General features: G+C 47.7%; 3 protein-coding genes across 4 annotated transcripts; 2 read left to right on the forward strand and 1 right to left on the reverse strand.

Moving 5' to 3' along the window:
* Positions 1–6,015: 6,015 nt before the first annotated feature.
* LOC100278113 (uncharacterized) lies at positions 6,016–9,208 on the forward strand. 2 transcript variants are annotated; one of them, XM_008653030.3, is made up of 2 exons: positions 6,016–6,118; positions 8,449–9,208. In XM_008653030.3, the coding sequence occupies exon 2, from the start codon at positions 8,452–8,454 to the stop codon at positions 8,950–8,952; it is 501 nt and encodes a 166-aa protein (XP_008651252.1). In that variant the 5' UTR covers positions 6,016–6,118; positions 8,449–8,451; the 3' UTR covers positions 8,953–9,208. The 2 variants fall into 2 exon arrangements, with proteins under 2 accessions (XP_008651252.1, NP_001168478.1); NM_001175007.2 differs by lacking the exon at positions 6,016–6,118 and adding an exon at positions 6,223–6,360 and having other exon boundaries at positions 8,449–9,175.
* Positions 9,209–22,599: 13,391 nt separating this feature from the next.
* On the forward strand, positions 22,600–23,924 carry LOC100277526 (Protein LHCP TRANSLOCATION DEFECT). The gene is made up of 2 exons (NM_001151059.2): positions 22,600–23,218; positions 23,341–23,924. The coding sequence occupies exons 1-2, from the start codon at positions 22,913–22,915 to the stop codon at positions 23,593–23,595; spliced, it is 561 nt and encodes a 186-aa protein (NP_001144531.1). The 5' UTR covers positions 22,600–22,912; the 3' UTR covers positions 23,596–23,924.
* Positions 23,925–24,135: 211 nt separating this feature from the next.
* Positions 24,136–33,550, reverse strand: LOC100272617 (uncharacterized). Its single transcript, NM_001359664.1, has 18 exons — positions 32,731–33,550; positions 30,461–30,608; positions 30,216–30,294; positions 29,971–30,124; positions 29,668–29,877; positions 29,326–29,571; positions 29,077–29,239; positions 28,718–28,978; positions 28,525–28,643; positions 28,275–28,436; positions 27,836–28,028; positions 27,574–27,710; positions 26,771–26,909; positions 26,399–26,605; positions 25,849–26,314; positions 25,554–25,770; positions 25,389–25,478; positions 24,136–24,855 (listed from the first exon to the last, which is right to left on the reverse strand). The coding sequence occupies exons 1-18, from the start codon at positions 33,310–33,312 to the stop codon at positions 24,421–24,423; spliced, it is 4,008 nt and encodes a 1,335-aa protein (NP_001346593.1). The 5' UTR covers positions 33,313–33,550; the 3' UTR covers positions 24,136–24,420.
* Between the last annotated feature and the right edge of the window lie 38,291 nt (positions 33,551–71,841).

Consider the following 71,841-nt stretch of genomic DNA (forward strand, 5'->3'; position numbering starts at 1 on the left):
ATCTTGATTTTACCTTCTTCCTTTTGCTATCCTTTGCCATGAGGCACTTGTGGCCGACGTTGGGGAAGAGAAGACCTTTGGTGACGACGACATTTGCGGCGTCCTCGTCGGAGGAGGAGTCGGTGGAGCTCTCGTCGGAGTCCCATTCCCGGCAAACATGGGCATCACCGCCCTTCTTCTTGTAGTACTTCTTCTTCTCCTTTCTTCTCCCCTTCTTGTCGTCGCTCCTGTCACTATCACTAGAAATAGGACATTTTGCTATAAAGTGACCGGGCTTACCACACTTGTAGCAAACTTTCTTGGAGCGGGGCTTGTAATCTTTCCCCCTCCTTTGCTTGAGGATTTGACGGAAGCTCTTGATGATGAGCGCCATCTCCTCGTTGTCAAGCTTGGAGGCGTCGATGGGTGTTTGACTTGGAGTAGATTCCTCCTTCTTTTCTTCCGTCGCTTTGAATGCGACCGGTTGTGCTTCGGACGTGGAGGGGCTGTCAAGCTCGTTGATCTTCTTTGAGCCTTTGATCATCAATTCAAAGCTCACAAAATTCCCGATTACTTCCTCGGGAGTCATTAGTGTATATCTAGGATTGCCACGAATTAATTGAACTTGAGTAGGGTTAAGGAAAACAAGTGATCTTAGAATAACCTTAACCATTTCATGGTCATCCCATTTTTTGCTCCCGAGGTTGCGCACTTGGTTCACCAAGGTCTTGAGCCGGTTGTACATGTCTTGTGGCTCCTCCCCTTGGCGAAGTCGGAAGCGGCCAAGCTCCCCCTCGATCGTTTCCCGCTTGGTGATTTTGGTCACCTCGTCTCCTTCGTGCGCGGTCTTTAGCGTGTCCCAAATTTCCTTGGCTCCTTTCAACCCTTGCACCTTGTTATACTCCTCTCGACTTTGAGAGGCGAGGAGTATAGTTGAGGCTTGGGAGTTGAAGTGTTGGATTTGGGCCACTTCATCCTCATCATAATCTTCATCCCCTAAGGATGGCACCTGTACACCAAACTCAACAACGTCCCATATACTTTTGTGGAGTGAGGTTAGGTGAAATCGCATTAAATCACTCCACCTAGCATAATCTTCACCATCAAACGTTGGTGGTTTGCCTAAAGGGACGGAAAGTAAAGGCGTATGTTTAGGAATGCGAGGATAGCGTAGAGGGATCTTACTAAACTTCTTGCGCTCATGGCGCTTAGAAGTAATGGATGGCGCGTCAGAGCCGGAGGTGGAAGGTGGTGAAGTATCGGTCTCGTAGTAGACCACCTTCCTCATCTTCTTTTTCTTGTCGCCACTCCGATGCGACTTGTGGGAAGAGGATTTCTTCTCCTTCCCCTTCCCCTTGTTGTGAGACTCTTCCGATGAAGCCTTCCCGTGGCTTGTAGTGGGCTTGTCGCTGGTCTCCATCTCCTTCTTGGCGTGATCTCTCGACATTACTTCGAGCGGTTAGGCTCTAATGAAGCACCGGGCTTTGATACCAATTGAAAGTCGCCTAGAGGGGGGGTGAATAGGGCGAATCTGAAATTTACAAACTTAATCACAACTACAAGTCGAGTTAGCGTTAGAAATATAATCGAGTCCGAGAGAGAGGGTGCAAAACAACTCGCAAGCGAATAAAGAGTGTGACACGCGGATTTGTTTTACCGAGGTTCGGTTCTTGCAAACCTACTCCCCATTGAGGTGGTCACAAAGATCGGGTCTCTTTCAACCCTTTCCCTCTCTCAAACGGTCCCTCGGACCTAGTGAGCTTCTTCTTCTCAAACAAATGGAACACAAAGTTCCCGCAAGGACCACCACACAATTGGTGTCTCTTGCCTCAATTACAAGTGAGTTTGATCTCAAGAAAGACTGAGAAAGAAAAGAAGCAATCCAAGCGCAAGAGCTCAAAAGAACACAACAAATCTCTCTCACTTATCACTAAAGCTTTGTGTGGAATTGGGAGATGACTTGATCACTTGGGTGTGTCTAGAATTGAATGCTAGAGCTCTTGTAAGTAGTTGGAAGGTGGAAAACTTGGATGACTTGAATGTGGGGGTGGTTGGGGTATTTATAGCCCCAACCACCAAACTAGCCGTTTGGTGGAGGCTGTTGTCGCATGGCGCATCGGACAGTCCGGTGCGCCACCGGACACTGTCCGGTGCACCAGCCACGTCACCAGGCCGTTGGGTTCCGACCGTTGGAGCTCTGTCTTGTGGGCCCGCCTGGCTGTCCGGTGGTGCACCGGACAAGTCCTGTAGACTGTCCGGTGTGCCACCTGCGCGTGCACTGCTCCTCTGCGCGCGCAGGCGCACATTTAATGCGTTGCAGTCGACCGTTAACGCGAAGTAGTCGTTGCTCCGCTGGCTCACCGGACAGTCCGGTGTGCACCGGACATGTCCGGTGAATTATAGCGGAGCGGATTCCCGAAGCTGGCGAGTTCAGAGCCGCTCTTTCTTGGGGCACCGGACACTGTCCGGTGGTGCACCGGACAGTCCGGTGAATTATAGCGAAGTGTCACTGAGAATTCCCAAAGGTGAAGAGTTTGGCTTGGAGTCCCCTGGTGCACCGGACATTGTCCGGTGGTGCATCGGACACTGTCCGGTGGCACACCGGACAGTCCGGTGCGCCAGACCAGGGCACACTTCGGTTATCCCTTGCTCTTTTTGTTGAACCCTTTTCTTGGTCTTTTTATTGGCCTTTTCTGAACCTTTGGCACCTGTGTAACTTATAGACTAGAGCAAACCAGTTAGTCCAATTATTTGTGTTGGGCAATTCAACCACCAAAATCAATTAGGAAATAGGTGTAAGCCTAATTCCCTTTCATAATTCATCATCAAATTTGTGAATGAATAAAGTAGAATCTGCCTTGCTTATTTCAAATCCATTTTAAGTAAAAAGTCCTTAAGGCATTCATACCATGCTCTAGGGGCTTGCTTGAGCCCATAAAGCGCCTTATGGAGGAGGAAAACATGGTTTGACTTCTTTGGATCTTCATAGTCCGACGGTTGCTCTACATAAACCAACTCTTGTAATGGGCCATTTAGAAATGCACTCTTGACGTCCATTTGATATAGCTTGAAATCATGGTTAGTGGCATAAGCAATCAAAATTCTATTTGACTCTAACCTTGACACTAGTGCATATGTCTCTCCAAAATCAAGTATTTCTACTTGAATGAATCCTTGAGCAACCAGTTGTGCCTTGTTTCTTGTCAGCACTCCATGTTCGTCTTGCTTGTTGCGAAAGACCCACTTGGTTCTAGTCACATTTTGCTTGGGTCTTTCCACTAAGGACTAGACTTCATTCTGGGTGAAGTTATCGAGTTCCTCTTGCATTGCAACTATCCAGTCCAGATCACCTAGTGCTTCTTCTACCTTAAGTGGCTCAGGAGAAGAAACAAACAGGTAAAATTCACAAAAAATGCTAAACGAGATTTAGTTGTTACCCCTCTTTTGATGCTACCAATAATGTTATCCACTGGATGGTCTCTTTGAATGCTTTGATGAACCCGAGGATGGAGAACTGAAGGTTGATGTTGAATTGGTCCTTCATCCTTTTGTTCATGTGGAACTCCACCACCCACCTTTTCTTCATTTTCCACCATACTTGGCATTTCTTATGGTTGGATGGTTTTCGCAGGAGTTGGATGACTTGAGGTTGATGGGTTTACATGGATGGAGGATTCATTGCCCACCTTCCTTGTACTCCCATCAATAATCTCATTGGTCATCCAAATCCTTCCTCATCATCGTCCTTCTCTTGTGGTTTAACTTCACCATTTGTGAGCTTCTTGATGGCCTTACAAGGTATCACCTCATTTCCTACAACATCACTAGAAGCATGCCCTTATGATCCATTATATTCATCAAATATCACATCTACCGCTATTTCAACAAGACCGATAGAGTTTTTTAAAAACACGGTATCTATGTGTATTTGATGCATAACCAAACAAGAAACCCTCATCCACTTTAGGAGCAAACTTTGAACTCTTGGCTTTCTTGTTTAGAATAAAACATCTACAACAAAAAACTCAAAATTAATCAACTTTGGATTTGTTACCGGTGAGAAGTTCATAAGGATTCTTCTTGTAGATCTTGTGAAGGTAGAGGCAGTTGATTGCATGACACGTGGCGTTGACTGCTTCGGTCCAACAGTTGTTCGATGTCTTGTATTCATCTAGCATAGTCCTTGCCACCTCAATAAGAGTTCAGTTCTTCCTCTCCACATCACCATTTTGTTGTAGAGTGTAAGGAACCGAAAACTCATGCTTGATCCCTTCTTCAGTCAAGAATTCTTCAACACAGGTGTTCGTGAACTCTGTCCCATTATCACTTCTCACCTTCTTGATCTTCAGCTCAAACTCATTATGTGCTCACCTCATGAATTTCTTTAGGATTTCTTGGGTTTCACTTTTATCACTCAAAAAGAAGACCCACGTGAAGCGACAAAAATCATCAACAATAGCTAATCCATATTTGTTACCACCAATGCTTATGTAAGCCACCGGTTCGAAGAGATCCATATGTAGTAGATCCAATGGCCTCTTGGTGGTGACCACATTCTTTGGTGATGTGGAACGACATGTTGTTTCCCTGTCTGACATACGCCACAAACCCTATCTTTCTCAAATACAACATTGGTTAGTCCAATAATGTGTCCATCCTTTTGAAGTTTGAACAAGTTCCTCATGCCAACATGGGCTAGTCAGCGATGCCAACGCCAACATGTTGGAGAGAAAATCCCACGGCCGGGTGGCGAAGTGCACCCGCCCTGATCCTAAGATGAGGAGGGGCCTAGGGATTGCCCGTTTGGCTGGAAGAACACGAGAACACAAGGATTAGAGTTGTTCGGGCCGCCGGAACATAATACCCTACATCCACTAGGAGTTGTATTGCTTGGGAGTCTTTGTGTGTTATCCCCAAACTCAGACTTCTTAAGTTCGTTGCCTGAGTTGGAACTAACTTCTACCGTGTGTGTGGCCTCCCTTTTATAGTCCAAGGGAGGCACGTGTATGGTAACCGAGCCCCGACAAGTGGGATCTCTAGAGCTACCATCTCCAGCAGGTTCTACTCCTACACCACTGCAGCTACTGCTACTATCTTGTCGAGCTGACATAGGACTGCTACATGAGTAGAGAGTACCTGAGGGGTGGCGTGGAGCTCGGTCGCGCCGCTGTCGGTGTCGTCGGAGGGCCCTATTGGGGGGCGAGGGCATGGGTCAACAAAGCTCGGGCGCGGAACTAGTGGGGCGGCACGACATGCGGCTCGAGCGAAGAGCGGGGAGGGGCGGCACATTATTGAGCTCTGGTGCAGATCCTCGACGAGGCCGAGGCGGGGCGACACACTGTGGACAGAGGATGCTAGGCGGACGGTGGTGGCACGACGTCGAGCTCCAGGCTCCGACGCGGATCCTGGGCGAGAGTGCAGGGCGGCGTACCGTGGGACATTGATCCGGCATGGACTTGGCGGGGCGGTACGACGTCGAGCACTGCTCCCGCGACCAGCACAAATTTGGGCGAGGCTAGGGCTTGGGGCGGTACATCACGGTGTGGGTATGGGAGACAAGGAGGATGACCGGGACAGAGTGGAGTCGTGGGGAACAGATATAGGGGATGGTCGATCTCCGATGTATGGGGTGTGGCTTAGCCGTTTAGGGTTTTTTGGGCTTCAATTTCATGGACCGCATTCTGAATATGCTCCATATAATTTGTGAATTTATATTTTGGGTATCTACTTAATACCTATGAGTAAAATATATTATTCGTATCCTACCCGATATATTTTGGATATCCGACTTGATAAGACCTACGAGTAATTTTTTTATCTGTATCCATGTTTATTACTCCCTCCGTCCCAGGATATAAGGCGTAACCACTTTTTATTCTTGTCCCACAATATAAGGCGTGCTCTCTCTATGCATACGTATATCGATGCAGTGGTATAGAGACAATTAAATGCATTTCTTGGTCTTTGAACCAGAGGTGGTTACGCCTTATATACTGGGACGGAGGGAGTAGATACAAAATGGATATCTATAGCCCACGGTCTAACTGCCATCCCAAATTTCCAACCCCGACGGAGACGAAGGTCAACAGTCATTTGCACTTCTCAAGGCACGAACATGTAGCAGGTCGGGCCATTCGAGGTATTGTTCGGTTATTTATATATCACATGAATTAAATATGAATGAAAAAGTTAGTAGAGATTTTGATTGCTATGGATCATGGATCGAACGCATCCAACCCCTCCGATCCTTCTATACGGGAGAGAACCAACGGGCCCTGAATGGGACAGGACTTCCCCTTCACTTCACCTCGCTCTTCATCTTCGTTTCTGCTCGCAACCTAGCTGCCCCTCCGGTCCTCCACCTCCCGTCCCCGTGCGCAGGTATGCCTCATGCTCCTCGTGTGCTCTGCTGCCAGTTCCTAGCTTCCTTGCGTGATCTGTTATTCTGTTCGAGCATTTGCTCTTGGCGAGTGAAGATTAGATTCCTCTGGGAATCACTATTGGAAGCTCCTCCAGCAGGGAAATGCCTCCCAAGAAAAACTTTGCTCCACGTTGTCTCTCTCTCTCTCTCTCTCTCTCTCTCTCTCTCTCTCTCTCTCTCTCTCTCTCTCTCTCTCTCTCTCTCGGTGTTGCCGATTGCTGAGTCTCCGTGCCTGAGGGACTGAACTAATGAAGTACTTGCAAGTGCATTCTCTTAGCAAACGGGCTAAGCAGGCCTTTGCATCTTAATCGCTGTGCCTGATGGAGGACCTGACCTCGAACTAATCTGCTTCAGAGTCCCCGGCCTTGGATTCTCTTCCAATCTGCCTTCTGACTTTTGACTTGCAAACTTTGGGGGTACCAAACACAACATCTAGCCCCAAAAGTCAAAACCTTGTCCTAATCCAGGAACGGAAGTACTGCAACTACTTCCACTTCTTCTCAAGGAAGCCTCTTCCAAATTCGTGTTTCAGCGGTTCTTTGTCCCATCCTAATCTACACATTTGTTTATAGGATGAGTTTTGGTGAACGACCTCACATGATTTGGTGCCGCATTTTTTATCTGCTCATTAAAGTAGTCCCCTAAGGAATCCAGTTAGGGCTTGTTCGGTTAGCTCTCAATCCATGTGGATTGAGTGGGATTGGATGGGTTTGAATCCCAAACAAGTCAAACTTCTTCTCAATTTTTTCCAATCCCATCCAATCCATGTGTATTGGGAATAACCGAATAAGCTCTTACTGAATTAAAAAAAAGGTAAGCAAGAATCCAGAGGCAGAAAGGGGGTCAGGGGATGGTAGGTTCTTTGCTTTGCCGTCTCGGCATCCCACGACCAAGAGAAGTGATTCTGGATGCTTGCCACCGGCTGTTTGCTTCCCTTGCTGCTCCTGGTGTTGAATCATTTTGATCAGCGCGGCCTTTTCTTTCCTAGGAGATGAAAAGAAAGGGGCAGGCCATCCTGAGTGGCCTACACAATACATGTATCATGCATGCCCTCAAAAGCTGGCAGCAATACGAGCGAGCAAATTGGGGCAGAAAGGAGGGGAGGAAAAGAAAGGGGGAGCCACCGAGCAGCGTTTGGCATGGTGGATATTTACACCTCAGTTTGTTGGTGGGATCCTCTACTGAATTCCTTTAGAGCCCGTTCGGTTCTTACGTAACCGTCGCCTGGAATGGTTCCTAGCTGAATTGTTTACCTAATTTATATAAGTTTTGTCAACTGGAATAGTTTGGATAAATCCGGGACAAACGAACTAGGCCTTAGAAACCACGCAGACGGCACATCGTTTTCCATGGCCGTCTCCTGCTGTTTCAGGGTCGCCACTCACCTACAGCTTCTGATATTGCTGAAGGATTTCCCAGTCTATGTGAAATACTCATCTGCGCTGCATTGGATTGTAGTGTTAAATTAACTGATCAACGATGCATTTCCAACAGTGCAGTATGTCTCTCACTGTGTAAACACTGAACATATCATGTAATTTCGACCTGACGCTCTTTTCTGCAAAAGGGAGGGGGGCATAAAAAAAAGTGAGGCGCAATGGCACTAATATTTACGGATAGATGTTGTTTGGGTATCATATAAAGATATGAAATATCTGCTACATTTGCTTGTGTGGACTTACAGTTGGGTTGACGCTGTGCTGTCATGGCAGTTGAATAACTGCAAACTTATCGCTTTCTTTCTTTGTTTTATATCAAACAGCAATCATGGCAGACAATTGCCTGCAATTTCACCCCTTCTCATCATCCTGCACACTACTTACAGAAAATTGCCATGATTTCATTCCCTCTTGTTACGCAACCTTTTTTCCCTTGCTTTTAACCACAGCAGCAGTACACTGCCAGCCTCTCACCACTCACCAGCTCTCGCATGCTCGATCCAAGTCCAGCTGTTGCTTCAAGCTTTGCTCAGCCGCTGCTTGTATTGTATGTATTGTATTGTACGAAAGCTAACCCGTCGCTGGTGGTCTCCTGCCTGGCTGAAACAGACCATGCCTCGCGCAGCCACCGAGGCCGTCGTCCACGGCGAGGGAGGCACGATCAAAGTAGGCACAACGGGCACCATCGGCTCCCTCATGACAAGAGAACTGGACGCCGTCAAGGTCGCGCCGCCGCCACCGGCAGCCGCGGGCAACCCGCGCCTGAGGCGCCACCAAGGCTGTCCTGTCTCGGTGCCGTGCGGAGCCGCTACTCCTCGGAAGACCGTGCTGAGGAAAAGCTCCTCGGACATCTCCGGCGGCAGCAGGGCCGACCGCGTGAGCGCCGAAGATGCCTGCTGCAAGCCCAGGAGGGTCTCCCGGAGGAACACGTTCGACTCGCCGATGCTGCGCTCGGACGGCGCGCTCGTGGACGTCCGGACCCCGAGTGGAGGCAGGGCGAAGAAGAAGGGGGGCGTGTACGGCGTCGAGTTGGTGGACGTCAAGTGCGGTAACCCCATGACCAGCAGGCTCAGGAAGCTCGGCTTCTGCAAGCTGTCGGAGACGTTTGCGTAGGTGGAGCCTGGCAAGGACCATGGCCAGCATCTGAATACCGTGTGCCTGATTTAGTGCAGCAATTATCTACGAGTTATTCCTATGTCTCATAGATTAGAAGGGATTAGAAAAAAATTATAAAATAATTTTAATTGCTATGGATTGAAACTCACTCAATCACCTTCAATTCATATGTATTTTGATGAAACAGGTCCTAACACTGTTCGGCCTTAGGCTGCGATCCAGTTTGCATATCTAGTTCTTGTCACTTTTTCTAGCTGGTCCTTTTTTTCTCCCTATGTCGAAATTGTTGTTCGCTCTGCGTTGACAAGTTAATCTATGACTAGCATAAAGCTTATGCTAACGTTAGGGAAGAGATCGACTTCAACGATGGTATGAGGAGAGGAGTTGACGGCGACAGGGACGTGGGGAGGGAGAGGATCGAGGAGGGAGAGAGGAGGATGAGAAATGAAAAATAATCCAAACAATATTTTTATTAAATTTGAGTGAGTAATGAACAGATGGTTATCCAAATGATTTGAACAATTAGTTTTGATGGTGTGTTAAATTTATGTGCAATTTTTTGGATTTAGTAGAGATTATGAGTGTGGGTGATTTAGTGGAATGGGTTGGTTTCGCAAAGTTGATGAAGAACACATGCACATTCAACTTTAGGTTGTGTTTGGTTGGAGAGTCGAATAAAATGAAGTGGATCCATTTCAGTATTTAAGAATGGAGCTTTTCTATTTTGCGTTGGGCAAGAAAAACAAAGTTTCTCTATTTTTTTATTTGATTGAAGAGTAGAATAGAGCGGAGCCGCTCCATTCTTTTTGGTTGGAGAGCTGTATGATCGTAAAGGGGAGGAGAGGGGGAGCGCTCGCGTTCGGGAGAGCGCTCGTATCCTGTTGTTTTTTGGGAGCGAGAGCGTTCCAACTATTTATAGTAAATTTCTATATGGAGATTCAGAAGCCGCTTCGCTCTTATTTTATTACTAGGTGTGTGCCCGTGCGTTGCAACGGGAGTACGCTAGGATGAGCATCGACACATATCTGATCGGATCTTATATTTTTTTGGAGGTCTCGAGAAAGTTTGCTCGGAAGCCAAACATATTAAGACGCATGAGTTACCCTTTTGCCCCATCAGCACACTGTTCCGCGCTTGTATGAGTCTTGCTAATTTGCATGCCTCGTGCATAGTCTCTATAATATACAGAATTCGTGTGACAAACATTATCAATATCGCATAAACTATTTTAAAGAGAATATAAAATTTTTAATAATAGGCAGATATGTCGATAACCGTACATTAATCTAATCCTTTTTAGCGATATTGATAAGTCGTTGTTGTATGTTTGTAGGGATGGCATAGCGGCATGAATTGTCCTCGTAATTTAACAGATCAATTACAAAGTTCCTTCGAAGAATCTTTGCATCCTACACACAAAGACATAAGAGAACAAAACGTCAAATTTATATTATGTAACTGAAATGTATGTTTGAACATGAAACAAACGTACTCCACTCACCCTATCAAATTTCATTCGTCTAGCACTCCCCCACATGATCATAGCTTGTAGAACAAAGTAACTGGTATTAACCCTATAGAATAATGTTTGGCCAACTATATTATATACAATGGTTATCGTAGAAAAAATTTAAACTGTCGAGAACATGGTATTGAGAAAATACCCTTTCAAGTCAATTGGAACACCAGACCAAATTGTATGTTCCTACTTACAAATATCTTCTGCCCATCCAGAACGTTTCTTGTTGTAGGCAATCTTATATTTCTTTGAGGACATGATAATTGCTTCCGCAAACCTCTTGTATGGCATGTGTTTACACAAATCTTGAGTGGGTGTAAAGTCTATAAAAGTTACGTGCTTTTTACCATGATCGATTACGAAAAGTGTGTAGCATCCGTTGAATTTCCATGGCATAAGAACCTACAAAATATCAGTCATTAGGATTGCAACGAAGTGCCTTTTATAAATACATTCGAAATGAACACATACTTACATATTTACAACCAGTGATATAATAGTTCAATGAAGGCCAACAATCGAGTGTTTTGGCTAACTCTTCTGCTGTAGGATCCTCATGGTACTTTAGAAGTTTACCAAAACCAACCATTCTCTGGATAAATATATATACATGCCCACATGAGGATTATATGTATAGATACTATATATTACTATATTATTGATTGGAAACAAACTTACCCAGAAGCGCATGTCCATATAATGTTTTTTATCCTTTATCATTTCATCTTTCGACATATGTGACTCTTTAATGGCCAACAATCGAACAACCATATCAAAACATTTTAGAGTCATATCTAAATTTACCCTCAATACGTTTTGCAGGTCTTTGACAGATATTTCTATCTTAAAAGGGTTGAAACTTCGCACTCATGTCATCCTATAATGTAGCATGACAAAAGTCTATATCAAAATCTACGTAGCTGCTTTGTTCTAAGCAATGTGCTGTTACAAATTTGATCACATTTTCAGTAACGTTTTGCTGGTTGGAGCTAATGGATGTCTTGATCATACTAAACCATTAACAAAAGTTAGTCAAGCTAAAATATTTTAAAATCCATGCATTCCACAAAGATGATTCACAACGTGGAGCATCAGTGTGGTATGAAGGGATGAGGTAGAGTGCAGCTCAGCTGATGCATTCTAGCCTTCTGACCCCATTCTAGGGACAGACCCCATCACTCGTGCTTCTGATCCCATTCTACGACGGTGCTGAGGCCAATTCAGCACCCACCAGTCTGCGAACCTGTGATGCCCCGTCGCTGCCGTGAGCTGTCTGTCCTCCAGCGACCCTTGCAGAACCGTCCTCGGTCAGAGCAGAACGGCAAAGCTCTGTTCAACAACGGTAGGCTCCCTCGCCCAGCTGGAGCTGGTGCTGCAGCAACAGCAACATGTCGTCGCTCTCCCCGTCCCCGGACGGACCCGTCGGTAGGCCGGCTGCTACTGTGATTACTTTCATAAACCTGGTTCTGCAAGCCAGTGACTTAAAACATGCTGACAATGCAAAAGTGCAGAACATCCCAGAGACAGAGAAACCTTTGTTGTGTTCATCTTGAAGAATATCTTCCCATGTTACAACAGTTAATGAAAAAATAAAAGAGCCTATAGGAATAACACTTACAACTTTGTTATCAAACAACTTTGGCACACTCTTATCCATTATATCCTTTAGCTAAGGGCACAACGTCAGAAATCATTTTCAAACTCTCTTGCAAAACTTTGGAAGCCACCTTGGCTCCTCAATGTAACGAACAAGTGGTCCAGGTGAAGTGAAATTATTCACATGCATTTACAAACATTCTCTGTGATGCTGGTCTACCACAGCAACCTACACAAACACATATCAATCAGAACACTGGTCTGCCACATCGCTGCGTTTACATTTTGTTGTTAACTCTGAATTCATCAAGACAATTTCTGACGTTGTGGGATATGCCACAGTTTCTTCAGAAACCTTTCCAAGTTCAGGCACACTTAAAACATGTGGGATATGCCAATTGGAAGAATAATTTGAGTGAGTCAAAATTCAGTTAGAACTCTAGGATCATATCACCCCTCCCCCACCCCAAAAATAAAAGGCAAGCATGGTAGTGTCTAGGCACTAAATAACATAACACGTTCTAATGCAGTGATATACCTCTGTCAAAATTCAGAAATCATTCACATCACGTTGCTGTCTTCTACGGCTGTCGGGGCCAAGTCGTGCCCCACTGCTGTGGCCGCGCTGGAGGAGGAGAGAGCCCACACCAACACGAGCACGATTGGGCCCAGGCGAGACTGGAGCAGGGGGCGGCTAGGGTTTGGGCCTCCACTAATGGTGGCCGACGAGCTCATCAACGCGGACGAGGCAATACCTCAGAGACGTTGTCGAGGTTGTTGACGATGGCAACATAGAAGCCCTGGTGTAGCAGCTCTCCATGTCTCCGCGGCAAGCAATACCCCAAATCCGCACGTAGTCCGCCACCACACGGATCCTTCGCTAGCCGGCCTGATCAAAACCTCTTCGAACGGAGGCATGTCGCCGCTAGGGGGTGGCGGGCGCGGCGGCGGGATGGGCGGGGAGCGGGCGATATTTCCGGGGGGGACGGGCAGTGGGGGCTAGCGTGAGGAGGCGGGGGCACAGAGGTGTCGAGATCATGGTGGCGGCCCAACGACCGTGTCCGGCGTGATCCGGTGAAGGGTTGGGGACGGCGAGGCAGCGAGGAAGAAGCGAGACGAGAGGGACGGAGAGAGAGGGAGGGGGAGAGGGCGGCGGCGTCGGTTCTAGAGAGGGCGAGGTTGCTCGGCGCTATCGTGGGAGGACACGGGAGCGGAGAGCGCAGGCGGATGGATCATGAGCGGCTGGCGCGGCTGGCGCGGACGGCTACCGTGCCACGGACGGTCCAGATCGATTAAAGGCAGAACGGCAGAACGGCAGAACGGCAGACTACTCTTACCTTCTTAATAAGTAGTATAGATGAAAAGCTTTGCATTAGTATGGTCTGATATCTTAGGAGAGTGCCCGTGCGTTACAGCGGGAACGTATAAAACCACGATAAACTATGTGGCAAATCGAGAAGTTTTACATATACCAGTGTTCTCGATTTGTATATCAGCTATGCTTCCTGTGGAGCAAGGAAGCGAACGCAAGCCAGCCTTTTGTATTAGTGCATTCTGTTCAGTTCTTACTTGATCATCTCGTGTTCTCGCGTGTGCCATGGCCGAGTGGCAAGCTCAACACTGGTATTGTTGTCTTGTCTCAAATGAAGTCCGGTTCCACAAGTTAACCGGAAATCTTCATGGGTGATAGCTGTGTCAGATTCTTCCACGCATAGGGCAAGTAATGCAAGTGATAGTTGTATCAGTTTACCCTATTTTCTTGGGCATCACTTGTCTCAAATGAAGTCCATTGGAGGTTCGCAATTTATGTTCCATGGCATCGCACGGGCACCTACCTAGTTATGTGCCCGTGCGTTGCAACGGTGTGCTGTGTGGCTGGCTGGATGCTGAAACTGTCTGCGTTTTTGGGTGGTTTTCACTGCTGCAGTGATACCTATTCACCACAATTAGAGCATGGTCTCTTGTTATTGCCGGGAATTTTGCATCCGGGCTGCAGTGAATTGAAATCGTATGAACAGTGTAGGACCAAAGAACCAAATGCTTGAACCAGTCTTGTGCTCTGAAAAAGTTAGTCAGCTTCATCGCAAACTCACAAGGTTGTCCTGCATGCAAATGGCGAGGTTTCTTATGAAGATTTAGCATATATGGATTTGTTTTCGCTCCTCCAATTGTAGCACATTCTTTATTTATAGCTCGATAGGGATCTCAAATCAATGCCTAGTTCAAACTTTAAGGCATGCCAAAAAAACGAATAGAGTTTCAAATTTCTCAGTTGGAGCAACAGTGTTGGGAGAAGCGGTGAAGCATAGTCAATACAATAGAATGCCACTATCACCTGCAATCAATTTAACTTCAACACTAAAAGAATGGGGTTCTAAAATACCAAAAACTGAACACATCTATACACCAAACCTCAAAAGAATCACCGAATAGCCTGCAACTAAGGAAAGACGGACAAGATAACACTGAAACACAATTATTTTCCACACTGTCCACACAATCAAAGGAAATGCTTTTGCACAGGGACTTCCAATAGATTTTCCTCAGAAAGAGAGCTTCCTTAACCAGCATCCCCCTCAGGCAACAACAGCAGGGCCCTATTTTCATTAGAGAAAAAGTATGTTTCAGAAGTGTGTGAAGCATATAAAACTGCAACTCGGTAAACTTCATAAATGGAGCTCCCTAGACTGTTGCCTCTTATGACATATATGTAGATGCACAGCATGGATATTCAAAACTTCACAGCCAAATTGACAAACTGTTCTAGTAGCACTCTACATCTGGTTATTGTTTGTTCTCAATATCACAATTTTAATTAACTTATTGATAGCCACTGACCTGGTAATGCTTTCTTGACTGATCGAGAATCAGGACCAGTTCTGCTATATATGTGTGCAAATATGTTGTTCAGCTGATCATGTTAAGTAAATATCAACTCATGGAACAAATTATGCTATATCAGCCAGAGTGTAGAAAAGGAAACGATGGTACTTAGCTACCAAAGCTACATCACTATGCAATCTAAAGCTATTCGACATGCTATGCTATAACATATTTATTACTGAGCAGCAAGCAACAGTCTCAATTATCAGTTATCACTTACTTTGGCTGTTAGATTTGACACAGCCAACTGGAACTTTTCGTGCGGGGCTCCACCATGTCGTCGAAGCACTCGTGGAGCACGTCCAAAGCCGCGCACAGCTGCCCGTGATCTGCGGCGTCCTCCTCCTCATGCTGCCATCTCGTGATTCGTGTGACCGTGGACATGTACCGCCGCCGCCGCAGGGTGCTGAGTGATACGCCCTCTACTGTAGTGGGGATGGATCTTGCCCTGGACGATGCAGCAAGGCCCTACAGATGCTGAAACACCTCGCCACATTCAGGACTGCAAAGCCACGGCCGCCATTCTTCTTCTGGTCCCTCTGATTCTGATAGTCGGCGGCACCACTCCACTGCGCTTTCTTCCTCGGAACCTCCTCGTCTCACGCATCCCACATGATCTGTTTATTTATTTATATACGTTAATTAGGAGGTACACTATACACACACTATTATAGTAGAAGAGAAGAGAAGAATACGACTTACATTCTCGCTCGCATTGCTCGCAGTAGATGATTGTCTTGTTCGTGAACCCCTCAGCGGTATCATCATCCAAGTCGCTGCCGCCGCACACGCCGCATCTGCACAACGGGCAGCACCAGTCGCCCTCCGGAGTGGCCTGCAGCCCAACGCAGGCGTGGTGGAACGCCGACGGGCACTTGTCGCAGAGCAGCAGCTCTCCGCCGTCGATGCAGACGGAGCACACTGAGTCGCCCTCCTCCTCGCTGCATTTCTCCTTCACCTCATCACGCTGCCATTCCTGTTCCTGTTAGCCGCAGCAGCGCCGACGTCGTCGCGCCTCATGAGCTCCACCAAGCACAGCGACAGGGACCTGCCATCCTCGATGAAATACAGAACAAAAAACTAAAGTGTGCTGTTGTGCAATCATATAAATCAAAATTCAATTAAAAGTCTGACAAAACATGTAGTGCTCTATCAAAAGATTTCGAGGTCTTTTACTTGGAGAAATTTGATCGTCGGCTTCACAAATAGAGTCGAGCCATGCAAATGAGGGATCAACAGGACACAATGCGCTAATAGCAACAGATAAAGCCTTTAGCCTCTGTTGCAACACGTGAGGAAGATGGTGGCTGTCATCTGCATTAACATATAGAGATTTGGCCTAGCCGATAGATCTGAGCTCTATTCAGTCAAACAAATACAACTTTAGGATGTACTTACTTCAGCATGAAGAGAAAGTGCCTTTTCGTATTGACCATTGATCACATACAATTCAGCTAATGACTACATGGCACATAAGGCAGATATCAACCAAAGAGGGAAAGAATATGAAGTGTAAATATATGTTTTACATTCATTAAATGATGTCCCTCCCCACCTCTTTCAATGAATCAGCCATCGATGAGGAGTTTAGCTGTGGCTCAATGGCAGATATGACCGGTGAGGCTGAGTATAATGTCGGTGGCTTTCCGCTAGCTAGCAGAACACGTGACATGGTCAACCCTCAACATATAATTCATCTGATTATCAGGCTATTCCTATAATAAGGTTGATGTTGTCAACTGCAAAACCTCATAGATTTGTAGAGTCACTAAAGCTTATAATAAAAATATTCTACAAAGGCGAGGTGGACGACTGATCAAGGCAAGGACACCGAGGCAGGGTTGATCTCATTACACTATTATAGACAGCAACAAACTATCAATCCGGTGGGCATATTGCTCCAGGACTGCCATTCTGAAAACCACATGCCTTTGCTAATATTTGTGAGTACCTAATACTTCTGTGAAAACCACAACACTTCATAAATTTCTTGCACTGATATAATTCTCATAGAAATTTTACTCACACAAATGCATGTCATAGGAACTTTAATGATTTCAGCATATATAAGTGTTAGTCGTCCTGTGAGCTAATAATAAATAAAAGAAACGAAGCCCCACAGCTTGGTAACTTGATGATAATTGACTCAACAAGCAAATTGCAAGCCCAAGTTATGCTACTCACAAAATATATCAAGACAGTACAACATATTGGTAACTTGATGGTAATTGACTCAGCTGATGATGCCTTTATTCTGATTTCTCAGCTTATGAAATAATTGTATATATATGCTCCTACTTACTGTAGTAGTAGTACAGGCAAATCATTGGCTGGGTTTGTCAGAGGCACGGTTTGGATTTGCTCAGAAACCATATTCAGTTTTGGTGTAATCAGAAGGGTTGAGCTAAGCCATACCCTTAAGAATAAGGAAAAATGCAAAAACAGACTACCTCTGCACTTTTATATGTAGATTTCTCTGATTCTGGGCTGCCATTAGATGGTGGTTCTTCCCGGTTTCCAAGACAAAAGAAGTTCAAGTAATCTTCAGGGCGCATGTCCTTATTGTCCATTGACTTGAACTCATCTGCAATTATCGTATACATCATCTCCATTGTCTGGGCCTGTAACATGAAGGAAATCATGAACATAGTTACTAAATCCAAATTTCTATGGCATTTCGTGATACTCCCTTCCAAAATAAGGTTAAAACTTTATTTTAACCTTTAACGAAGGTAGCATACATATACATTACAAATGTGACAACAAGCCTAAAGCTATTCTGGAAGTGTACAATGTTTGTGCTTTAAGAAGGAACATATTTTGATGAATCACAAGCAAAAATACACACACACACCTCCCCCAGTGTAATACACCTAAGTCTGAACTTATATTGACAGTGTCAAATTTAACATATTGTATCCTCAAAGTTAGAAAGCTATGAAGATACGGTCACATATATAATCAGAAGGGTTAAACTACATCATACCCTTAAGATACCGTCCTAATAGGAGTCCTCATAGCAAATAAATATAAAGAACAAGCATGACAGAAGGCTGCACAGGAGACAAGAAATGGCAATACCAACATCATAATATTCCGTGCTGCCATCTTTGGAATGGACATGCATATATAACTTGTTTATTCTCCGTGTTTACTCAAATAGCACAAAATGACAAAACTGTACATTCTTAGTCTAGATATTGAATTATTGATCACCATGTTTTCATTGCTTATTGCCAAGGTCGTCAACTCGTCATATTTTGCATTCTTTTATTTTTTTTATAAGGTGTTAAAACATCTAAAGAAATATTTTATTGGCTAGATTAACTGTTCTCCAGAGTTTTTGATAAAGCTAACTGGTGTCCTTTTCTCTTGTCTAAAACAATTGTAGAGTGCACTGAGAAGAGGCAGAGAACAAGTGTTGGTATAATATCTACTTATACTGCTCAAGTGATTGCATTGAGAAGCATGACTTTCTATCTGTTAAGAGTAAAATCTATTGATGGATTTCATGGTGGTGAGGAGGACATTATTTTGATTTCAACAGTTTGGTCCAATAAAGATGGGAAAGTAGGCTCTCTGGTTCTGAGAGAATCAACGTGGCTTTCACAAGAGCCAAGTATCTTGCCCTAGACTCCCTAGTATACTGAAGTCACATTTAAAACACTCTTCCACTGCATTTTTAGTTCAGTAATTGCTATATCTCTGCCATAATAGTTCAGTAGTGCCTTTGGATTCTTGGAAATGGAACCACTTTACTGGCTAGCAATTCAATATGGGCTGATTTAGTCTGTGTCGTTAACACTATCTCCTTGAATATGACAAGTGAAAGTGTGTTTTTCTTCTTCTAAAAGATAGAATGCAGATGCATTTTAGCCATGAATCAGTTGTTACTTCATTCACTTCTGAATTTACAAAAAAGGGACTGATTAAAACCTCATACTCAACTAAATTTGTTTTGGATTTCACTCTTACTTCAAAGGCTTTATTAGTATATAAAGATCTGGATCATCCTCAAACTCTGCAGAATAATACAGTTGAACGTGTCTGATCTTTAAATCTTAAAATGGGGTTTAGTTCAAAAAATTAGCTGTTGAATGCAATATTAGATAGCATACTGAATGCATGGTACGTAGTATTGAACACTTAACTGAGTACACATATAAAACCAATATCTTTATTTGCTTACCAGGATCATCGATCGAATAATGCACAAACACATTTACACAAAACAAGCCTGATGAATGATTTAGGTTACACTACTACGTACATGTACTGGTTGTAAAGAGAGTTGAGTTGCAGCTGAGGCGGCGGGAGCAGGGGCGCGGCCGCCGAGATCTGGGATTACCTGACTGAGGAGAGGGGAGGAGGTGGCCTTGGATCCGGAGGACGCGGCGGAGGTGGACGGCGAGGTGTCGGGGTCGGGGGAGCCGAGGAGGACGCATGAGAGGGCGAGGAGGGAGAGCAAGAGGCACACCCACCACGGCCGCTGCTGCCACCAGCGCTTGAACGACGGCCGTCGCTGGTCCAGGAACGGCCGCCCTTTACTGGCTAGCAATTCAATATGGGCTGATTTAGTCTGTGTCGTTAACACTATCTCCTTGAATATGACAAGTGAAAGTGTGTTTTTCTTCTTCTAAAAGATAGAATGCAGATGCATTTTAGCCATGAATCAGTTGTTACTTCATTCACTTCTGAATTTACAAAAAAGGGACTGATTAAAACCTCATACTCAACTAAATTTGTTTTGGATTTCACTCTTACTTCAAAGGCTTTATTAGTATATAAAGATCTGGATCATCCTCAAACTCTGCAGAATAATACAGTTGAACGTGTCTGATCTTTAAATCTTAAAATGGGGTTTAGTTCAAAAAAATAGCTGTTGAATGCAATATTAGATAGCATACTGAATGCATGGTACGTAGTATTGAACACTTAACTGAGTACACATATAAAACCAATATCTTTATTTGCTTACCAGGATCATCGATCGAATAATGCACAAACACATTTACACAAAACAAGCCTGATGAATGATTTAGGTTACACTACTACGTACATGTACTGGTTGTAAAGAGAGTTGAGTTGCAGCTGAGGCGGCGGGAGCAGGGGCGCGGCCGCCGAGATCTGGGATTACCTGACTGAGGAGAGGGGAGGAGGTGGCCTCGGATCCGAAGGACGCGGCGGAGGTGGACGACGAGGTGTTGGGGTCGGGGGAGCCGAGGAGGACGCATGAGAGGGCGAGGAGGGAGAGCAAGAGGCACACCCACCACGGCCGCTGCTGCCACCGGCGCTTGAACGACGGTCGTCGCTGGTCCAGGAACGGCCGCCGCCTCATCGGACCACGCTCTCGCCGGCAGGGCGGGAGGGGATGCGGCGCGAGCAGTGGACTGCACGGTAGGGGCGGAGGAAGCGTGGGGGAGGCGGGGGAGAGCGGGCGTAGCGGGGATTAGCCGCGGGCGGTTGGGGAATCGCGGGCTCGCGGCGGCGGGGGGCGAGGGAATCGCGGGCGCGTTATCCGCGGGCGAGAGAGGATGCGGCGGGGGCAGTCTACAGTTCGCTCTTAATAGTTGTAGAGAAAAACTAAACATCTAAAAATTAAAATAAAGTCACCCTATTCTCTCTCACTCCTCAACCAAATACATCCTAATTTAATCAAGTGCTCCATGCCGCGAATATCTGAGGGGTTTGTTACCAGAAAACGAGAACAAGACAATCAATCAGGTGCACCTCCCTAATCTAGTACTCGTCGTGCAATGGTGGTCAAAACGTAAATACATGTCAGATGTCACGTCCATGAATCATGTTGGTGCACAGAAAGGTCAGCCACATCTACAAACATATGTGGTGCCACGGCCTAACATAGGCTGCATGCGAAGGTAAAATATGGCCTGTGTCATCCAGAATTCCAAAAAAAAAAAAATCTCACGTGTCTAACAAACCATGCATGCATGATGCATCAGTTAGGAAAACTATTTTACAAAATAAAAAATATATAGATATGTATTTGATATATTGCCTCTTAAGGCTAGGTTGAGAACATTATTTTCTCAAGAGAAATTAGTTTATTTTTCCTTAGAAAAATTAGAATCCCTTGAGAAAACGATGTTTCCAAACTAGCCCTTACATAGTAGTAATAGATAGTAATGACCATGTGATCTAAGGGAGTGTTTGGTTTCTAGGGACTAATTTTTAGTCATCTATTTTATTCTATTTTAGTCTTTAAATTACTAAATACGAAAACTAAAACTCTATTTTAGTTTCCATATTTAACAATTTAGGGATTAAAATAAAATAATATTGAGGGACTAAAATTAGTCTCTAGAAACCAAACACTCGCTAACTAAGGTGGTTTTTGGTTCTCCATAGATCTTCAGAAGTTACGTACTGCACAATCCAAGACAAATTATATTATTAACTTGTGTGTGAGGTTGTGGCACAAAATCTAATACAAAATCCAGAGCCTGAGATTCTAAAATTGAGACATGAACCAGACACTACCTAAACAAACGGTTCACGGTTATCCGAGAGTACCATGCGAGGCCCATTATCTGAGATTTTGGATGTTTGCAAGAAAACTCTGTCGGAAGTTTTCTTTGTAGGTCGTACGGTCTTTGGCTCTTTGCACAGCCAAATTTGCATCTGCAGCTGTAATCTAGAGACAAAACAATATAAAAATAGTAGAAACTGGTACGGATTAAAACCAATCAAACATGTTATTTGGGAGTAGACTGAGCCATTGCATTGATGTAATGTATTGGTCTAAACCAGGCTCGCGTTCAAGCTGTTCATACGCATACATGGTTGAACTCAATGTCCCAGCACTGACAACAGTCACCAGGAGATACATGACTAAAACACACCCACACCACTACAGTAGTCGACATACAGAGAATGAGAGAACATGCTAAACATGGTCCACATGCGAACATGCCAGAGCCATGGACCCTCATGGCAGCCCAGCTGCGCAGCAGCGCAGGTATCCTTTTCCGGGTTGAGGCACAAGACAGTATGCCAGACAGTGTTGTATGGTACTATGTCCCAGTGTGGTCTCGAACAGACCAGCCTTTCGCACACGCCCTTTACAGTTTATTATATGCGGCTTAAGGTTATTTAGGAGATGGAGCCGTTGGCTATCTCCAACAGATCCTAACTCATCTTCTATCTTATTTACTATTTTCAAATTTATCTATACAAATAGTGTCAAACTGTATCATCTACAGTTTCACGTTTCCTATTTTACACAATCTACTGAAAACAATCTTATAGTAGTAGCTCCTCCCAAACAACTGTACTTCTTTATTGTTGTTGTTGTTGTTGTTGTTATGCTGAAACTCGTCTTTAAACAACTTCGCATGAAAAAGTGTTTAATACTATGAAGAAACCGGAGCCGGTTTTCGTTTTCCAGGACGGGGAACGGTAAATTTTACCAGTTTCCGGTAAAAAAAACCGGACGAGAAGTTTACCTCTGCTTCACACTGGTTCTGATCCAAACAGCCTCGATAGACCTGAAGCTTGAAGTCCTCTCTGATCCACAACCTCTCACATAATTTTGCTATATCTCACACCAAACCTGACGGCCCGACCCAATTTGAGCTTCACAAAATTTTGGCCAATGGCCATCCTCCCAACCTTTCCTGTAGGACAGAAAAAAAAAGACACTTTGTATCTCTCCTGCACTTCCTGGATATCTGCCGTGCTGTCTTGCGCCACCAGAATACCAGATTAAAAAGCAGCTGAGAGATTCATAATTCAGGCAGTGATCATCACCTAGTTTTGCCATACTCTTGAGGCGTCCATATAAAACAAGTGCAGGACCCAAACAGTTGAGTTCAGCAGCGGCGTGTTAACTTATCCACTCCCTCGGCACTGCAGCTCAGTGCCCTTCCCAGCCTCTCGCTCTCCCGCCGACGCGCACGTCCTCCGCGCCGAGCCCAGAGGCAGACAGAGGACGCGGCCATGGCGTCCATCCCGTGCACCTTCCAGCTGAGCACGGCGGCGTCGAGGAGGGTGTCGCCGCGGGTGGCGGCGCAGGGGAGAGGCCAAGGAGGAGGGGGAGCGGTGCTGAGGACGCCGCTGCTGGGCGCGGGGAGGCGGGGCCTGGGGTGGCTGCGGCCGTCGCGGTTGAGCCGCGTGGTGCCGGCGAGCGAGAGCGGGCGGGCGGGTCCCACCTGCTGGTTCAAGTTCGGCAACAAGGACGCCGAGGGTGCCGGCATCTACGGCAGCCAGGCCAGGGACGACTTCGACCGCGACGACGTCGAGCAGGTAATCTTAACTAAGCTCCTCCTGCATTGTCATTTTTTGCCGGGACGCATTTGCGTTGCGTCGTCCGTGGATCACAGAGCATATGTGTAAAACCGCCCCCCGGCGATTGACGACAACCGCAGTACTTCAACTACATGGGGATGCTGGCGGTGGAGGGCACCTACGACAAGATGGAGGCGCTGCTGAACCAGGACATCCACCCCGTGGACATCCTCCTCATGCTGGCAGCCTCCGAGGGCGACCGCCCCAAGATCGAGGAGCTGCTCCGCGCCGGCGCCAGGTTCGACGTCAAGGACGTCGACGGCCGGACGGCGCTCGACCGGGCCACCGACGAGACCAGAGAGTTCATCCTCGGCTTCGCCGCCAAGAAGGCCTGAACGACCATGTGCAGGTCAATCGTGCCCGGTTCTTCTGGACATTTGGCTGCATGTAACTAAATTCTTCGTTTTCTGGAATCGGTGGAGTGTTCAACCGGGGGTGAACAAGCTGTTTGCAGAGGTAGCTTTCCGTAGTCAGCTGTATTCTTACTGAAGACTGAGGGGTGTACTGCGACCTGCCAAATTGCTCAATAAGGTCATGCTTCGTTAAGAGCTGCCAATTACTGAAAATCAGAGCCGCCGCTCAATCGCCAGCTTAGCACTTGATGTCTTTACTGTTTATTAATGCAGAGATTTGTTTCAAGACAGCACGGGGCCTTAAACAGAACATATGGGCTAGCAAAGTTCATGCCACTACCAGCATCGCATAAACTGTGGTAAAATGGGGAACTTCTACAGTACACACATTCAGGTTTCTAGCATAAGGTGCCAGCCTGTATAGTGTATACATGAAACCGGGTCTCTGAAGATAGTTAACTACAGGCTGTACGCCGCAAGCCTGCAAGCTAGCAACTGAACGTCATGAGACACCAAAACATTGCGAATGTCCATTCTCCTAGCTGAAACAAAAATGCACATCCAGATTACAATGCCCTTCATCATGCTTTTATTCGTCAGCTTAACTACTCTGCTCATGAGCACACAGGTTTACATAGGCTTTCTCGCCCAAAGATTCAGTAAGGGGGTACCCTCTGTCACTACGCCTGCACAACGAACACGATATAAACCTCTATAACCCCACTATGAATCCACCCAATCCTTATTCATTTCCTGTTGTCCATGCCCGTTTTGCTATACTCCTGTATGGTTTGTCAATGTCCCTAACTACAAAACGTGAGGTAAGTGGCAGCTGTACTTTAACTTGGGATGCGAGCGGAGAGCTTGCTGCAGAGCTGTATCCACAGTCACACCCTCACGGAACAATTTATCGTACATCAGGCACATGAACTGAGCCAGGTACTCCTCATCATCCATGTCATGGTTGCCACCTTTCTCCACGTCGCTGTCCTCCCAGTCACTTACAGGGCTAACAGGTTCAGGTTCCGATTCATCGGCTTCTTCATCCCCGATGACAAACTTCCCATTCTCTAGGCTTCCATTGACATCCATCCCATGATAGACTATTGTCTGGGAATCCGGAGGCTCGATGGACGATGAGATGACTGCTTTGGCGCCACAATCCATGAATGCCTTCACCAGGCCATGAGCGAGGCCATACTTACCGCTGCATACAATGATTCTCTCCCTCCATGCTCCAACCTGGGACATCATATATGTAAGTAGTCATAATGCCGTAAGCTTAATGATATGCGAAGAAGCACAACAGATAAGCAAGATAGTGCAGTGTGCAAGTAAAAAAAAACATATTGAGCCCTACTTTTAAGCTGCCTTGGCCCAGGAAACAGGTTTCTACTAGCCTGGCAGGGATTAAAAAAATGAGCTCGATCACATGTATTTGGATAAGAAGTGGTAGCAGAGTCTAATCAAAGAGGTGCGCAGAGGATAGTTTGGTAGCAGCAATTTCATTTTAGACACAACCAGCAAGTTGGGAGAGTGACTGCGGAAATAATTCAATTTGCCTAGTGTTTCTCCATGGCCAAATTTTAGCTAACCAAACCAATACAGTGCCATAGGGATGATTTCTACTTGAACCCCTTTCACAATTTTCCTACGACACAGATTTGGTTGCCATACTTGGCCACTTTCACAGCTGGCATGTGACCTGATGAATCAGTTATGGCCTTAACATAATTATGAAGACCAATGCATTCATGCTGCGCAAATTGACCTACCATCCATCGAACATCTTCAGGTGCCATGTGAACAGCAGGCACTGTCCTCCTAAACATATATGCGCCAATTTCTTGGTTATCTTCCATTACCTACGAAAAAAGATAATTAAGTATGCATAATAATGACCTAGTTGGAAACAAGGAGCCAGAAAAAGCAATTCCTACTTGTGTTTGTCGACCTATATAGCGGTGGTGTATCCCACCGATTTCAAAAGATGGACATTCAGCAACCAGCTCAGATAAACATGAAATCTTGGACAAGGAATATGCACCCTTTCTATTACGCCCACGCAACAAGGTTGACAAGCTAGTTTTGACAGATTGCAGAAATCTGTCTGCAAGTTCTCCGGGTTCAGCAACCACAAATACATCATTCTGCCAACTGCAACAGTAGTTTTGTGTCACAGGCTCATAACTATAAACCAGAAACAAAGAAAATGCTGAAGCATGTGAAAGATACCTCAATACTGAACCGGTTGAATCATTTTGAAGAGCCAGGTGTATTACACCAACTTGAGGCATATTCTGCAGTTTATCATACAATGACCGAACATGTGCTGATGGCTGCCTTGACTTCAATGGTGATGTTGGTGGTGAGGACTTTGTAGTTGGGTGGCCATCCAAACTAAGTGGTGGAACTAGGTCAATTCGACCGATCCGTTGAGTGCCATCTGGACTATATAGAAGTGGACTAGATGGGAAACTTCCAGTAAACAAGGGAGAAGTTATCGGGGTAGGAAGTGCAGTGGCTGGTTTCCCAAACCCAGAAGCACTATTCATTAGAGCTAACCTAATACCATTCTGGGAGCAGAAAGATTCAAGGGAGCGTGCATGATTTATTTTCTTCCCGAAATCAGGACTAAAGGAAGCCTCGACAAGTAAAACCACACGCCTCCATCCTAAGGTAGGATTACTTTCGCTGAAACCTGTTAAGAGAGGATAAAAAAAACATATCAACAAGGTATTCTAAATATTTTTTTAAGAAATGCTGAATTCTGGGAGAGACAAACCTTGATTTAGTGATGTCAGCCTTGAAAATGAAAGGGATTTGTAAATATCAGATGACTTTTCTTCCTCTTGGTACCTTGGGACCAGAAGCTCACAAAGATTCTTGAAAGCCAGAAAATTCTTCTGAATGTACTCATCAGTTGCAGCTTCCAACTTAAGCCAGATAGCAGGATCAGTTTCATCTAATTCCATACCACATCGTTCATCCACTGCCAAAGTAGGAAGAGGCTCATTTATTTGAATACACAGGCTTATTAGGTTGAAACATATCAAAAGTAGTACACAACAAATTATGGTTGTGTTGCTACAGCGCACAACAAGTTAATAGTTTCTCTTCTAGCAAATTTTAAGGGATTCCTTTGAAGTTGAATTACCTGGATTAAAGCGGAAATATTGCATTTCAGGAAGCATTGGTATCAGTGTATCCAAAGTTTCTTCAACTCTCTCCACTGAGCATGCACTTTCTATTAACACTTGCCCTGTGTCCAAGTAGCGCCATCCACCTCTACGACTCTAGATACATACATGGAATAAACCTATATATAAGTTGGACCAAAGATGTATATCTCATATCAAAGATCACTGGAAGTCTAAATGTAATGCAGTGTACAAGTTAAAATTTCAAGTTACAAGAAATTAGTACTCATCATTGATCATTTCAGTGTCTCTTACTAATAGATGTATGCCTGTTTTCTACAAGATGTAGGCTAGTATGTGCTACTTAAATACTCCCTCAAACTGTAATTTAGGATTTTTGTCATTTAAGCTTGTTTAACTTTGATCATTCATATTCATATAAGGAACTATGAAATTGGCTATGTAAGATGTTGTTATATTAAACAAGCAAAGTACTTCCATAAATATTTAATTTAATTTATTTGAAATCGCATATTTTCATAGAAATCGCTAGTCGAAGTGTAAATGTGTAAGGCATATCAATATCACAAGTGTAATTTTCTTATGAGACACTTAAAGGTCACAAATCCGAAAAGCAGAGTGATAATTGGAAATGAATCAAGTTTTGCCTACAAATTTAATAGTCTGGTCCTCTGTTGCTTGATATTGAACCAATGAAGCTAAAATTTATTTTCACAAGTAAATTTCTGAAGTATTCAGAATTGCACCAAATGATGAGTGTTAGATAATTTCAATAATAAAACGAGCAGCAATAAATTACCTTAGTTGGAACTGAGCCACATCCTATCGAAACTAGACAATCTATTCGTGTATCTGGCCACAAAAGTTGTGCTTCTCTAATGGCAAAGATCGTAGGATTGTTGGCTACAATAGCTCCATCTTGCCAACGATTGGCATCTGAAAAAATGGTAACAATAATAAAAATGGCAACTGAGGAACATCCGACATCAAAAGGTCTTCAAGAAAACAAGACAGTCTACATTGCACAAAATAGAAACCATAGCTGAGTGTACAAATATTACCAACAGAGAAATCATCCAAATAATATGGTGCTGCAGATGATGCTCTTATCGCTTCCCACACACGATGCTTGCAGCTCCCCATGAAGGCACCACGTTTAATACCAACTGGCGCACCAGAAACAGCAGTACCAATTGCACTAATTGATGGACTTTCTGCCATTCCTGGTGATACCTCCAGAGTGCCAGGAGGATACTGGAACATGCTATCGAGTTAACATACAAATATATGTTCCAATATTCAACAGTAAAGGGAAAAGGAACGAAACAACTGAAGCTATGTCCTATTTAACTAGGATTATGAACAACGGAATACAGAAGGTAGAATTCGAGAATATATTCCTATTTAACTAGGATTAATTTGGTTCCATCATACAGTTTTTACAAACTATTCTGGAACCGAAAAGAGAAAAAGCAATCAGATAGGATAAAAGTGACAAACCTGATAGTTTCGGAATATATACGGTTGAGCAGGCATGACACTGACTAAAGTGGATACAGCAAAAACCTTTGGAATGCCTTTTACAGCAGATTCAATTAGAAGGTCACCATCTTCATCGGCACACATTTCCTTTAGTAACCTCTCGAATTGATCTGCGCTGTGCTGTAATCAAACCCTTAGTCAGTAGTCACTCCATGGTGCACAACATGAAACAGGACACATGATATTAAATTTATCACTTCATTAGTACCTTGGACCCATGTACAACCACTCTAAAACTTTGTGACGAACTTTTGAAAAGTTGATCAAGCTTCTCCTTCCACGTAGCAGCTTCATCCTTTGGGATAGGTTCAGCAAATACAAGTTTTCCTAGGAAAATCAACAGTTCAGTTGGCAACACATTGGCATTGGCAAGGAAACTTCAAGAGGCAAAAGAGGATCACCAAGTTTTGTGTATATTTCTTCACACTGATCCAAAGTCATCTGCTTGATCCCAAGAGCCATTGCAAGCATGCCACCAGTGGACGTACCACATATGAGATCAAACATTTCATGTATGCGTTTCCCAGTTCCTTGCTCTATCTGTTTAAGCATTTGAACTGTTGCAAGGCCCTTCATGCCACCACCATCCATTGATAGAATGCGTAGACCCTTCTTTGCAACTGGCCTTCCTCTAATTGCTCGACGCAAGTTCTCATTCTCCCCTAAATGGATTCAAAAGATTCGTGAACACGTCAAGACATGTTATGGCTACTGACTGTCACGAGGAATGATAGTCAGCAAGGACCAAGAGCTAGTATACCTAGGATTGCCAAAGCACGTGCAGCTGCTTTGCTGACACGACGTTCTTGTGAAATAGTTAAACGGATTAAAAGGTCACGCAAACTTTCAGAATGCATGAGGGTGCGCCGAGTCTCCAAGCAGAAAGCCAAATTGCCAACTGCAAACAGAGATAGACGTTGCACCTAACAAAAGGAAGCAAATAATGATGAGCTCTCTGGTGGTTATCCAAACAACATATCAACCAGAGTCTAAATCCAGTTCGTCTTGCCTCAGAGTTCTTGTGTCCGCAAAGTGCTTTCAGTGACTTCAACACATCTTTCGTCAACATCTTTTGAGCAACATGATCAGAAACGAAAGTTAAGGTGACTACCACTTGCAATACTGATACTAGTTCTTCTTCGTCAGATGACTTTAGTACAGCTTCAATAGGCTTCATAATGTCACACTTAATCAGCTGCATTGCTGAAGAAATATCAGATGCCAGTGATGAAATAGCAAGGCATGCTTGCTCAACCTGCAAATGCAATTAAGAATTTAAAAAGAATAAGGAAACATTTAATGTTTGAACATGACTGACTACTGAAAGGCAGTTGGGGTATGTAGTGTGTACCACATGACGGTTATCACTGCTTATCATGCTTATAAGCTGCCTGACAGCATTTTCTTCTTTGCTAATTGCAATATGGTTGCTACGATCTTCCATTATTTTGGCCAAAGCAGAAGCTAGCAAAGGATGGTGACAAGAAGAGAAACGGAAAACAAGAGAAAAAAAGGCACCAAGTTTGTGCCTGGCCGCTATGAAGTAGGAACTATTCTCAGTCTGAAAATAAAATTCAAACGCCCTTATCAGAAAAGTTGATAGTTGTGGGATGACCTAAAAGAGAACAACAGAAGGCCATTATAGTTTATGTACCTCTATTTGCACATTGACAGATTTAAGACTTTCCACTGCTTCAATTCTAATATTTGCAAGTGTGAGATGCCTGAGGTTATGCAGTGGCAAAATTTCTGGAAGAAACTCTAGAGGATTTCCAAACAAACGCAAAATTCGGAGCTTGGGCATTGACCTGTGGGAAACAGAGAATTAATAATGAGGAAATGGCACTAATTGGAAGACATCAGTGTAACAAAGAACTCCACAATTAAACATTAAATAACCTGAAATCCAATAGTGGACGGACAAGCTTGTTATGTTCTAATGATAATTCCTCCAGCATAACACATTGCCGCAGTTCTACTGCTTGTTTGAGAAACAAAAAAGAAATAAAACTAAGATTTTTGCAAGGGCCAAGGGCAATTTTGATATGATCTTGAGCAAATGGAAGTCTGCACAAACTAGAAGATATAAAGCACCAGCTTTTGAGTTATATAGATTTGATTGCATGTACACAGTGCAGACTAACCAGGGACAGAAACTAGCATGTTGTTGTTAACTGACAGCACTTCCATATTCTTCAAAGCACCAACTTCAGGGGGCAAAACTGACAATTTATTGTTGTCAAGATATAGCTTCTCGAGAAGTGGAAGGCGAGTTAACTCAACTGGAAGTACCTGCCAAAATTTTGTAGGACTCCATGGTTAGACTGGATAATTATCTCCAACCAGCGCCCTAAATTTCATAGCCATATATATAGCTGACGAACAGCCGAAGGCAACATGAAATTTGAGGATTTACTCAACACATACACTGTATTGTTCCCAAAGCAGAAACAGCAATAATAATGCAGCATTCCTATATCCTGTGTTGCTTTTACCTCTCATTTACAGATTTGCCTGAAAATATGTTTTCAGACTCTTGAAATAAATGACATCCAGTTTACAGTTCAGTTTGGCTGTTTCTTTGTTTTTGTTTTTGTGGTGCACATGTTCTAAGGTTTGACCGTTTGAATCAGGGATGCTTCTTTGTTTTTCTCTCTCTTTTTGGTTTTGTAACTTGTTACTCTTCTTAATGAAATGGCATGCAGATTTTCTGCTTATCTGAGGCAAAGAAAAGCTTATACCAAACTCTCATTGGGCATACACACTTGTAGTTGTAGCCATTCGAAAGGTCTGACTGACTACCCAGGCCCAGTTTAGTATATCTGCTGTGACAATAACCAGAAATATTCTATCTGTTTCCTTCCCTTTATGGGAGACCTTGAATGCCCCTTTTTGCCATCCAACAAAAATACATCAAAAAGTAAGCTTATGTCAGATAATAGTGTGCCATACAAGAAGATGATTTAGCAAAGTAACAAGAAATTATCTCTTCCTCCATTTTCTCCATGCTAAACTTAGAGCTTTCTTGGAATTGCTGACTTAGCAGCTAATTGCATAAGCATATGCATTATAGAAGTGATTTTCTTTTACCCTCTATAATCATCACATTTTAATATTCGATAAATATAGCACGAGTAAACATACATGTATGTGCAATTTAAGTAATGGGCTCACAGCAGGATTCATTTGACCATCATAAGGGTCATCTTACGACCCTTTTGTAGCATGGCCTCATTTCCTTTGTATTGGCACTGTCATGAATGAAAAATGGTATAACAACGCACTAAATCATTTTATTCCAATTGGGAAATGCTCAAATTTAGTGGGAGGGGGGGAGTCCATTCCGACCAAGTCCAATTCAATTAACTGCTGATCCTTTTTAAAAGGATAAAGAATAGAATCACAGTTTTGGCCTTTCACCAGCATGCTCCACTGGATCGGAAAAAATGTCTGACCCCTTGGCAAACTCCTAAAATGCTAGGATTTTTAACATAACATGAATAGGAGTGGCAAGATGTCTTGCAAGTACAGTTACTACTTACTAACCAATGTCCCATTGCTATACTTCTGTACAGATCAGATATATGCTTGATTAAAAGTGAAAAGATGATCAACTTGTTAACATACTTAGTAGTTAGTTCAAAGTTTTCCATAGTCAATCAGGTATGAGCATTGTAAGTTAAGAAATTAAACAGTTAAAAATTAAGTTTTAAGTATGAGCCATTAAGTATGAAAGGAGGATAATGTTGGGTTGATCTCACCCAATTCAGTCAGGCAATCATGTTAGACACCACGCTCATGCCCTAATCAGAGACACAACAAACTATTCCTTATGGCCCCCATCACATCGCGTAGATAACTAAGCAAAAAAAGATGACACTGGTTCGAAGTACATATTCGTTATACACTCACACGAGATCCAATCTGATGTAATCTCTACACGGGCAGCAAAGGGAAGGCCACCGCCATCATTTTTATTGATTTCGCTCACATGACGTTACCTCTCAATCCCAAAAGTATAATCTTACAACTCTAAGACTATCTTCAGCAGCTTATCCATACACATATTCAAACTTCAATCTACAAACAGTAAGTCTACAGTGCAGAATGCTTATAGGTAAACTTTGGATGAACTGCTGTAGTCAGACTAACATACAGCCATAGGGCATGTACAGCCATAGGGCTCAGTTTTTCAAGTATAAGAGACAACTAAGAGACTATATGATACAATACTGAGCCTCTAAATAATAAATACAATCGAGACACGATATGTATATAGTCATGTACTTTGGGTTGTACAGGCCCTTACAACTCTTACATAGATTGTGAGTCAATCTAGTGCGCATAGAAATGACAGCTGGTGGGAATAATTTTCCGCTTGGATGAGAGGCAATGTAGTGAAGGACGAACTTACCGACATTCCGCAGTTGCAGAGGCTGAGCATGGCGACGGGCCGCCAGTGATCAGCGAGCACTGGCACGCCCGCGGCGGCTGTGGGGCCATCCACGGCAGGCGCGGGCGCGAGGTTGGATCTGATGAGGCGCGCGAGCACCCCCGCGCCATCGCCGCTGCCCAGCGCGGATCCGGGAGCCCGCGACACGCGCACGGACCGCAGTGCCTCCCGCCTCCTGACCACACGCATCTCGATCTGCACCACTTCCTCCTCCCCGTCGTCTCTCGGGATCAGGTCGACGGAGACGGCGTCGTGGGGCGGGGGCAGCGCGACCATGAGCTGGGACTGGAGGCGGAGCGCGACCTGATCCTCGTCGTCCCCCGCCGACCATTCGAGCTCGATGCGGAAGCCGACGTCGCCGTTGCGGGTGGCGGTGGGCGAGGAGGAGGATACCGGGGTCGACGATGCCGAGGCGGAAGGGGAAGAGGACGCCGGAGGGGACGGGGACGAGGGCTGATGGTCGTCGTTGTCGTCGTAGTCCCCATAGTCGAGCGTGAGGTGGAAGATCTCGGAGCTGCGTTTCCAGCCGAGGCCCCACGACATGGCGGCCGAGCCCTCCGCATCAAATTGTGGATGCGGAGGGCAGGGCTACGGCTCGGATGCCGGAGAAGGGAGCGGTGCGAGGACAGTGACGTCTAGACGAGAGCTCGAGACGAGGAAGAAACCGAGGGAGGGCGCCCCGGAGTAGGGAGCGACGATGGAACGAACGGAGGGAAGAAGGGAGGCGTTTGCGTTTGCGCCTGCGCTTGTTTGGTTCGTTTGGTTTTCTCTCTGTGGAATTTCTGGGTTTATTTGGTCTTTTCGTTGTGGGTTTTACGAGCTTCCAAAATCTACGACGTACAGTCGGGTGATCGGGTCCTCCAGTCAGCTGTCAGCGTATACTGCCCGAAATGTGGGTTTCGCTATGGTCACGACGGCAGGACGCGATGTGTTGTTGATGTGGGGCCAGGAACAACTCCAATTGTCTAAACAACAAATAATTTTTAAATTTAAGAAGTGAACATAAAAATGTTCCTCCAATAGTTCCCTAAATTTAGGTATTTGTTATCAACCTTATTTACTATTTAAGTTTGGCAACCAGACAGTAACTCATTAAACATAGTTGACGTTGATTTCTTCATACCTACATGCTCATTTTTTTCATTTTCTTGCATAGCAAGGTAGCTAGGTCACGTGTGCTTTTTCCCCTTTCCCATGCAACGAGACAGCTAGGTATGACGCACGTGACACAAGCTTTTTCTTCACCATTAAACCACCACCACCCAAAGGCCGTGTTGTCAGACCAATGCTCCCCCACAAGTCGTGTCGTCCGGCTTTATCCTCTGACTTCAATGTCCTATGTTCTCGACTCTGTTGCCAGCCAGGTTCGACGAGAGCATGCATGCTAGAATTAGATCAAAATTAAATTATTCCCTAAATATTAGGAATCGTTGAACATCAAACTATTTTTTCTCTCGATAGTTATTTAGCAACTTGCTAAATATGAGTTTAGAAAGTTTTTTAAAAGAATTGTTGGAGTTGCTCTAAGCCACTATCATGGAAGTTTCATTCTTATTAAGGGCTCATTCGGTTTCCACGAATCCCTTGTCTAAAACGATTCCTAGCTGGATTGCGTGACTAATTTATATAAGTTTTGATCAATCAAAATGATTCCTGAATGAATTTGGCTCAAACAAACGAGCCTAAATGGCATATTATCTAAATAAACAGAATGACATGGTATGCAAATTAATGAAGAAAAATGAAGTTTTATGGGAGATGAGAGAGTTTCATGGGAATGAAACTCTAGAGTCCTTGTTTCCTACACAAATATTGATATGGCAGTCTAAAAAACAGTGTGATAAAAATATTCATTGAGAGTGGCCTAAGTAGATATGGCAATGGATACCAAAAACCCGAATACCCGATATAAAGTCGAGTATGGAATGTTTTTTTTTACCCGTTAGTATGTTAATAGTTAAGAACATCTACCTTGTCAAGTAGACGGGTACAAGTATGGATAGGTACTACTAATACTCGTGTACTGGTGGTCGTGGATAAAATATACTAGCACCATATCATTATCACTATTTAATTAAAGCCCAACTTAGCTAAAATAAAAATCTTCGAGTTACATTATCATATGTTTATGTTTTGTGATATTTTAAACTAAACTTTTTTATGTGTTTGTTTGATATTTTTGAGTGATTTATGTATTTGAATTTTAGACTTTTCTAGTGGATACAGGTAATCCGATGGGTAAATTACTCGTGCGGGTACGAGTATAGCCCATATAGGTAAAAAACGCGCAAGTTAGTATGGGTAACCGATGAGTAAACATTTTTAATGGGTACAGATATAGAATCATATTACCCGACGAATATATACTCGTTACCATCTCTAGACCAAAGGCCGAATCCAACTATTCCCCCTCTCAAATCCCACTATTCGTACTTTCTATTAATATTTAAATACCTCCCCTTTTCCTATATTTCTCCTTGTGTCCAACAATTCCCCATATTCGACTCCCTTTATACACTTTAACTTAGATATTTGACTTTTTTACATCAATTCTTAGAGTTTTAAAAAGTACTACATTATTTGTAATATTTTAATATAGTTGTTAGCAGTTAATTAAACTTGAAAATGTTTAATTTTGTAGTTAAAAAACATTGGTTATTGCAACAAGGAGATTAGAGTTCCCTGTGTAGAGGAGGATTTCCTTTTCTATCCTTGTTGAGGGGCAATGGAGGAGGGACAGATGAAGGGACTCGATGGACACATGTACACGTAACATAGGTCCGGTTTGTTTTAGCTTTTTTACAGCTTCTGGACACCAAAAGCTGTTGCGGACTACCAAACGCTTAGTTTTTCAATCAACTTATATAAAATCGATTTGTTAAAAACCATCCAAAATCAGCATAAACACATAATTCGTCGAATCATTGCAATAGTAGGAATATGTCACTCTCTATATCCTAAACTTTATGGATAACTTCATCTTCCTCCGCACGTAATCTCAATGATACTTAGATTCTCTCCACATCCAAATTCTTCACATAACCAGATTCTCAGAAAAGCTGATCAGAAAAAGCTAAACCGAACAGGCCCATAGAGGAGTAACAGACAACGAAACTGTTGAAGGCCATCTAAGCACAATCTTTCTTTCCTTTACTATATTAAAATACCGGTTTCGACGGTCGTCCTATGTCATTATTTTTAAAAATCCCTTCAATTTTTTTGAATCATCCCAAACTCCTTAGGCCTTGTTCGTTTACGTCGAATTGCACCCAGAATCGTTCCAACTAATCAAAGTTTATATAAATTAGAGAAGCAATCCGATTAGAAATCTTCCGACCCACCAATACGGCACAAACGAATAAGGCCTTACCCGCATACCCATGTCCCATCCCGACTGGCCTCTCCTCTCCTCATCCCCGTTCTCGACGATCGATGGCCACGATGACAGCAGAGACGACGGTTGAGGGCCGCAACCCTCCTCCGCGCCCTTCGCGCGTGCGCAATAAAGCGAGCGAAATCATCGTCGTGTTCCTCGGCTTCGCGTGTGCGCACCCTGGCAAATATTTGAATAAGGTAGCCGCATACCCCCGCGTCCCATCCTAGCTCGTCTCTCCTCTTCTCGCCCCTACTCTCGACGGTCGATGGCCACGACGGTGGCGGAGAAGACGATTGTGGGAAGTGGAAAAGCAAGCGAATCACGTGGTGGAGGGCAAAGGCTAGTGAAATGACGAAGCTGCTGTGGTGGTGCACCAATGCGTCGGAGCTGGTGATCATGACGACGATAGGAGTGTGGCAGGTCGTGCTCGCCGCAGGTGGCATGAGCCTTCTTCATTTGCTCGTTTTGTGAAGTATTTGATTTGAGGTCAAAGTAAAATGAGCCATCTTCCTCTGTTCAGTTAGACCTGCCTGCTCAGCCACGAGTATTTTTGATGCAACAACACTACGACCATGAATTAATATTAATGGTGTTGCGGAGGTAAACTAAGAGAGTCATACACTCTAAGTTCAGGATCAAAAGTATTTGTTAATTTTTGCACAAACGAGCACACAGGGGGGAAACATAATTTGCTGATACATGGTTCTGTTCTCGTCATTAGCTTTTGCAGATAGTGTTTAGTGACAAATTATTAATAATACAAAGGTGTGACTGAGAAGCGCTCGTTTGAATGAAATCTTTCATTCTGATCCCTGAAGGAAATGGTCCTGGTGTAGTATGGGATGATTTTGGACATATTATAACAGAAAAGGAACAGTCACATCTAAGATAAATGATAATTTAAGGAACAGTCACATCTGATATTTTTTAGTAATATGTCCAAAATCATCCCATACTACACCAGTTAATTCAGTTTGGAAAACTATGTTGCATGGATGTTTTTCAGTCGCGTTACCAACTTCGCACTGCAACGTTATCTAAATGATGCCTTGAGAGATATTTATGAATAGCCATCACTATTTAAGATGTGGCATATGCAGGCAAGTGGTATTAACGGGTGTTTAAATGCACTAGAGCTAATAATCATTAGCTAAAATTATGTGAAGACATTCAAACACTCTATCTAATAGTTCAGCTATTAGCTATTTTTAGTAAATTAGTTAATACTCCCTCCGTCTTAGTATATAAGTTCAAAGACCAAGAAATGCATTTAATTCTCTCTATAGCGTTGTCTTATATTGTGGGATAAGAACAAAAAATGACTACGCCTTAAATTCTGGGACGTATGGAGTAGTTAGCTAGGTATTTGTTAGCTAGCTAATTTCACTAGCAACTTTTTAGCCAATTAACTATTAGCTCTAGTACATTCAAACACCACTTAAACCTTTTCAATAATGACATTGACCTTCTGAAATACCTTCTGGTTTATCCTGTTAGTGTCGACCTTAGCTATAATTATTATTTTTTGCAGAACTGGCGGTGCAAAGAATATCTATCACTGTGACAGATGTGGTATGGTTGTTTCCAGCTAAGTATTCTGTTCATTTTGTCGATCAAGAATTAATCATATTCTTCTGATGGTTTTAGGACGGATATTCATGGATCTGATGCTTTTACTTTAGGATTTCTTGCTTTCGAATCTGATTCTGTATAGCATGTCAGCCCTTGCGTTGAAGGACTGCAGCACGGCGTCTCTGGCCTTACGCGCCAGCCCAAGCCTTGCGCGCGAGCGCACCACCGCCACCATCGGAGAAGAAGGGCCTACCCACTTGTAGAGAAAAATTATGAATTCTATAATGTTTCATGGCCATATGAATCTTTAAAATTCTACTTGCTGACTCAAATGTCATTCCATGCTATTAAACCAACAGTGTCGATTGGCACATCCGGGGCAAACTTTCACAAAAGACGTTGAAGCGACCTCCTCATTTAACGAGGTAGCTTCCACTAAACGACATCTTTTGCATTCTTGTCAGCAAGTAGTCGTTGGCATTCACTACAGGGCAGCTTAAACAAAGCTTTGTCAGTAAATAGAACTACGTCTTCATATCAGGCAAAGGAGGACGCAAGGCGAAATTAAACTGATTGATGAACGTATGTGAATATTTAGATGTTGGAATCATCATGTTCCGTTCAGGTTGGATCACACGCATCCAAAGCTCTCAACAATGCATTGGTTGTCTGTCTTCAGGATCCAATGCGTCAACTGCATCCTGATTTTATTTTTTTTTATTTCTGCTTGTACAGTTTTTTTTGGCATCCTTAATTTTAGCAGTTCCTTGAACAGTCAGCACAAACTGGCAAATCAAGGTCCAATGTAATGTAGGATTCAAACCGTACGACAACAATGTAAAATGATGCTTTCTAATAGCAGATAATTGATTGTTAAAACAAAAAAAATTGTGAGATATTGAGATCGATGATAATATATTTGTTTCGTTTTCATGTAATCATTATATACTAATATTTTATCAAATAATTTGTATATCATTGTAACACACGGGTATTGTGCTAGTATTTATTTAAAATAGTAGCGTATGATCGTGTATTGCAGTTACAGCCTTGTAAGTAGCGGGAACAAACCCAAAATTCTATGTAGGGTGAACTGCCACATACGGAATGAAAACATGATGGAAAAATGTTGTATCAATCGACGTCGTATGTCGTAATAACTGTCCATATACAGTATTGTCGGGGACCATAATTAGGGGTACCCTCAAGTCTTCTAATTCTCAGCTGGTAACCCTAATCAGCATAAAGCTGCAAAGGCCTAATGGGTGCGATTAAGTCAGGGATCGGTCCATTCGAGGGACTCGATCACACCTCGCCCGAGCCTAGCCTCGGACAAGGGCAGCCGACCCCGGAGGATCTCCGTCTCGCCCGAGGCCCCCCTCCAGCGACGAACATACTTCCGGCTCGCCCAAGGCCCTGTCTTCGCCAAGAAGCAACCCTGACCAAATCGCCGCGCCAACCGACCAGATCGCAGGAGCATTTAATGCAAAGGTGGCCTGACACCTTTATCCTGACACGCGTCCTCCAGTCGACAGAGCCGAAGTGACCGCAGTCACTTCGCCGCTCCACTGACCGGCCTGACAGAAGGACAGCGCCGCCTGCGCCGCTCCGACTGCTGTGCCGCTCGACAGAGTGAGGCTGACAGGCAGTCAGGCCCGACCTCAGGCACCATAGGAAGCTCCGCTTCGCCCGACCCAGGGCTCGGACTCGGGCTCAGCCCCGGAAGACGGCGAACTCCGCTCCGCCCGACCCAGGGCTCGGACTTGGGCTCAGCCCCGGAAGACGGCGAACTCCGCTCCGCCCGACCCAGGGCTCGGACTCGGGCTCAGCCCCGGAAGACGGCGAACTCCGCTCTGCCCGACCCAGGGCTCGGACTCGGGCTCAGCCCCGGAAGACGACGAACTCCGCTCCGCCCGACCCAGGGCTCGGACTTGGGCTCAGCCCCAGAAGACGACGAACTCCGCTCTGCCCGACCCAGGGCTCGGACTTAGGCTCAGCCCCAGAAGACGACGAACTCCGCTTCGCCCGACCCCAGGGCTCGGACTCAGCCCTGGCCTCAGCCGACGGTCTCCGACTCGCCGGACCCAGGGGCTCGGACTCGACCACGGCCACGGAAGACAGACTCGACCTCGACCTCGGAGGAGCCTCCACATCGCCCAACCTAGGGCGCGGACCGACCACGTCGACAGGAGGCGCCATCATTACCCTACCCCAAGCTGACTCAGACTACGGGGAACAAGACCGGCATCCCATCTGGCTCGCTCCGCCAGATAGGCAATGATGGCGCCCCGCACGCTCTGTGACGACGGCGGCTCTCAGCTCCCTTACGGAAGCAAGAGGACGTTAGTAAGGACTCGACAGCCCCGACAGCTGTCCTTCCGCCAGGCTCCAGCACTCCTCCGACGGCCACGACACCACACGAACCGGGTGCCAAAACCTCTCCGGCTGCCACGACAGCATGTACTTAGGGCGCTAGCTCTCCTCCGCTAGACACGTAGCACTCTGCTACACCCCCCATTGTACACCTGGATCCTCTCCTTACGCCTATAAAAGGAAGGACCAGGGCCCTCTTACAGAGGGTTGGCCGCGCGGGGAAGAGGACGGGACAGGCGCTCGCGTGAGGCCGCTCGCTCCCCCTCCCGCGTGGACGCTTGTAACCCCCTACTGCAAGCGCACCCGACCTGGGCGCGGGACGAACACGAAGGCCGCGGGATTTCCACCTCTCTCACGCCCGTCTCCGGCTGCCTTTCTTCCCCCCTTCGCGCTCGGCCTCGCGCCGACCCATCTGGGCTGGGGCACGCGGCGACATTTCACTCGTCGGCCCAGGGACCCCCCAGTCTCGAAACGCCGACAGTTGGCGCGCCAGGTAGGGGCCTGCTGCGTGTTGACGAACAGCTTCCCGTCAAGCTCCAGATGGGCAGTCTCCAGCAACCTTTCCAGCCCGGGACGGTGCTCCGTTTCGGGAGTCTTGAGTTCATGTCCCTCGACGGCAGCTACGACATGATACTTCTTCCCCCGCCGTGCGACAACGACAATGGCGGCCGACAGCCCGCCCGCCGGCGGCGGAATCGACGACGTCTTCCCCGCGTGGTGGAAGAACAACATTCGAGCTCACCCTGCCCTCTCCCCCGCCGACGGAGGAGGAGGTGGGGCAACTAAGGCCAAGCAGGAGGCGGCCCCTCGTCGGCTGTCGAGCAAGTCGACGGTGTCGGCGCCCCAACGGGGGGCGCGTCGGGCATCGACCTCGCGTTTGAGACGAACGCGAGCGCCGTCTCCCCGCAACACGCCAATTCCGAGCAAACGGACGACGCCAGCACGCTCGAGAAAGGCTTGCTGGGCGTCACCCTCGTACCTGAGACGACGATGCAGTCAGTCCCTGACGTGACTTCATCACCGCCCGTCGACCAAGAGGTACCGATCGATTCCCATCTCACGCCCATTGGATTCAGCCTCGACCCGCCAAGCGACTCCGCTTTGGCGGACGCTCTCGTAGAGGCGAGTCCAAACCCTCTGGGGTATCGTATGCGGTCGCCCTGGGACCGGCTGACGGACGTCTCGACCTACAGGCCCTCGGGGTCCGAGGAAGATGACGAGCCCGACTTCTGTTGGGATTTCTCTGGACTTGGCAACCCCAGTGCCATGCGGGACTTCATGCCCGCATGCGACTACTGCCTTTCCGACTGTTCCGACGGTAGCCGCAGCCTCGGCGACGAGGACTGCGGCCCAAGTCGTGAATGTTTCCACGTCGATCTAGGGGGTCCCTCCGAGGGCAACCATCTCGGTATGCCGGAGAACGGTGATCTCCCTAGGCCTGTGCCACGCGTTGACATCCTACGGGAGCTAGCTGTGGTCCCCGTTCCGGCGGGGGGTCATGACCCACAGCTCGAGCAAATCCGCGGGGTGCAGGCCAGACTCGACGAGGGAGCAGGAGCACTTGAGCCGATCCGCCGGGACGTCGGGCAGGAATGGGCGGGCCAGCCTCCGGCTGGAGAAATGCGTCATCTGTCCCAGGGTATCCAGCACTGCATCGCCGACGATGCCAGGGTAAGGCCGCCACCCGCTTCCAGTGGGGTCGGCCAGAACCTGGCTGCAGCGGCAATGCTTCTCCGCGCGATGCCGGAGCCATCAACCACCAAGGGGCGGCGGATCCAGGGAGAGCTCAAGAATCTCCTGGAGGGCACCGCGGTCCGACGGGCCGAGAGCTCCGCCTCCCGAAGGCAGGGGTACCCCTCGGAACATCGTGTCGCGACTTCCCGATTCATGCGGGAAGCCTCGGTCCACACCGGGCGCACGCGCAACACAGCGCCTGCGGCCCCGGGTCGCCTCGGCAATGAGCACCATCACCACGACCGTCGGGCCCACCTCGACGAGAGGGTGCGCCGAGGCTACCACCCCAGGCGTGGAGGACGCTACGACAGTGGGGAGGATCGGAGTCCCTCGCCCGAACCACCCGGTCCGCAGGCCTTCAGCCGTGCCATACGACGGGCGCCGTTCCCGACCCGGTTCCGACCCCCGACTACTATCACAAAGTACTCGGGGGAGACGAGACCGGAACTGTGGCTCGCGGACTACCGGCTGGCCTGCCAACTGGGTGGAACGGACGATGACAACCTCATCATCCGCAACCTCCCCATGTTCCTCTCCGACACCGCTCGCGCCTGGTTGGAGCACCTGCCTCCGGGGCAGATCTCCAACTGGGACGACCTGGTCCAAGCCTTCGCCGGCAATTTCCAGGGCACGTACGTGCGCCCCAGAAATTCCTAGGACCTCCGAAGCTGCCGACAGCAGCCGAGAGAGTCTCTCCGGGACTACATCCGGCGATTCTCGAAGCAACGCACCGAGCTGCCCAACATCACCGATTCAGATGTCATCGGCGCGTTCCTCGCCGGCACCACCTGCCACGACCTGGTGAGCAAGCTGGGTCGCAAGACCCCCACCAGGGCGAGCGAGCTGATGGACATCGCCACCAAGTTCGCCTCTGGCCAGGAGGCGGTTGAGGCCATCTTCCAGAAGGACAAGCAGCCCCAGGGCCGCCCACCGGAAGATGCCCCCGAGGCGTCAACTCAGCGCAGCGCCAAGAAGAAGGGCAAGAAGAAGTCGTAAGCGAAACGCGACGCCGCCGACGCGGACCTTGTCGCCGCCGCCGAGTACAAGAACCCTCGGAAACCCCCCGGAGGTGCCAACCTCTTCGACAAGATGCTCAAGGAACTGTGCCCCTATCATCAGGGGCCCGTCAAGCACACCCTTGAGGAGTGCGCTATGCTTCGGCGCCACTTCCACAGGGCCGAGCCACCCGCGGAGGGTGGCAGGGCTCGCGACGATGACAAGAAGGAAGATCACCAGGCAGGAGAGTTCCCCGAGGTCCACGACTGCTTCATGATATACAGTGGGCAAGCGGCGAACGCCTCGGCTCGGCACTGCAAGCAAGAGCGTCGGGAGGTCTGTTCGGTGAAGGTGGCGGCGCCAGTCTACCTAGACTGGTCCGACAAGCCCATCACCTTCGACCAAGCCGACCACCCCGACCACGTGCCGAGCCCGGGGAAATACCCACTCGTCGTCGACCCCGTCATTGGCGACGTCAGGCTCACCAAGGTCCTCATGGACGGAGGCAGCAGCCTCAACATCATCTACGTCGATACCCTCGGGCTCCTGCGTGTCGATCTGTCCTCGGTCCGGGCAGGTGCTGCGCCTTTCCACGGGATCATCCCCGGGAAGCGCATCCAGCCCCTCGGACAACTCGACCTTCCCGTCTGCTTCGGAACACCCTCCAACTTCCAAAGGGAGACCCTCACGTTCGAGGTGGTCGGGTTCCGAGGAACCCACCACGCGGTACTGGGGAGGCCATGCTACGCGAAGTTCATGGCCGTCCCCAACTACACCTACCTCAAGCTCAAGATGCCGGGCCCCAACGGGGTCATCACCGTCGGCCCCACGTACAAACACGCGTTCAAATGCGACGTGGAGTGCGTGGAGTACGCCGAGGCCCTCGCCGAGTCCGAGGCCCTCATCGCCGACCTGGAAAGCCTCTCTAAAGAGGTGCCAGACGTGAAGCGCCACGCCGGCAACTTCGAGCCAGCAGAGACGGTTAAGTCCGTCCCCCTCGACCCCAGCAGCGACGCCTCCAAGCAGATCCGGATCGGCTCCGAGCTCGATCCCAAATAGGAAGCAGTGCTCGTCGACTTTCTCCGCGCAAACGCCGACGTTTTCGCGTGGAGTCCCTCGGACATGCCCGGCATACCGAGGGATGTCGCCGAGCACTCGCTGGATATCCGAGCCGGAGCCCGACCCGTCAAGCAGGCTCTGCGCCGATTCGACGAAGAAAAGCGTAGAGCCATAAGCGAGGAGATCCACAAGCTAATGGCGGCAGGGTTCATCAAAGAGGTATTCCATCCCGAATGGCTTGCCAACCCTGTGCTTGTGAGAAAGAAAGGAGGGAAATGGCGGATGTGTGTAGACTACACTGGTCTAAACAAAGCATGTCCGAAGGTTCCCTACCCTTTGCCTCGCATCGATCAAATCGTGGATTCCACTGCTGGGTGCGAAACCCTGTCTTTCCTCGATGCCTATTCAGGGTATCACCAAATCAGGATGAAAGAGTCCGACCAGCTCGCGACTTCTTTCATCACACCCTTCGGCATGTACTGCTATGTCACCATGCCGTTCGGCTTGAGGAATGCGGGCGCGACATACCAGCGGTGCATGAACCATGTGTTCGGCGAACACATTGGCCGGACGGTCGAGGCCTACGTCGATGACATCGTAGTCAAGACGAGGAAAGCCTCCGACCTCCTTTCCGACCTTGAAGTGACATTCCGGTGTCTCAAGGCGAAAGGCGTGAAGCTCAATCCCAAAAAGTGTGTCTTCAGGGTGCCCCGAGGCATGCTCTTAGGGTTCATCATCTCCGAGCGGGGCATCGAAGCCAACCCGGAGAAGATCGCAGCCATCACCAGCATGGGGCCCATCAAGGACTTGAAAGGCGTACAGAGAGTCATGGGATGTCTTGCGGCTCTGAGCCGCTTCATCTCGCGCCTCGGCGAAAGGGGCCTGCCTCTGTACCGCCTCTTAAGGAAGGCCGAGTGCTTCACTTGGACCCCAGAGGCCGAGGAAGCCCTCGGGAACCTGAAGGCGCTCCTCACGAACGCGCCCATCTTGGTGCCCCCCGCTGCCGGAGAAGCCCTCTTGATCTACGTCGCCGCGACCACTCAGGTGGTTAGCGCCGCGATTGTGGTCGAGAGACGAGAAGAGGGGCATGCATTGCCCGTTCAGAGGCCAGTCTACTTCATCAGCGAGGTACTGTCCGAAACCAAGATATGCTACCAACAAGTTCAGAAGCTGCTATACGCGGTGATCCTGACGCGGCGGAAGCTGCGACACTACTTCGAGTCTCATCCGGTAACTGTGGTGTCATCCTCCCCCCTGGGGGAGATCATCCAGTGCCGAGAGGCCTCGGGTAGAATCGCAAAGTGGGCGGTGGAAATCATGGGCGAAACAATCTCGTTCGCCCCTCGGAAGGCCATCAAGTCCCAGGTCTTGGCGGACTTCGTGCCTGAATGGGTCGACACCCAGCTCCCAACAGCTCCGATCCAACTGGAGCTCTAGACCATGTTCTTCGACGGGTCACTGATGAAGACAGGAGCGAGCGCAGGCCTGCTCTTCATCTCGCCCCTCGGAAAGCATCTACGCTATGTGCTACGCCTCCACTTCTCGGCGTCCAACAATGTGGCTGAGTACGAGGCCCTGGTCAACGGATTGCGCATCGCCATCGAGTTAGGGGTCCGACGCCTCGACGCTCGCGGTGACTCGCAGCTCGTCATCGACCAAGTCATGAAGAACTCCCACTGCCGCGACCCGAAGATGGAGGCCTACTGCGATGAGGTTCGGCGCCTGGAAGACAAGTTCTACGGGCTCGAGCTCAACCACATCGCCCGGCGCTACAACGAGACTGCGGACGAGCTGGCTAAAATAGCCTCGGGGCGAACAACGGTTCCCCCGGACGTCTTCTCTCGAGACCTGCATCAACCCTCCGTCAAGATCGACGACACGCCCGAGCCCGAGGCACCCTCGGCCCAGCCCGAGGTACCCTCGGCTCAGTCCGAGGTATCCTCGGCCCCCGAGGGCGAGACACTGCGCGTCGAGGAGGAGCGAAGCGGGGTCACTGAGAGCACCTAGAGGGGGGGTGAATAGGTGATCCTGTGAAACTTAAACTTATAGCCACAAAAACTTGTTAAGTGTTAGCACAATAATCGCCAAGTGGCTAGAGAGGAGTCTCAACAAAACACAATACCACAAGAAATCAAACACAGAGATGACACAGTGGTTTATCCCGTGGTTCGGCCAAGACCAACGCTTGCCTACTCCACGTTGTGGCGTCCCAACGGACGAGGGTTGCAATCAACCCCTCTCAAGTGGTCCAAAGACCAACTTGAATACCACGGTGTTTTGCTTTGCCTTTCAATATCCCGTTTGCGAGGAATCTCCACAACTTGGAGTCTCTCGCCCTTACAATTGAATTTCACAAAGAAGGACGGAGTAAGGGAGGGAAGCAACACACACAAATCCACAGCAAAACGCGCACACACACGGCCAAGAATCGAGCTCAAAAGACTATCTCAAAGTTCTCACTAGAACGGAGCTCGAATCACTGAGAATGACAAACGAATGCGCAAAGACTGAGTGTGGATGGTCAAGAATGCTCTAAGGTTGCTTGGTGTACTCCTCCATGCGCCTAGGGGTCCCTTTTATAGCCCCAAGGCAGCTAGGAGTCGTTGAGAGCAAATCTGGAAGGCTGATCTTGCCTTCTGTCGTCGGGTGCACCGGACAGTCCGGTGCACACCGGACACTGTCCGGTGCCCGATTTCTTTCCTTAAACGGCGCAGCCGACCGTTCCAGATCTGGGAGCCGTTGGTACACCGGACATGTCCGGTGCACACCGGACAGTCCGGTGCCCCCTTCCGACCGTTGGCTCGGCCACGTGTCCCGCGCAGATCGCGCGGCCGACCGTTGGCCCGGCCGACCGTTGGCTCACCGGACAGTCCGGTGCACACCGGACAGTCCGGTGAATTATAGCCGTACGCCGTCGGCGAATTCCCGAGAGCGGCTACTTCGCGCCGAGTCAGCCTGGCGCACCAGACACTGTCCGGTGCATCACCGGACAGTCCGGTGTGCCAGACTGAGCTGAGTCTTGGCTGTACACAGCCAAGCCTTTTTCACCTCTTTTCTTTTCTTCTTCTTTCTGTTTCTAACACTTAGACAAGTATATTAGTACACAAAACCAATGTACTAAGGCTTAGAAACATACCTTTACTCTTGATTTGCACTTTGTCCATCCATGAGCATAAGTTCACATTTAAGCACTTGTGTTGGCACTCAATCACCAAAAAACTTAGAAATGGCCCAAAGGCACATTTCCCTTTCAATCTCCCCCTTTTTGGTGATTTATGCCAACACAACATAAAGCAACTAGAACAAGTGCAATATCACTTCAAATAAAACTTAATTTTATTTTGATTCAATTTTGGCATATATGGATCATCCTTTGCCACCACTTGGTTTGTTTTTGCAAATCAAACTCAAATCTCTATCTCTAAGTCAAACACACATGTTGAAGCATAAAGAGAGTCATTCCAATAGAGATTGATCAAAGATTCCATAAACTCCCCCTTTTTCCCATAACCAACATTTCTCCCCACGAGAAGCCAACTTTTGACAAGAGGGACAATAAAAGAGTTTTGTCAAAACAAAAACTCTATTCTACTATTTTCTAAATCTCTCAAGTGGTAGCTGATCCATTTATTGCTTTGGCCTTTATTTTCTCCCCCTTTGGCATCAAGCACCAAAACGGGATGAATCTTGGCCCGTTAACCTCATTGCCTCACAAAAATCTTCAAGTAAGAGCAAATGGCAATAAGAGTTCATGAGATGAACTTGGAATAAGTTACCCTCTCATCGGAGTGCAGTGGAAGTCTTTCATGGTCCAAGTCCACCTTTTCCCTTTCAATTCTCCTTCGAGACTAAAACAAACTCAAGCATATGGTTAGTCTCAAAGGGTCAAGTTGTAACACAACTCCCCCTAAATATGTGCATCACTTACACAAGGACTTATGAGGTCCGGGGAATGTTTGTACAACTTGAGCACCACAATAAGCAACAAAATGCATAAGGAACATGATCCAAGGCATATACACATGTATGCTACAATTCAATCCAAGTTCTGCGAATCTAAGACATTTAGCTCACTACGCAGCCTGCAAAAGGTCTTCTCATCTAGAGGCTTGGTAAAGATATCGGCTAGTTGGTTCTCGGTGCTAACATGAAACACTTCGATATCTCCCTTTTGCTGGTGGTCTCTCAAAAAGTGATGCCGGATGTCTATGTGCTTTGTGCGGCTGTGCTCAACAGGATTTTCCGCCATGCGGATAGCACTCTCATTATCACATAGGAGTGGGACTTTGCTCAGATTGTAGCCAAAGTCCCTGAGGGTTTGCCTCATCCAAAGTAGTTGCACGCAACACTTTCCTGCGGCAACATACTCGGCCTCAGCGGTGGATAGGGCAACGGAAGTTTGTTTCTTAGAGTTCCATGACACCAGGGACCTTCCTACGAATTGGCACGTCCCCGATGTACTCTTCCTATCGACCTTACATCCAGCATAGTCGGAGTCTGAATATCCAATCAAGTCAAAGGTAGACCCCTTTGGATACCAGAGCCCGAGGCAAGGCGTAGCAACTAAATATCTAAGGATTCGCTTCACTGCCACTAAGTGACACTCCTTAGGATCGGATTGAAATCTAGCACACATGCATACGCTAAGCATAATATCCGGTCTACTAGCACACAGATAAAGCAAAGAACCTATCATGGACCGGTATGCTTTTTGATCAACCGACTTACCACCTTTGTTGAGGTCGGTGTGTCCGTCGGTCCCCATCGGAGTCTTTGCGGGCTTGGCGTCCTTCATCCCAAACCTTTTCAGCAAGTCTTGTGTATACTTCGTTTGAGAGATGAAGGTGCCATCCTTGAGTTGCTTCACTTGGAACCCAAGGAAGTAGTTCAATTCGCCCATCATCGACATCTCGAATTTCTGCGTCATCACCCTGCTAAACTCTTCACAAGACTTTTTATTAGTAGAACCAAATATTATGTCATCGACATAAATTTGGCACACAAACAAATCACCATCACATGTCTTAGTGAAAAGAGTTGGATCGGCTTTCCCAACCTTGAAAGCATTAGCACTTAAGAAATCTCTAAGGCATTCATACCATGCTCTTGGGGCTTGCTTAAGTCCATAGAGCGCCTTAGAGAGCTTACACACGTGGTCGGGGTACCGTTCATCCTCAAAGCCAGGGGGTTGCTCCACGTACACCTCCTCCTTTATTGGCCCGTTGAGGAAAGCGCTCTTCACATCCATTTGGTACAACCTGAAAGAATGGTGAGCGGCATATGCTAGCAAGATACGAATTGATTCTAGCCTAGCCACAGGAGCAAACGTCTCCTCAAAGTCCAAACCTGCGACTTGGGCATAACCTTTTGCCACAAGTCGAGCCTTGTTTCTCGTCACCACCCCGTGCTCGTCTTGTTTGTTGTGGAACACCCACTTGGTTCCCACAACATTTTGCTTGGGACGAGGCACCAGTGTCCAAACTTCATTGCGCTTGAAGTTGTTGAGCTCCTCTTGCATGGCCAACACCCAGTCTGGATCTAGCAAGGCCTCTTCTACCCTGAAAGGCTCAATAGAAGAGACAAAGGAGTAATGCTCACAAAAATTAACTAATCGAGATCGAGTAGTTACTCCCTTGCTAATGTCACCCAAAATTTGGTCGACGGGATGATCCCTTTGAATCACCGCTCGAACTTGAGTTTGAGGTGCCGGTTGCGCTTCTCCCTCCATCACGTGATCATCTTGTGCTCCCCCTTGATCACATGCCTCCTTTTGATGAACCTGTTCATCGTCTTGAGTTGGGGGATGCACCATAGTTGAGGAAGAAGGTTGATCTTGTTCATCTTGTTCCTGTGGCCGCACTTCTCCAATCGCCATGGTTCGTATAGCGGCCGTCGGAACATCTTCTTCATCTACATCATCATAATCAACAACTTGCTCTCTTGGAGAGCCATTAGTCTCATCAAATACAACGTCGCTAGAGACTTCAACCAAACCCGATGATTTGTTGAAGACTCTATACGCCTTTGTATTTGAGTCATAACCGAACAAAAACCCTTCTACAGCTTTGGGAGCAAATTTAGAATTTCTACCCTTCTTCACTAGAATGTAGCATTTACTCCCAAATACACGAAAGTACGATACATTGGGTTTGATACCGGTTAGAAGCTCATATGACGTCTTCTTGAGGAGGCGGTGAAGGTAGACCCTGTTGATGGCGTGGCAAGCCGTGTTCACGGCTTCCGACCAAAAGCACTCGGGGGTCTTGAATTCTCCTAGCATCGTCCTCGCATATCAATTAGCGTCCTGTTCTTCCTCTCCACCACACCATTTTGCTGTGGTGTGTAGGGAGCGGAGAACTCGTGCTTGATCCCTTCCTCCTCAAGGAACTCCTCCACTTGAAGGTTCTTGAACTCGGACCCGTTGTCGCTCCTTATCTTCTTCACCTTGAGCTCAAACTCATTTTGAGCTCTCCTGAGGAAGCGCTTGAGGGTCCCTTGGGTTTCAGACTTATCCTGCAAAAAGAACACCCAAGTGAAGCGGCAAAAGTCATCAACAATAACTAAACCATACTTACTTCCTCCTATGCTTAGATAGGCGACGGGTCCGAAGAGGTCCATATGTAGCAGCTCCAGGGGTCTTGATGTGGTCATCACATTCTTGCTGTGATGCGCTCCTCCCACCTGTTTACCTGCCTGACATGCTGCACAAGGTCTATCTTTTTCGAATTGCACGTTAGTCAAACCTATCACGTGTTCTCCCTTTAGAAGCTTGTGAAGGTTCTTCATCCCCACATGTGCTAAGCGGCGATGCCACAACCAGCCCATGCTAGTCTTAGCTATTAAGCATGCATCTAGACCGACCTCTTCTTTTGCAAAATCAACTAAATAAAGTTTGCCGTCTAATACACCCTTAAAAGCTAGTGAACCATCACTTCTTCTAAAGACAGACACATCTACATTTGTAAATAGACAGTTATATCCCATATTGCATAATTGACTAACCGATAGCAAATTATATCCAAGAGACTCTACTAAAAACACATTAGAGATAGAGTGCTCATTAGAAATTGCAATTTTACCTAACCCTTTTACCTTGCCTTGATTCCCATCACCGAATATAATTGAATCTTGGGAATCCTTATTCTTGACATAGGAGGTGAACATCTTCTTCTCCCCCATCATATGGTTTGTGCATCCGCTGTCGATAATCCAGCTTGAACCCCCGGATGCATAAACCTGCAAGGCAAATTTAGGCTTGGGATTTAGGTACCCAACTCTTGTTGGGTCCTACAAGGTTAGTCACAATTTTCTTAGGGACCCAAATGCAAGTTTTATCACCCTTGCATTTTGCCCCTAATTTCCTAGCAACTATCTTCCTATCCTTTCTACAAATAGCAAAGGAAGCATTTAAAGCACAATAAATTGTAGAAGGTTCATTCACTACTTTCTTAGGAGCATGAATAATATCCGTTCTAGGCACATGATGAATAGCATTTCTCCTAGACATATTTCTACCATGCATATAGAAAGAACTAGAAGCAAACATGTCATGAGAATCAAAATCATCATAAGCATTGTAACTCCTATAAACATTTCTAGTTTGTCTCCTATCATGGTACATAAAGGCATGGTTCTTTTGCACACTACTAGCCATAGGGGCCTTTCCTTTCTCCTTGGCGGAGATGGGAGCCTTATGGCTTGTCAAGTTCTTGGCTTCCCTCTTGTAGCCAAGTCCATCCTTAATTGAGGGGTGTCTACCAATAGTGTAGGCATCCCTTGCAAATTTTAGTTTTTCAAATTCACTCTTGCTAGTCTTGAGTTGGGCATTAAGACTAGCTAATTCATCATTCAATTTTGAAATAGAAACTAAGTGTTCACTACAAGCATTAATATCAACATCCTTACACCTAGTGCAAATTTCAATATGTTCAACACAAGAGTTGGATTTATTTGCTTCTACTAGTTTAGCATTTACATCATCGTTTATGCTTTTTAAGTTGGAAATCGAATCATGGCATGTAGACAACTCACAAGCAAGCATTTCATTCCTCTTAATTTCTAATGCAAGGGATTTTTGAGCCTCTACAAACTTATCATGTTCTTCGTACAAGAGATCCTCTTGCTTTTCTAGTAGCCTATTCTTGTCATTTAAAGCATCAATCAATTCATTAATCTTGTCAATCTTAGATCTATCTAAGCCTTTAAATAAGCATGAATAGTCTATTTCATCATCACTAGACTCATCCTCACTAGAAGAAGCATAAGTAGAGTTTCGAGTACTTACTTTCTTCTCCTTAGCCATGAGGCACGTGTGATGCTCGTTGGGGAAGAGGGATGACTTGTTGAAGGCGGTGGCGGCGAGTCCTTCGTTGTCGGAGTCGGAGTCGGACGAGGAGCAATCCGAATCCCACTCCTTTCCAATATGTGCCTCGCCCTTTGCCTTCTTGTAATTCTTCTTCTTTTCCCACTTACCACTCTTCTTTTCCTGGTCACTATCATTATCGGGACAATTAGCGATAAAGTGACCAATCTTACCACACTTGAAGCATGAGCGCTTCCCCTTCGTCTTGGTCTTGTTGGGATGCTCCTTGCGATCCCTTAACGCCGTCTTGAAGCGCTTGATGATGAGAGCCATTTCTTCATCATTAAGTCCGGCCGCCTCAATTTGCGCCACCTTGCTTGGTAGTGCCTCCTTGCTTCTCGATGCCTTGAGAGCAATGGGTTGAGGCTCGTGGATTGGACCGTTCAACGCGTCGTCGACGTATCTCGCCTCCTTGATCATCATCCGCCCGCTTACGAATTTTCCGAGTACCTCCTCGGGCGTCATCGTCGTGTACCTGGGATTCTCACGAATATTGTTTACGAGATGAGGATCAAGAACGGTAAATGACCTTAGCATTAGGCGGACGACGTCGTGATCCGTCCATCGCGTGCTTCCATAGCTCCTTATCTTGTTGACAAGGGTCTTGAGCCGGTTGTATGTTTGGGTTGGCTCCTCCCCCCTTATCATAGCGAATCTCCCAAGTTCGCCCTCCACCAACTCCATCTTGGTGAGCATGGTGACGTCGTTGCCCTCGTGAGAGATCTTGAGGGTGTCCCATATCTGCTTGGCATTGTCCAAGCCGCTCACCTTATTGTACTCTTCCCTGCACAAAGATGCTAAGAGAACAGTAGTAGCTTGTGCATTTCTATGGATTTGTTCATTTATAAGCATAGGGCTATCCGAGCTATCAAATTTCATTCCATTCTCCACAATCTCCCATATGCTTGGATGGAGAGAGAATAAGTGACTACGCATTTTGTGACTCCAAAATCCGTAGTCCTCCCCATCGAAGTGTGGGGGTTTGCCAAGAGGAATGGAAAGCAAATGCGAATTCGAACTATGTGGAATACGAGAATAATCAAATGAAAAGTTCGAATTGACCGTCTTCCTGTAGTCGTTGTCGTCGTCCTTTTGGGAAGAAGTAGACTCATCGCTGTCGTCGTAGTAGACGATCTCCTTGATGTGTCTTGTCTTCTTCTTCTTCCCATCTTTGCGTCTGTGGCCCGAGCCCGAGTCGGTAGGCTTGTCATCCTTAGGCTCGTTGATGAAGGACTCCTTCTCCTTGTCGTTGATCACGATTCCCTTCCCCTTAGGATCCATCTCTTCGGGTGGTTAGTCCCTTTCTTGAAGAGAATGGCTCTGATACCAATTGAGAGCACCTAGAGGGGGGGGGGTGAATAGGTGATCCTGTGAAACTTAAACTTATAGCCACAAAAACTTGTTAAGTGTTAGCACAATAATCGCCAAGTGGCTAGAGAGGAGTCTCAACAAAACACAATACCACAAGAAATCAAACACAGAGATGACACAGTGGTTTATCCCGTGGTTCGGCCAAGACCAACACTTGCCTACTCCACGTTGTGGCGTCCCAACGGACGAGGGTTGCAATCAACCCCTCTCAAGTGGTCCAAAGACCAACTTGAATACCACGGTGTTTTGCTTTGCCTTTCAATATCCCGTTTGCGAGGAATCTCCACAACTTGGAGTCTCTCGCCCTTACAATTGAATTTCACAAAGAAGTACGGAGTAAGGGAGGGAAGCAACACACACAAATCCACAGCAAAACGCGCACACACACGGCCAAGAATCGAGCTCAAAAGACTATCTCAAAGTTCTCACTAGAACGGAGCTCGAATCACTGAGAATGACAAACGAATGCGCAAAGACTGAGTGTGGATGGTCAAGAATGCTCTAAGGTTGCTTGGTGTACTCCTCCATGCGCCTAGGGGTCCCTTTTATAGCCCCAAGGCAGCTAGGAGCCGTTGAGAGCAAATCTAGAAGGCTGATCTTGCCTTCTGTCGTTGGGTGCACCGGACAGTCCGGTGCACACCGGACACTGTCCGGTGCCCAATTTCTTTCCTTAAACGGCGCAGCCGACCGTTCCAGATCTGGGAGCCGTTGGTACACCGGACATGTCCGGTGCACACCGGACAGTCCGGTGCCCCCTTCCGACCGTTGGCTCGGCCACGTGTCCCGCGCAGATCGCGCGGCCGACCGTTGGCCCGGCCGACCATTGGCTCACCGGACAGTCCGGTGCACACCGGACAGTCCGGTGAATTATAGCCGTACGCCGTCGGCGAATTCCCGAGAGCGGCTACTTCGCGCCGAGTCAGCCTGGCGCACCGGACACTGTCCGGTGCATCACCGGACAGTCCGGTGTGCCAGACTGAGCTGAGTCTTGGCTGTACACAGCCAAGCCTTTTTCACCTCTTTTCTTTTCTTCTTCTTTCTGTTTCTAACACTTAGACAAGTATATTAGTACACAAAACCAATGTACTAAGGCTTAGAAACATACATTTACTCTTGATTTGCACTTTGTCCATCCATGAGCATAAGTTCACATTTAAGCACTTGTGTTGGCACTCAATCACCAAAAAACTTAGAAATGGCCCAAAGGCACATTTCCCTTTCAGTCACGCCTAATCAAAACTGGCAGACCCCATACCTGAAATATCTCCACCGAGGAGAGCTACCCCTCGACCGAGCCAAGGCTCGGCGGTTGGCGCGACGCGCCAAGTCGTTCGTCTTGCTGGGAGATGGGAAGGAGCTCTACCACCGCAGCCCCTCGGGCATCCTCCAGCGATGCATTTCCATCGCCGAAGGTCAGGAACTCCTACGAGAGATACACTAGGGGGTTTGCGGCCACCACGCAGCACCTCGAGCCCTTGTCGGAAATGCTTTCCGGCAAGGTTTCTACTGGCCGACGGCAGTGGCCGACGCCACTAGAATTGTCCGCACCTGCGAAGGGTGTCAGTTCTACGCAAGGCAGACCCACCTGCCTGCTCAGGCTCTATAGACGATACCCATCACTTGGCCTTTTGCCGTGTGGGGTCTGGACCTCGTCGGCCCCTTGCAGAAGGCACCTGGGGGCTACACGCACCTTTTGGTCGCCATCGACAAATTCTCCAAGTGGATCGAGGTCCGACCCCTAAACAGCATCAGGTCCGAGCTGGCGGTGGCGTTCTTCACCAACATCATCCATCGCTTCGGGGTCCCGAACTCCATCATCACCGACAACGACACCCAGTTCACCGGCAGAAAGTTCCTGGACTTCTGCGAGGATCACCACATCCGGGTGGTCTGGGCCGTCGTGGCTCACCCCATGACGAATAGGCAAGTAGAGCGTGCCAACAGCATGATTCTACAAGGACTCAAGCCTCGGATCTACAACGACCTCAACAAGTTCGGCAAGCGATGGATGAAGGAACTCCCCTCGGTGGTCTGGAGTCTGAGGACGACGCCGAGCCGAGCCACGGGCTTCACGCCGTTCTTTCTAGTCTATGGGGCCGAGGCCATCTTGCCCACAGACTTAGAATACGGTTCCCCGAGGACGAGGGCCTATGCTGACCAAAGCAACCAAGCTAATCGAGAAGACTCGCTGGACCAGCTGGAAGAGGCTCGGGACAAGGCCTTACTACACTCGGCGCGGTACCAGCAGTCCCTGCGATGCTACCACGCCCGAGGGGTCCGGTCCCGAGACCTCCAGGTGGGCGACCTGGTGCTTCGGCTACGACAGGACGCCCGAGGGCGGCACAAGCTCACGCCTCCCTGGGAAGGGTCGTTCGTCATCGCCAAAGTTCTGAAGCCCGGAACGTACAAGTTGGCCAACAGTCAAGGCGAGGTCTACAGCAACGCTTGGAACATCCAACAGCTACGTCGCTTCTACCCTTAAGATGTTTTCAAGTTGTTCACATACCTCGCTTCCACGCAAAGTTTAGTCATCAAGGAAGGGTCAGCCTTGCCTCGGCAAAGCCCGACCCTCCCTCGGGGGCTAAAAGGGGGGAACCCCCTCTGCGTCGAAATTTTCCTCGAAAAAAGATCCTTTCTGCCAGAATGTCTTTCGTGCTTTTCGACTACTTCGAAAGTGGATCCTGAAAACGATGGAGTACACGTAAGCAACCAAGGCTGACCGAGCCGAGGGACTCCTACGCCTCCGGGATACGGATACCTCGCTCATCACCTTCTGCGATAAGTAACTCACATTCGGATAAGTGATTCCGCGGACCGAACAAGTCTTCACGTTCGAAAGCTCCTCTGCCGAAGCGATTCTTCGAGCCTTCTCGACTGCGTCGGTGACAGAACCCTATGGACGGGTAAGAGTGCGCGTAAGCGGCAAGGCCGACCGAGCCGAGGGATTCCTACGCCTCCGGGATACGGATACCTCACTCATCACCTTCCGTGAGAAGCAACTCTCGCTCGCACAGACAATTCTGTTACCGACGAAAAAGTCCAGATACTCGAAACAAGAGGAAAAGAAACGCAGCTTTACAACACGGCGAGGGTGTGTTTGGGCCTCGGCGGCCACAGAAAACACACGCTACAAGATAATCCGATCCTACAGGCTCGGATCTTGACGGTTGAAGGGAGCAGCAGCACCCTCGGCGTCAACTACACCTTCGGCGAGGTCCGACCTAGCCTCCGACGGTGACACGGTCCGAGGGTCTCCACTCTGAAGGACGACTTCATCATCACGCCCGGGCCATCGCCGCCCGGGTCTCCTCCAAGAATCCGGCTCGAGCAGGCGGCTCGGCTGGTCACCCCGAGGCCTCGGCCAGCTGTCCCCCGAAGACATCAGCCCGGCCCGAGGCCTCGGCAGATCAACTCCGGCGTCGGTCCCGCTAACGGACGACCCGGCCAGGCTCCGGCCGACCAAGTCTTCTTTTCGAGCCAACTCTGCCTCTGTCCGTGCTGACACCGCTACCCCTGGCTTCGGCTCATCGAAGAGCGGCTGAGGGGTTCCTTTAACTAAGCAAGAGAAGCCTCGGACAGCGAGGCCGACCGAGCCGAGGGACTCCTACGCCTCTGGGATACGGATACCTCACTCGTCACCTTTGCACGGGGCGACTCACGCTTGGTGAAGCGGTTCAAACAACCAACAGGCGAGTCTTAGTGCTCGAAAATGAGGAAAAAACATGGCTCCATGCCAAAAATACATACATGTTCAGGCCTCGACAACCACAATGAACAAAAACACTGACATTCAAGGTGCCATTACAAACGGAACTCCGGTTCCGTCCCCGCGGGTATGAACAACCTCCACACCGGGGAGCCTGCGGGGCGACGAGTTCCGGGCGACTCGCCAGCGACCTCTGCAGCAGCAGCCATGGTCCCAGGACGGACGCGGCCACCGGAAGGCTCTCGTTCGCATTCCCGCTCAAGGGACGCGAACCAGCCATCAAAGCCAAAGAGCGGGCCGCTCCAAAGCGCACCGGCAGGTCCTCGCTCCCGTCCTTGCCACGAAAGCGAGGAAGAGGGCGGAATGTTGCATCCTAGCTATGCAGCAACAGTTCACCTTCCCCGGCATGGCTGGAGGACGCCTCCTCCGCAGAGCTGGAGGATGGTTTCCACCACCAGAAGCTGGAAGAGGAGGTGGCCAGCCGACCCACGCGGGAGGTAGAGCCCTGGCTTGCCTCGCTCTCCGCCCCAGCAAGGATGATGAACATCCTTGAAGCTGAGGGCGGGACCGAGATCACAGCCCGGCTTGCTTCTCCCCATCCAGGGGCTGGTGGTCACCGTCTTGGGTGACCGCCGGCGGAGGGATGCAGCCGGGCTGCATGATGAAAATCCTTGAAGCCGAACGATGGCTGAAAGGTACCGACTCCCCAGAACCCTATGGACGGGTAAGAGTGCGCGTAAGCGGCAAGGCCGACCGAGCCGAGGGATTCCTACGCCTCCGGGATACGGATACCTTACTCATCACCTTCCGTGAGAAGCAACTCTCGCTCGCACAGACAATTCTGTTACCGACGAAAAAGTCCAGATACTCGAAACAAGAGGAAGAGAAACGCAGCTTTACAACACGGCGAGGGTGTGTTTGGGCCTCAGCGGCCGCAGAAAACACACGCTACAAGATAATCCGATCCTGCAGGCTCGGATCTTGACGGTTGAAGGGAGCAGCAACACCCTCGGCGTCAACTACACCTTCGGCGAGGTCCGACCTAGCCTCCGATGGCGACACGGTCCGAGGGTCTCCACTCTGAAGGACGACTTCATCATCACGCCCGGGCCATCGCCGCCCGGGTCTCCTCCAAGAATCCGGCTCGAGCAGGCGGCTCGGCTGGTCACCCCGAGGCCTCGGCCAGCTGTCCCCCAAAGACATCAGCCCGGCCCGAGGCCTCGGCAGATCAACTCCGGCGTCGGTCCCGCTAACGGACGACCCGGCCAGGCTCCGGCCGACCAAGTCTTCCTTTCGAGCCAACTCTGCCTCTGTCCGTGCTGACACCGCTACCCCTGGCTTCGGCTCATCGAAGAGCGACCGAGGGGTTCCTTTAACTAAGCAAGAGAAGCCTCGGACAGCGAGGCCGACCGAGCCGAGGGACTCCTACGCCTCCGGGATATGGATACCTCACTCGTCACCTTTGCACGGGGCGACTCACGCTTGGTGAAGCGGTTCAGACAACCAACAGGCGAGTCTTAGTGCTCGAAAATGAGGAAAAAACACGGCTCCGTGCCAAAAATACATACATGTTCAGGCCTCGACAGCCACAATGAACAAAAACACTGGCATTCAAGGTGCCATTACAAACGGAACTCCGGTTCCGTCCCCGCGGGTATGAACAACCTCCACACCGGGGAGCCTACGGGGCGACGAGTTTCGGGCGACTCGCCAGCGACCTCTGCAGTAGCAGCCATGGTCCCAGGACGGACGCGGCCACCGGAAGGCTCTCGTTCGCATTCCCGCTCAAGGGACACGAACCAGCCATCAAAGCCAAAGAGCGGGCCGCTCCAAAGCGCACCGGCAGGTCCTCGCTCCCGTCCTCGCCACGAAAGCGAGGAAGAGGGCAGAATGTTGCATCCTAGCTGGGCAGCAACAGTTCGCCTTCCCCGGAATGGCTGGAGGACGCCTCCTCCGCAGAGCTGGAGGATGGTTTCCACCACCAGAAGCTGGAAGAGGAGGTGGCCAGCCGACCCACGCGGGAGGTAGAGCCCTGGCTCGCCTCGCTCTCCGCACCAGCAAGAATGATGAACATCCTTGAAGCTGAGGGCGGGACCGAGATCACAGCCCGGCTTGCTTCTCCCCATCCAGGGGCTGGTGGTCACCGTCTTGGGTGACCGCCGGCGGAGGGGTGCAGCCGGGCTGCATGATGAAAATCCTTGAAGCCGAACGATGGCTGAAAGGTACCGACTCCCACGGAGTTGCGTTCCTCCAACGACAAGGCGAAAGGACTATGGGCATCCCCCATCCGGGGGCTCGGAAGGTGGAAAGACATGATGCATAAGGGAGCGCGAAGACATGGTCGCCTTTCAAGGGGGTCACCCTCCTTTTAAAGGCGACTCTCCCTACTTGCGTCCCCAGCCATCGTGGGCTGAGTCTTCTCCAACACGCTCCAAGGTCATCCCTCTACGGCGCGGGGGCTGGGTCCCACACGTCATGCAAGCCGGCCCAGAGCAGAAGAAGCCAAACCGCCACGCGCGGTGCATGCAACTGCCCAGTGGTTACAAGCAGTTCTCCACTTTTGCCCCGACCAGCGGGCAAAAGGGCGGGCAGCCATGCAGGCGGCATGCAACCGCGCTAAGTGGGTGCACCTCTCCGACTTCCAACGCGCCCAGCATGGAAGCCCACGCCCACGCGTCATGCAACCGGCGCGTCGGTCGCTACGTGCAAGCAACTGCACCGCCACTCGCACCACTGCCACGCCTCCTCGACTGCGGAACCAGTACCGCGACTCGAGGCAACCCTGCGTACGACTCAGCAGTGCCAGCCAGGCGCGACGGTCAATGCGGCCAAAAATGGGCTGGCAGTGATGGCGGTGGCAGGCGGGCGGGAGCGGCGGTCACGTCGTCAGCCAAGCTTACGTCCCATCCTGGGGCAGTGAGAGAGCCCTCTCTCACGACGCGAAGATGATGCGCCCGTGTTCTGTTCCTCGAACGGCTCACGCACGCGCAACGGCCGCCCCGCGAACCACTCGCCCCGTCGCATTAACTCCGCGGCGGGACAGGCGGCGTCTCTGGCAGAGGAAGCGAGCGACGCTTCGCCTTCGTCATAATGACCGCGTCAAAAAAGGTACGCCGCGTCATTCGATTTCGTGTCCTTTTCCTCTTTCTCTCTCTTACAACAGGGACCGAGAAAGGGGGATACCCCGAAAAGAACCCTTCTCCGTGAAGGAAACAGGCTCCAAGCCTCCCTACTGATCAGAGGTTCGAAGGCTGGCCCCTCGGAGGGGTTCAACAACCGCCTCAGAGCACGTGGGCTCCACACCCACTATTGGTCAGAGGTTCGAAGGCCGGCCCCTCGGAAGGGTTCAACGGCTGCCTCAAGCCACTCGGGCTCCGCGCCCACTACTGATCAGGGTTTCGTAGGCTGGCCCTCGAAGGGTTCACAGCCGCCTCAGACACAGAGCGAGGGATGACCATGAGTACGTTCGATACATAACCAAGCCTCGGGCTACGCTCCCGAGGTACCCTAGGACATTTCCGAGACCAGCGGGAACGATCTTGTAACGGAATCCCATCAGAGGGAGGCATCGAGCCCTCGAACCCCGTCGACAGGGGACCGGGTCCGGTAGATCACCCGCAGGTACTTTTGGGCGCGCCTCTGGGCCTCTAGCCGACCCCTAACAAATGGGGCACGAACGTCCGCTCGGATTACCCGCCAGCAGCTCACCGGAGACACCATGTTCGGCGCCCACCGAGGGCAACATGACGCTTTCCCCCCCTCCTCCATGCGGAAAGGCGACGCAGGGGCGTATGTAAAAAAGTCGAGTCTGTCCCTGATCGTCCTCTCGCCCTGTGCAGAGGCTCGGGGGCTGCTCTCGCAAACCTGGCTCCGGCCAAACCGTTGACAGCGTCAACATACCAGCCCGAGAACTTGGAACCCGACCGTGCACCCGGGCTACGGCCAGCTCGCATGAGGGAACGACCAGACTAGCCGAAGCATTACGTGAGGCATTAAGACCTCGGAAGAGTCAAACCACTCCTCCAAGTAGGGATGGCAACAGGTTTAAAACCCGCGGGTATAGAGATTACAAACCCATACCCGCGAGATTAATGTTAAACCCGTACCCGCACCCGCTACCCGCGACGGGTAGCGTATGTTACGCAAACCCGCTACCCGCGGGTTTATGGCACCCGCGGGTACACCCGCGGGCACAATACTCACAAGTTATCATATTATATATATACATACATATATACATACATATATACATACATATATATATACATACATATATATATACATACATATATATACATATATATATACATACATACACATACATATATATACATACATATATACATACATATATATACATACATATACATATATACATACATATATATACATATATATATATACACACGCGCGCGGGTATGCGGGCACGGGTACAACATTTTCATACCCACGAGAAAAAACCCGTCGGGTTGAGAATCAAACCCGTACCCGTACCCACGGGTACAAACTCACACCCAAACCCGCACCCTATAGGGTTTTTACCCGCGGGCACGCGGGTAAAATGTGCCCGTTGCCATCCCTACCTCCAAGGCCTCGGGGGCTACACCCGGCGGGTGCGCTTGCGCGCACCCACCGGAACAAAACGCAACCGAGAAAGGCTGGTCCCCTTGCAAAAAAGTGCGACGAAAGCCTCCAAGCGAGTGCTAACACTCCCTTCGAGGCTCGGGGGCTACTGTCGGGGACCATAATTAGGGGTACCCTCAAGTCTTCTAATTCTCAGCTGGTAACCCCCATCAGCATAAAGCTGCAAAGGCCTGATGGGTCCGATTAAGTCAGGGGTCGGTCCATTCGAGGGACTCGATCACGCCTCGCCCGAGCCTAGCCTCGGACAAGGGCAGCCGACCCCGGAGGATCTCCGTGTCGCCCGAGGCCCCCCTCCAGCAACGAACATACTTCCGGCTCGCCCAAGGCCCTGTCTTCGCCAAGAAGCAACCCTGACCAAATCGCCGCGCCAACCGACCAGATCGCAGGAGCATTTAATGCAAAGGTGGCCTGACACCTTTATCCTGACACGCGTCCTCCAGTCGACAGAGCCGAAGTGACCGCAGTCACTTCGCCGCTCCACTGACCGGCCTGACAGAAGGACAGCGCCGCCTGCGCCGCTCCGACTGCTGTGCCGCTCGACAGAGTGAGGCTGACAGGCAGTCAGGCCCGACCTCAGGCACCACAGGAAGCTCCGCTTCGCCCGACCCAGGGCTCGGACTCGGGCTCAGCCCCGGAAGACGGCGAACTCCGCTCCGCCCGACCCAGGGCTCGGACTCGGGCTCAGCCCCAGAAGACGGCGAACTCCGCTCCGCCCGACCCAGGGCTCGGACTCGGGCTCAGCCCCGGAAGACGGCGAACTCCGCTCCACCCGACCCATGGCTCGGACTCGGGCTCAGCCCCGGAAGACGACGAACTCCGCTCCGCCCGACCCAGGGCTCGGACTTGGGCTCAGCCCCAGAAGACGATGAACTCCGCTCCGCCCGACCCAGGGCTCGGACTTGGGCTTAGCCCCAGAAGATGACGAACTCCGCTTCGCCCGACCCCAGGGCTCGGACTCAGCCCTGGCCTCAGCCGACGGTCTCCGCCTCGCCCGACCCAGGGGCTCGGACTCGACCACGGCCACGGAAGACAGACTCGACCTCGACCTCGGAGGAGCCTGCACATCGCCCAACCTAGGGCGCAGACTGGCCACGTCGACAGGAGGCGCCATCATTACCCTACCCCAAGCTGACTCAGGCTACGGGGAACAAGACCGGCGTCCCATCTGGCTCGCTCCGCCAGATAGGCAATGATGGCGCCCCGCACGCTCTGTGACGACGGCGGCTCTTAGCTCCCTTACGGAAGCAAGAGGACGTCAGCAAGGACTCGACAGCCCCGACAGCTGTCCTTCCGCCAGGCTCCAGCGCTCCTTCGACGGCCATGACACCACACGAACTGGGTGCCAAAACCTCTCCGGCTGCCACGACGGCATGTACTTAAGGCGCTAGCTCTCCTCCGCTAGACACGTAGCACTCTGCTACACCCCCTATTGTACAGCTGGATGCTCTCCTTACGCCTATAAAAGGAAGGACCAGGGCGCTCTTACAGAGGGTTGGTCGCGCGGGGAAGAGGACAGGACAGGCGCTCGAGTGAGGCCGCTCGCTCCCCCTCCCGCGTGGACGCTTGTAACCCCCTACTGCAAGCGCACCCGACCTAGGCACGGGACGAACACGAAGGCCACGAGATTTCCACCTCTCTCACGCCCGTCTCTGGCTGCCTTTCTTCCCCCCTTCGCGCTCGGCCTCGCGCCGACCCATCTGGGCTGGGGCACGCAGCGACATTTCACTCGTCGGCCCAGGGACCCCCCGGTCTCGAAACGCCGACAAGTATCAACAAAAAACATGATCGAAAAAATTCCTGAAAAAGGCGAGAACGAGATATGAAACACCGGGTTTGGTGATGTGTTAAGTACGGGTGTAATTTGTTTGATGTATTTAGTAGAGGTTATGAGTACTGTAGATGGTTTGGTTGGGTGAGTTTTGTGAAGTTTAAATTGGTGGATTATATGGTGGTATAGATTCACGCAGGGTGAAAATGAAACGGTAATTTTCGGTTACTCGAAATCGTTTTCGAAATTTTATCGACGGAAATAGAAACAATTATAAAAAATACGGAAACAAAATCGTTAGAAAAAAATCGGAAACGAAAACTGTCGGGGACCATAATTAGGGGTACCCCCAAGACTCCTAATCTCAGCTGGTAACCCCCATCAGCACAAAGCTGCAAAGGCCTGATGGGCGCGATTAAGGTCAAGGCTCAGTCCTCTCAAGGGACACGATCTCGCCTCGCCCGAGCCCAGCCTCGGGCAAAGACAGCCGACCCCGGAGGATTCACGTCTCGCCCGAGGGCCCCCTCAAGCAACGGACACACCTTCGGCTCGCCCGAGGCCCAGTCTTCGCAGAGAAGCAACCTTGGCCAGATCGCCACGCCAACCGACCGTATCACAGGAGCATTTAATGCAAGGATCGCCTGACACCTTATCCTGACGCGCGCTCTTCAGTCGACAGAGCCGAAGTGACCGCAGTCACTTTGCCGCTCCACTGACCGACCTGACAAGAAAACAGTGCCGCCTGCGTCGCTCCGACTGTTGTGCCACTCGACAGAGTGAGGTTGACAGCAGCTAAGTCCAGCCTCGGGCGCCATAGGAAGCTCCGCCTCGCCCGACCCTAGGGCTCGGTCCCCGTCTCGGCCTCGGAAGATGGACTTCGCCTCGCCCGACCCCAGGGCTCGGACTCAACCATAACTCAGAAGACGATGGACTCCGCCTCGCCCGACCCCAGGGCTCGGACACAGCCTCGGCCTCGGAAGACGGTCTCCACCTCGCCCGACCCTAGGGCTCGGGCTCAACCTCGACGCTGGACGACGAACTCCGCCTCGCCCGACCCCAGGGCTCGGACACAGCCCCGGCCTCGGAAGACGGTCTCCGCCTCGCCCGACCCCAGGGCTCAGGCTCAACCTCGACGCTGGACGACGAGCTTCGCCTCGCCCGACCCCAGGGCTCGGACACAGCCTCGGCCTCGGAAGACGGTCTCCGCCTCGCCCGACCCGGGGCTCGGAGTCGACCTCGACCTCGGAAGACGGACTCAACCTCGACCTCGGAGGAGCCTCCGCCTCGCCCGACCTAGGGCTCGGACCGACCACGTCACAGGGGGGGCCATCATTACCCTACCCCTAGCTAGCTCAGGCTACGGGGAACAAGACCGGCGTCCCATATGGCTCGCCCCGGTAAACAAATAATGATGGCGCCCCGCGTGCTCCATGACGACGGCGGCTCTCAGCCCCTTACGGAAGCAAGGAGACATCAGCAAGGATTGACAGCCCCGACAGCTGTCCTTCCGCAGGGCTCGAGCTCTCCTCCGACGGCCACACATCACATGAACAGGGTGCCAAAACCTCTCCGACTGCCACGACGGCATTGAAAGTTGCCTAGAGGGGGGGTGAATAGGCAAGTTAAAACTTTTTCAACAAAAACTAGAAGCAAACTGGGTAAAACTGAATTGATCTCGAAATTCACCCAGTTAACTTTGGAAATGAGATGTTCTAAATGATCCACAGGGTTCAAAGTAGTAGATCTGAGAAGAGCACTTCTCAAAATCCACACACCAAAAAGATATAAACAATCTTCCACGGAATGGTGAGAGAACGAAGAACATGAACAAACACAATGAGCAAGAACACAAGAGACACAAGATTTATCCCGAGGTTCGGTCACACCACAAAAGGTGCCCTACTTCCTCGTTGAGGCGCCCACAAAGAGCCGGGTCTCTTTCAACCCTAATCCTCCCTTTGCCGACCACAAAGGTCAAGCCCACACAATAATCTTTGCTCAAACGAGCGGGTAATACAAACTTTCTTGTGGTCTTCCACAAGATTTGGAGACTCACAAGAGACACCTAGTCGTCTAGGAGCTAGAAGCTCCAAGAGTAATGAATCCACAAAGAACTCGATGTAGTACCAAAGCTCGAATGAAGAAGAAGAGCAAGAGAGATTTAGAGATGAAGCACAAAACCGCAGCTCTCAAGCTCACTCAAAGATTTCTCTCCAAAGATTTGAAATGGGAGAGGCAAGAGATGTGTGTGAGAGAGAGGGAGGTGTTTCTTGGGTTAGAAATGGAGTTCAAATCGTGCTCACTGCTATGGGGTGAGAGGTAGGAGTGAGTATATATAGTTGGAGCTCAAAACTAGCCGTTGGGCCGATTTTTCTGTTTGAGGGCGGTTGAGCCTCCCCCCAGGGCGGTTGAACCTCCCCTGGCAGGCCTGGCAGCCTGTCTGCCAGTCTGACTGGCAGACTGACGCGCAGACTGACCGCAGACTGGTCAAAGTTGACCAAAACCGGTTGAACCGCCCAGGGGGGGCGGTTGAACCGCCCCTGACAGCTCCTGGCGATCTGTTTGCCAGTCTGACTGGCAGACTGCAGATCAGAGGTCAGAGGGGTCAGAGACCAGCTGAACTGCCCCTCAGGACCAGTTCAACTGGTCTTGACCAGTGAGTTTAGGAGAGAAAACCCCAGCTCAACTGCCCGGAGGCAAGTTCAGCTGGTGTATGGTCAAAGAGGTTCACAGCTGAAGTTGAGTTCAGCTGAGGTTGAGAAAGCTCAACTCAGCTGAAGTCTAGCTCAGCTGAAAAGCTCAGCTGCAGCTGAAGAAGCTCAACTCAGCTGAAGTTCGGCTCAGCTGCAGCTGAAGAAGCTCAACTCAGCTGAAGTTCAGCTCAGCTGCAGCTGAAGAAGCTCAACTCAGCTGAAGTCAAGTTCAGCTGGAAAGCTCAGCTGCAGTTGAAGAAGTTCAGCTGCTTTTCAGCAAGAACACTCTAGGTTTCTCAACCCTAACCACGGTCAACCATAGAACGTTAAAGAGATTTTTGCTTTTCAAAAATAGCTTTTGAATAGAGAGGTTTGAGCTTTGGCAAACACCAACCTTCTTTTTGGATCCCCCTTTATAGTACGACGATTCCTATACTCAAGTTAAATAAAATATAATGAAGTAAACTCCTTGAGTCATTGGTGTCTCATGTGTGATTTCTCCATGGCGTTGCTTCATAAGGATCACAAACATCTCTGTCTCACCTTTTGAAGCAAACATAAATCAAACCCTGTGACTTGTACCATATCACCATGTATGAGTTCAAAACATGGCTTCAAGTCACCTTGCTGATGCATCAACATGTTATAACTCTTCATAGCTGATTAGTTCATCGACTTAGTGCAAGTACTCTCTTCTTCACCTTAGCCATGGTACCTCGGTCTACAAGCCGTTGCTTGGCCTTCACCTTCGCTTAGTTCCTCGAAGCCCTTTCCTTGCTATCTTCACCCTATCAAGCCATTCTTGAGTCACATCATATTGAGCATCCATTGAGAGAATCATTTCTTCAATATTGTGAACCTTGCTTGAATGTCTTCTAGATATAACCGTTAAGATCAATCAAGCTCTTGTTTGATTCTCATAGAAGCATATATGGACTGATAGTAATATGGTCAAGCCAATTCACGATTCCTCATATCTTATTCACTTTGTCTTGACCAATCCTCTTAATCACTTCATCCTCTGTTCTGATCATATGTATGTAGGAATTTCTCAGGTCTTGTCCATATATATTCAAACCAATACAGAGACCATATTATATCCATTTGCATTGTCTCATTGGTTATTTGACCTCGTGTTGAACCTTTGTTCACTGATCATTATACACTATTCAAGTATGTTCATCATACTGAATTTCCTGTTCAACACTTAGCAAACTCGTTAGACCTTTAAATGTGTTGTTATCCAAATCACCAAAACTCACAAAAGGGATGAATGCACTTTCAATCTCCCCCTTTTTGGTGATTGATGACAACACATTTAAAGCTTACATAAGATTTGATAAATAAGATTTTAAATCCTATGATATAGTTTCCTCCCCCTAAATATGTGCATTTCAGAAAATATCACTTTTGTACTCAAATGACAAAAGCACATATTTAGGTCAAAGTATAGACAACTTATATCATACTATTCATAGGATGCAGTGTGTCATAAAATAAACGTGATGCTCATGACATGGAATGCACTTATCAACTTTCTTCATCTTATGTTTTTCTTATGACTTCCCCTTTTTGTTAATTATTTCTCCCCTTTTTAAAAGTCTTCTAACACTTAGTTACATAAGACTAAAGGTAAGCTTTAATGCACAATTTCTCCCCCTTTGTCATAAATCTCCAAAAAGGATACAAAGAATATAAAGGATCGAAATTATGATTAAGCGAGATGTGAACACACTATCATGAAAGGGATCCTTAGATGGCACAAAAGTAATGGATAAGTGTCATAAGTGATGTACCTTTGCGTTTTACCTTTTCAAGGGGTTTCCAGACTTGTGTTGGATTTAGAATTCATTTGCAAGCTCTTGTTGGCATAATTGTGACATAGGTCCAAGATATCAAATGAAGATTGCCATACTAATTGAAAGATAAATCTTGATACCTCGAGTCTAGATGTCACCTAGCATTTTCTTATCATAACAAGAGGCAACATGAAAATTGCACAAGTATGGATTATGCAACTAGTGATCATGTATGAAAAATATCAATTGAAAAACACCAATTGATACAATTTGATAGATAAATAGATCACTAATAGCATATTACACTAAGTTCTCCTCAAGTTTTAGTGCACACATATATATATGAATTCAATTGATATATGTTGAGAGTACTTATTTGAAATTTAAAGTACCATTAGCATAAAAGGAGTATCAACTGAACATAATCATGCAACATAAGAAACATGTGCACTATTTAATCAATTAAGTTCTAGACAGGAGAATCTATAAGCTATGCTACTTCAGATATTTGTAATCCAAAAAGATGTGATACATATTTACCAATTTTAGATGACGTTGGAGTAGCATATACAAGAGAAACTCATTCTCTTATGAAATGTATAGAAGATACATTTATTGGAGCAAAGAATCTTTGATACCCATCAAATTTGCAGTGGAAGCTATTGTCTTTGCTTGAAGATTCCTTTCTAATTTGAGACTACACACATAATAGACTTGAAAATGAAGTTAGTCTCAAAGATTCAAATTATAGACCATTCTCCCCCTAAATGTGTGCATACAAGTGATGAATACTTGTTTAGCTTATGCACTTGGACTTGTGAGGCCCGGAGATTAAGTTCTACAATTTGAACCTTGGTACAAATAAGGTATGAAAATGTGAAATTGTACCAATTGAAGGAATTACTCATAATCAAAAGGTATACTAATAGACATGATATGCAATATTTTAAGCCAAGATTCAAGTGCAACCTTATGACGTGACTTAAGATATTTCATATACATGCATACACTAACTTGTAAGAGCCTAAATACACAAATGTAATACAGTAGTTCATGGAGTGACACACCTTTGTTCCATGCCATATGGTCTTCATTATAATCATGAATTTCTATCTTAGCTTTTGATAGGCTTGACATTTCAAAGAGAAACTTATCCTCTTTAAACGATCAAGAGAAACTCATTCTCTTCAAAGAACTACACAAATTCACTAAAAGAAAATGTTAGTCTTTAAGGACACAAGATATGGAATGAGCTCCCCCTAAATGTATGCATCAAGTACTCGAATTACTTGTAACATGCACTTGATTCAATTAAGATTCTTAGAGGAGTTCATCATATATCTTGGTCAAGGCATAATATATATGAAACAATTGAATTTATGCTAGAGAACACATATCATTCCCCAATAGAACTAATCCATGGGGTGACATGTGGTAAATATTTGATCATTTCCTTGGAACCACTCATCCTCATTTGATGTTCTCCAAGGTGTGAGACTACACAACATGAACTTGAAAGAAATCATTAGTCTCACAAGATATAGGCTAAACTCTCCCTCAATTTGTGCATGCAAGAGTACACAAAGTACACTTATGCACATTAACAATACGAGGTTAAAAGAGATGTTTGCACTATATCTTGGTTTAACATAACATGCTTTACATAGATGATGAAAATTAAACCAATTAAAAGTTTAAGAACTAAAAGTATATCAATTGAAATATTGGAGGGTAAAGCATGCTAATATGGAGGGTAAAGCATGCTAATATGAACCTTAAACCTCATAATGAAGGATATCATATAAATATGTCACTACATCTTCATTATTAGGTTGACAAAAAGTGTAACTCCCTTCTTGAATCACTGTGATTTCTTTTCTCTTTATGATTTCATCCAACCAGGCGATCTTGAACTTCATTGATCTTGGCTTGGTTCAATCAAACTTGATATGAGACCCATTGAAACTCAATGATTTAAACAACCAAGACTCTTATATCCGTGGATTTTGAATCCATCTTGAAAGCACTGGAAGGACCTTATTTAAACACTTAGAAAAGAGAGCATTAGAAACACAAGGGAGGGTTTCACAAATGATAATCCTTATATGTGGATGGAAAATGAATCATCATTCTTGAAACCCAAAAAGGTAGATTAAATTCCTTTAAATTAGTGCACACATATAGTTGATGTCAAAGTTATATGCACTATTGAACATTTTATATTGCAAGGAGATTAACCTATACTATGGAACATCCCACTAAGGATAGAATACTAAAACAACTGAAGGAGAGGAAGTTTTCATACCTTGGCCTCTTATCAACTTCTTCTTACTTTAGTTGAATAGTATCCTTTAAGCTTGTGATTTATCCAATTTAAAATTAAGCACCATCTCTCAACATAGATTTTCTATGGATAAACTCAACACAAGAGATGGAATTAGTAGCACAAGCACTAGTTTCTTATTTAGCAACCCTTTATATGTGAAAGTCAAACGAGTTGCTAAAATAGAGAAACCTCATAATATGGACTAAATTTCCCTTGAACCCTCATGCATAATATATTTTGAATGACATGGATAATATGCATGGTTGTTCAATGAAGTTTAAAGGGCTGATTTAATCCATATTATGGTGAGTGTCTAATATAGAAGACTCAAATCCAAATTAACTAGATAGAGAATACGTCACATAATTTTGGATTGTTGACCATATGATAATATTCATTCATCTTCCAATTTGACCTTTATTTCATTATCAACAACTGATGTGTATCCTCAAGTGCTTCTTCTTCCTTCGTGGTTGATCCATTGAAGGAGTGATCATCATTGTGTTGCCTTCTTGATGATGAACCTAGCTTGACCTTGAGTGCACCTAGCTTATCAAGGTTAGTCACACAAGCATTCATATCATAAAGACAAGTTATGCATGGAATGTACAACTTAGTGATCCAATTCAATATGAAGCATATGGATACCGATTGAAGTAGATTTCTAAGATATCAAAATATGGGTTTCCAAAATTCAGAGAGTATGGATCACTAATTGTACCTTTTACAGTTTAAAAATCATATCCATGTTAGTGCATATGTATGAGATGAATATCAACAAAAAGATTCTTATGCACTTTTAGATTTAACTATAAGGGAATTTTAAACTGCATCAAGAGTAGCTAAAAAAACAAAGATTACAATCCATATGAATGAAATACAAATTTACCATTTTGGATTGTCTTAGAAATAGCTTACTCAAGGGAAACTTATTCTCTACGACACAAGATATATAATGTTCTCCCACTAGATATGTGCATCAAGTATTTGAATGACTTACCATATGCACTTTCAATTCAGTTAAGAGTCTCATGAGGAGTACATTACATATCATGGTCAAGGCATGACAAATTTGCAATGAATTAACTTATGCCTAAGAATACTTACCACCATATAGAATGTACCATTTGTTATACCAATTTGACAGATCTTACTATCTGTGGTGGTGTCACTTTAGCATTCTTCTTTTCATCATTTGTGGAGACTTCCTTCTTTGTTATCTCTTTTCCTTTTAAAACTAGTCGATAAAACACTTTGAAAAGAGGTATTAGTAGTACAAGGAAGTATTTAATG

This window comes from Zea mays, chromosome 7, assembly GCF_902167145.1.
Source record: "Zea mays cultivar B73 chromosome 7, Zm-B73-REFERENCE-NAM-5.0, whole genome shotgun sequence".
Taxonomy (NCBI): domain Eukaryota; kingdom Viridiplantae; phylum Streptophyta; class Magnoliopsida; order Poales; family Poaceae; genus Zea; species Zea mays.

Bases quoted from the DNA above. Each gene is read 5' to 3' on its own strand.
- LOC100277526 (NM_001151059.2), top strand. From the start codon at position 22,913: ATGGCGTCCATCCCGTGCACCTTCCAGCTGAGCACGGCGGCGTCGAGG. The intron at 23,219-23,340 runs GTAATCTTAACT...CGACAACCGCAG, and splicing joins ACCGCGACGACGTCGAGCAG to TACTTCAACTACATGGGGAT.
- LOC100272617 (NM_001359664.1), bottom strand. From the start codon at position 33,312: ATGTCGTGGGGCCTCGGCTGGAAACGCAGCTCCGAGATCTTCCACCTC. The intron at 29,878-29,970 runs GTACATAAACTA...TTTTATTTTCAG, and splicing joins CTGTCAATGTGCAAATAGAG to ACTGAGAATAGTTCCTACTT. The intron at 25,479-25,553 runs GTAGGAATTGCT...CTTTTTTCGTAG, and splicing joins ATATAGGTCGACAAACACAA to GTAATGGAAGATAACCAAGA.
- LOC100278113 (XM_008653030.3), top strand. From the start codon at position 8,452: ATGCCTCGCGCAGCCACCGAGGCCGTCGTCCACGGCGAGGGAGGCACG.